A 72,089-nucleotide genomic window follows, 5' to 3' on the forward strand; every position below is an offset into this window, starting at 1 on the left:
TAGAATTTGTTATATTAAAATATAAATTTAAAATTTAACGTTCACATGCTAAACCTAAGTAAATAGCATTATGCATTAAATGATATTGTTAATATAGGACATACATATAAAATATAAGCATGTGTGTGTGAGTGTGTGTATATATATGTGCATGTTTAGGAAATGAAAAATGATAGCATATACATCCAAGGACCATTGTAATAGTCATGATTTAATGGCCTGTTTTTTCCTTTCATTTCATTCTTTAATTTAAAAAGATATTATAAATAATCAGAGGGACAATTTTTAAACCAAATAAAAATTTAAATGATGAAAGACATATTAGTTTTATGTAAATGAATATAATATGTGAAATTATATTTCTCTCTCTCTCTCTCTCTCTCTCTCTCTATATATATATATATATATATATATATATATATATATGACCATACATTCATTATTTTTGCATATATATTTTAACATACAGTGTACAGGTAACTTTTGAGTCATTTTGCCTGTGATGATTAACTGTGGATCTTGAAACTATATACTTGTGAGTTTGCTTTTGACATCTGAAATATTTATCATAATGGGAAACTAATAGACTCTAATGGAACCTATCTTAAATACAGTATTTTAGTTGCAGTATATTGTGGAAACTCTCAGTTTTATGGAACTGTAATAAACATAGCTTTATCTTTTATTTTAAAATTTAGAATCATTTCAGAAATAACACAATCATAGCTGTATCATTTGAAAAATATGGCTTCAAATGGGCCACGGAAAGCATAAATAAACTGTGGAGGAAAGTATTGTAATAACAATTTAGAATCAGTATGATGGCACATTAGTCAGTTTTATATTACTGCGATAACTACTAGAGATAGTCAACAAAAAAAAATTTCTTTTGTTGTTGTTGCTATTAGTTATTTACTTGATTATATTTTATGTACATTGCTTTTGCCTGCATGTTTGTCTATGTGAGAGTGTCAGATCCCCTGGAACTGGTATTAAATGGCATGTAAACTGCCATGTGGGTTCTGAGAATTGAACTTGGGTCCCATAGAAGAGCAGTCAGTGCTCTTAACCACTGAGCCATCTCCCTAGCCTTGACTTATTTCAAACCATGGTTGCTGACCCTTTTGCTCTGGGCTTGTTCAGCACAGTATATCCAAGCATGAGTGTATGGTAGATAGTCCTGCTGAAGTCATCATGATCATGATGCAAAGAGACTGAAAGTGGCTAGCCTACCTCATCCCACCCCATCCCACCCCAAATCATGAGTCCTATAACCTATTTCTTTCCACTTGGCCATGCCTCCAAAGCATTCTAACATACACCTGTATTAGTAACACTTATTGCAGCATACAAGACAAGTAAATGCTTAAGGATTTAATTTAGCTCACAGTTCAAGGGATAGAGTCCATCATGGCAGAAAAATCACGGCTCCAGGAGTGGATTGCAGGTGTGATGGTGGGAACTTGCTAATATCTGGACCAATCATGAATTAGAGAGAAAACCACTGATGCTCTTCAGGTTTTATCTCCCTCCCATTTTAGCTGGTTTTAATCCCATAGCATGCTGTCAACCATGCTTAACATAGTTCTTCCATCCTTAGTTAAATTTCTTCTCGAAATAACCTCGCAGTCCCTCACAAACATGACAATGTATATCTCCTGGAAGATTGCCAATTTAGACAAATTGACCATAGTGATTAATCATCACACCTACCAACAGCATGTCAGACTTGAGACTGAAACTTCAGCATATGGATCTCTGAGGAACACTTATGAAACCATGGTAATGATGGAGAAAGAATTCATATGATAGAATGAAAATTTATATCATTTGAAGTACACTAGAACACAGACAGTAGAATAAAGGTAAGATCACGATCTAGGAAAAGTAAGCATGAACTGAGTAAATGTTGATAAAGCAGAGAAGATATGAAAAAGAAAAAACATGACATTCAATGGAAAATATGTAAACAAAATACATTCTACACCAAGAAAGGAGTTACATGATACCATGAACCGCAGCAAATGCACTTATATAATATCCACAGCATCATCAAGTGGGAAGAGAGAGCAAAGATCATTTTGGAAAGAAACAATGTGATTCAGGGTGCCTTTTCAAACCATCTTCAAAAGGATAGAAAAACTAGAAGTAGTTCTGCCAGTTCAGTTGTTTGCCATCAGCATGACATCATTCCTGAATCTTAACTGTTTTAACAGATAGCCTTCCCACCCTTTGCCTTCTAATCCATTTGCAGGTGTGCCAACAGTAAAGATACATTCTGAATTTCCTTATTTGTTAGATTTCTAGGCCTTAGTGCTAAAGCAAGGTGATGATTCCCCACCCTTCTGTAACATACATTTGTAAATAGAACAATCAATGGTTTCTGCATTAAGTTCTATTACATGCTAAACTCTTATGATCTTTATAGTTGCCTATTGACCCACCTGTATGTATACAGACAACTGTATGTATACATTTTATATGTATATAGAATGATTCTATACATTTGCTTTAGTTTTTATGTTTATTTCTAAAAACTGTAATCAATACCTTCCTTAAGGTAATAACATATTCTCTTCTCCAATGGAAAAAAAATAGCCAGGATAAACTAGAAGTCTCTTACATATATTTTGAATTTTCCATACTCAGAGTTGTAGAATTTTAGACTTTAGATGAAAAATATTGTTACCAAATGTGTTGTTTTTCTAATATTTAAAAGTTAAATTTTAAAATAAGCCTATTTCCTATGTAACTAAGTCAGTTTGCAAGTGACTGAAGAAAAAAGGGCAATTTCCTTAAAAAAATTAATGCATGTGTTCATGGTCATTTTTTGTTTGAGCTTTGTTATTTTTTTCAAGTGAAGTTAATTTTTCTTTGCTGACTATTTTCACAATAATTGGATATAAACTCCATAAAAAGCAATTCTTCGATGTTCCAGTCAAATATCTACATTTAAATAAAAACTTACCAGAGCAGAAAACAGAAGGAAATTGTAGATCTGAAAAACAACCCATCCCTCCTGAAGGTACAGTGTAAGTCTGCTGCCCAAGGTCTCCCATTCAATTCATTTGATACTGAAGGTGGAAATTACTAGGAATCATATTTTCATTTTTTTTCCTTGTTCTATATTTTTGTTTAAAGTCTCAAAGTCTTGCAAGCTGTTCAAGATAGCACAGGTCCAGAGAAGCTGAGCAATAACTCATTATATAACCAAAATAGTTCATTAAACATGAAGTGAATATAGGAGTGGGCTGGAGGCCGCTGTCTGGTCATGCTTTGCCACAGCCAAGTCATTTTAAGCTGATGTGAATTAAGTAAGTTTCTTTTATGGCAGTATCTTCTGGGCTCAGGCATATTTCAAGAGAGCAGAAAAATAATTAATCTTGGATTTTTTTAATATTCAGTGTACTTTGAGTTCTGCCTTGCAATGACTTATAGGAAAGTAAATCTTTCTATCATTTTCAGTTGGTTTGTGAGGAATACACCTAAAGTGGTAATTCTGAGCAACTTCCTCAAACGGGAACATATGCATCTTCAAAGAGTTTTATTAAGTGTGTTGCTATTGAATGAATACAATTAGTGGTTTGCTGTGCTTCACTAATCATTTATACTAAGAAACATATTTATAAACAAAAAATAAATCTACAACTGGTGACTTAAGTAAGTAAGGAAAATGTTGAATGTAGAAAATTGTTCCTGTGTATTTGTGTAAGGAAGTGCTTTCCTGCTTAGTCTATGCTGACCCATAATATTAGTAGACATACAATGTCATGTATGGAATGGAAAACAATGGTAATATTTTATTTTTGATTTGCTTACACAATGTATTTAGGTACAAAAGTTACAGAGTTTAATTCTAAGCAGCTGAAAACTTTCTAACCTCAATTCTATTCAAAAATTTTGCTGAGAGTTTATCCATATACTTATTTTATATTTCTGAGAAGTGCTATTCTATATAAGAATTATTTCTAGTTTTAATTTAGCTTTTTGAAGGAATAACTCATAAAATTATCCTTATGGAACAAATAAAACCCAATACCCTGTCTTTTGTCTTGAGTACTAAATATTTTCAAATATTTTCTGGGTCAGAACATTTAAGTTTTTCCATTTTTCCAATTTGGACACACACACACAAAACATTATTAATCATAATAGATCTTCACTTATACATTCTAATAGATTTTTATATCCTTTGCAAAGTTTCTCTCAGTCCCTGTCCTTTCCTTAATCCTCACAAGCCTTGTTTTATTTTTGTGAATTTGACTTATTGTTTTCTGGTTTCACATTTAATGTTACTAGGTGGCCATTATTTGGCACACAGAAGGTTTCATATCCACAGTAAAGGGAGTAACGCTTAATGAACACAGGGGTCCAATGGCTTTTAAACTTATTATATTCCTTTTATTTATTTGTACTCCTAGAATGGAGATTGCTAGATTCTGTACTAATTGGCTGCATAAACTTACATCTCTATCATCAGTGTTCAAGCATCTCTGTTCTCCACATTCTGATCAAGCTTTGTTACCCTCACCCCCTCCCTTTTTTTATAATAACAAATGTGAAGAAGTGACCAATTTCCATCATAATTTTCATTTCCATGATAACTAGTGGTGTTAACCTTTAGATGATCCATAGGTCACTAGTGGGTTTTCTTCTTTCAAAAATTATTATTTAAAACATTTTGTAGAATGTATTAATTGTATATATTAATGAGCTTCACTGTGTAGCTCCACACCTATAACTGTGTATCACAGTCACCCTCCCCCTTTATTTCAGCTACTGCGCTGCTGAAGCTCTTCCCATTACCTGCCTACATTCAGACCTCATAGGTCTTCTTTTGAGATATAGCTATGCTTTTGTGCTTAGAGATGGCGTGGAATATTATTCAGCCTATTGCTTTCCAAATTGAGGTCTATGATATCTCAGTGCTCTTAGCAGAAAACAACAACAACAAAAACAACAAAAATGCAAATACTAAAAGGAAACAAAGCAAAATAGACAAATGGTAGCTGTCGTGGGGTATTTACTGCTGGACACTGGAACTACTTCATTTGTAATGTACTTTGTACCTTTGCTACCTATTGGTTATCAGCTTAGCCACACAATTCAAACAGATTTGCTGTGGCCTCTCTTCTAAAACTTTCTCAAGCAACCCCACTTTTCTTTTACTCAATACTCAATCAGTAAAATATTGGTAAATTACATGGATCACTACCCAAAATCCAAAGAGGGTAAGTGCAAAGGCAGGCCAAGAGGGGAGTTACTGGTGTTGATGGGTTTTGTTTTCTAGATTTTTAGTCTTTCTGTTATACTGCTGGTAATTAACTGAAATGCCAACACTCTGCCTTGGTATAGACATAATATATTTCCCACTAAACTGTAGTACTCTGGTGCTTGGCAGTAAGCAGCATCTGGGGCAGGAGCCAAACCTCTCAGAGCAATTTGATTTGGACAGCAGCACAAATATGCATACCCACTGTACTGGATGTCCAATCAAGTGGGTCTTAAAATTATAGGGAAGAATTGAACTTCTAACACAATTGCAATGCATACTTTATTGAAGTGCACATGATCAAATGAATCTTTGATAAGAAACTGAAACATCCAACTGATTCAAATAAAAGTCATAGGAAGCAGGAAATTTTACAGGCATATTTGAGAGATCCTCACTCATTTTTTTAAAAAAAATACTGATTATTTATCTTTAGAAATAACGAATAGGATTTAACTGCATTTATGTTTGTAAAGTCTTAGAGTTGGATTCATGAACTTCAATATTTTGTTCGTATTTTATACCCTTCAATTGAAGATGAGAACATTGAGACATGGCTCCTTCACAACTGGCAAAGAGACACATTGTTAGTGGTGTTGTTGATCCTTGCTTGGTGCCTGTCTTGGTGGCCAGAGTGGTATTATGTCCACAACTCATAAAACTCAAATCAATCAAAATCAAACCAAGTCAAGACAAACCAAACCAAACCAAACCAAACCAAACCAAACCAAACCAAACCAAACCAAACCAAACCAAACCAAATGCAGTCCGCACAGTGCAGTAGGAGGAATACAGAAAGAAACCTGCAGACTTCCACGCCACCTAAGGACCTGCCCTCCAGTTCATGGCACAGATGGGCCATAGGCACCCACTTGTCACCATGCCAAGCATCATGGATGGAAGATGTCAGCCAGGGGCCCGATAGTCACGTGGCTAGCCTGCAGCAAGGGTCACCACAATGTGAAAGTATGTGGTAGTCAGATAGAAGAATGAGAAGTGGAGCAGCTTAAAGATTAAGAAGGAAAATGGGATTGGAGACTCGAGGGTGGTGAAGAGTAGCCTATTGTGAGTAGTTATCTCCATCACCTGGGGCCATGGTGAGGTCCCAGCCTGAGATGCTACTGAGGGCCATGACGGAGTCTGTGGTTATGCAGCAGCATGGATCAGTGTTGATGTCTCTGGTTTCATAGTACCACTAGAGAAGATGGAAGTGCCCCTGATTGGAGCAGCTGCCAAGGATCACAAGGATGTCCAGGGACTGTGCATAACTGGCTTTGCTTCTCATTGGATGCAGCATTCTGGAGAGCTGACTCCACATCTCATTGGTGGCAGCACTTGGGAGAGTGGGCGCTTCACCTCCAATAAGCAGCATAGTACAGCTGGTCCTGGTGACAGGGGTGTGGGTGAACTAACCCCAAGTGAATGAGAGTGGGACAGCTGACCCTTCAAGTCCTCTGTTGTGAAGTGGCATAGATACAGAGGTGACAAGCTGCCCCACCCCCTCAGCCTCTCCCTATCTTGAACAGTCAGGAAAGCTGACCATGGGGTCATGAGCTTGGAAGACTGAGCCCTGCATGTTCTGAAACTCACAAAAATTACTAAAAAGTTAAGAAAATTAAAAAGTGGTCTGTGTGTGAATATGTATGTGTATTAGAGAAATTGTTTTTGTTATATTCAATATATAATCTTTTAATGTGCTACTGATGACTTATCTCGTGGTGTTTTTACCTTTAAACAAACTTTTGGGTAAGTAGTATTTCCTTGAAATAAAAGCTCACATGATAAAGGGACTTTTCATTGTATAATTATCACATATAAATGATCATAATAGTTGTTCTGATAACAGTCATTAATGTAATTAATGTTATATAGTACTTTTAGAAAGAGTTACTGATTTTCTTTTGATAGCTAATGTTTAAATATACTTTCAGTTCTTAGAATTGTATACATATATTCGATTAAATATGATGAGATGATATACACCCAATTTTCTTTTTCCAACTTGCTCTCAACCTTCTGACCTTCCAACTACATCTTTCTCTCTTTTTTTCTCTTAGTTTTTTTTTTTTTTTGATAATTCACAATGTCCAATTTGTGCTTATAACCATTTGTCTCTGGATATCAGGCCATTCAGTAAAGTATGTTAAACCTACAAGTGTATATACCTTTAAAACATGAAAGAAAGAAAGAAAGAAAGAAAGAAAGAAAGAAAGAAAGAAAGAAAAAGATTCTTCATCTTCAGAAGCTATCATGACCAATATTTCCTCAATAAGAAGTAGCCCCTGAAAAGGACCTTCCCTCACCCATACTAGGACTGTAGCTAGCTTTCTAGTGTGCAGATATTGTACATATACCCACAATTACTGTGAGTTTGTGAGTGCCATGGCCATGTAGTGTCCAGAAAATAGCATACCACAGCATGAGCCCTCATTCTCCATCTCTTAAATTCTTTCTACCATGATGCTTTCTTCCATGATGCTTTCTAAGCCTTAGGAGAAATAAAGTTGGTAAAGATGTCCAATTTAAAGCTGTATATTTAATTTTTATCTTCAGTACTGGTCAAAGTAAAAAAAAAAAAAACTACAGAAGCAAGCTACTCTGACAAAAGTTTGAGGACAGTCTCAGTCTATGGGTCTAAACATTAATATTTAGAAACCAATAAAACAATGAGATTACTTATCAAAAATAAGGACAGTTAGATTAACCCTACAATCTTTGATCTTCCCAGCCATTAGCTTTTAGTCAACATTATTGAGCTAGGTATGAAATTCCCCCATGTGAAATAGACTTCAAATCCACACTTAGCCACCCCATAATGGCCATGCCATTTTGCACCAAATAGCACATGTTGCTAGGAAGGTTGGCATCACAAATAACAAGGTTCTATGCTAACTAATACCATTGATCTCTCTCTCTTTTTCCCCTTAGCAGCTTACACAACACTGTCCATTATGATGAAAGCTTGCCAACTGAGAGTAATTTGCTGGTCAGTTTGAGATTGATCTCTGTGTCCTGCAACCACAATGTGTTATTGGTAACCAAGGGCAATAGCAATAGCCTGTGATGTTTTATAAACCCCTGTGGTCACCCTGCCCATAACTCATAGGAACGGATCCCATGCCTTGCAGTATGGTTTTCATTTAATAACTCATGTCTTCTAGGAGTGTCACTGTACCATGACAATTAGTCATTAAAGAGGTATAAGAAAAATGCCAGAAAACAAAAATAAGAAGTATTATATATATACTTCAATAATAGTAGTAAAGAGTAAAGATCCCAATTCCCCCATTACGGCTGACAGTAACCCTTGTGTGTGGTTATAAACAGATATTTAAAGGAGATTTGGTGTTATGTCAGCTTGTTAAACATCATTAGTAAGTTTTGTCCTAAGGCTTGTGGCTTCCTCAATCATAAGATTTTGACAGCTTTTGTGTTGTTAGTGATACATTTCCTCTTTTGCAGTGAGCCTCAAATCCAACCAGGGAGTGGTGAAGTTACTCCCAGAGCAGTCATGATACTATAGGAATATTGGGTATCTCTTGCCTGGGAGGTTCATATTATAATTCATAGAGTTCACAGGTGGGTGAAAGTGTTGATACCTTTACACCCCAGTAAGTATGGCATTGTCTGGTACTATGAAAGCCAGCCAGCAGGGATGAACATTTTAGCTCTATGTTCACTCTATTTTTTTAAAGTAATTTTCCTTTCAAGGCATGTGGTATATTCAGCTATTGGGTACATAGGTCTAATGAATAATCAAGTGTCATGGCAAAAGCTTGCCTTGTGTTATGGATACTTTGGAGTCTCCTTGACCAATAATTCCTATGCAAGTATCTCCCAGCTGACACTAACACTGAAAACAACTACTGATCTATGAACATCACTATCTAGTCTTGCTAGGTTTCTATCAATAAACTTTATGGTTTTGTTTTTTAATTGGGTCACCAGACTGTAGGCTTCTTAGTGGCTTTTTTATAGTTTTGATTAACTCTTTTAACTCATCTCATTTTCTTAACTCCCACCATCTCTGTATTTTCTGCCCACATTATCATCCCTGTCCATCTACATCCTGTGCTTTTCCTCTCTCCTTTTTCTTATTATTAATCATTTTATTCATTTACATTTTAAATGATATACCCCTTCTCAGTTACCCCTCCACAAACCTCCCTTTCCATCCTCCCTCCCTTTTGCCTCTAAGAGGGTGCTTCCCCACCCACCCACCCACCCACTCCTGCCTCACGGCTCTAGCTCTAGCATCCCCCTATGCTGGGGCATCAAACCTCCACAGGACCAAGATCCTTCCTCTCATTGATGTCAGATATGTCTGCTACATATGTATCTGGAGCTCTGGAGCCCTTCATGTATACTCTTTGGTTAGTGCTTTAGTCCCTGGGAGTTCTGGGTGATTGCCTAAAATGTCCTCTTTCCAGTTTCCTGGCTTGCTGTGGTAATGAAAGTTAAACACCCTAAAGTAATGAGTTAAGGTTACAATCCACACATAAGAAAGAAAACTCATTCTGGGTTCCTTGATTGGATATATTTCTCCTCATTTGTATCCAATGTGTGCAGACTTCATAATTCCATTTTTCTTATAGATGAGTAAAATTCCACTGTGTATATGTTCTATATTGTCATTATTAATTAACCAGTTAATGAACATCTAGGCTGCTTCCATTTTCTAGCTATTGTGGTTAGAGCTGAAAGACACAACGATGTATTAGGCATCCTTTGTATTAAGATATAGACTCCTTGAGTTGCATGGCTGAGTCACATGATAGTTATATTTCTGGGTTTTTGTTGTTGTTGTTGTTATTGTTTTTGTTTGTAATCTTCATCCATTTTCCAAAGTGACTGTACTAGATACATTCTACCAGAAGTGAGGGTATAAGTGTTCACTGCTCCTTGTATATACAGGCCAGTATTTGTTGTTATTTGTTTCCTTGATGATGGGTACCCTTGCCTGTACCATGAGATTACTTGAGTTTGTGGAATCTGGTTATTTCTATGATTTATGCTTGTGCTTAGACTATATTGGACATGTATCAAATGTCTTCCACAGCTGTGTTTACTTTAATTGCTTATCTTCTTTGCATAGCAGAGGCATCTGCTCACCATATTTATCTTAGCAATCTGTGTGTCACTCAGGTTACCTCACCTTGCCTAAACTCCACAGATCATCCTCCACGGAGTGAGTGATGTTCTTACCTAAAATAGGTCTCTCATGTACAATGAATGCCAAAGTAAGAAACAAAACAACACTGAGATCAGTATAGGATGTCTTCATATTAAGTATTACCACTACGGGAGGCATAGGGGGTTGCTCTTCAGTTCTCAGGCTCCACATCAGTGAGAGGCAGATGGATGGATTCCAAGGTTGACATCCATCCACTGTCCTTGGTATTCAAACACCAGTGTTATCATCAGATGACGATATTTGCTCCTGGGCACAAAGGAAATAGTTATGTGCTTCACTGCTTTATCTGATTCTCCTAAAGCCTTCTCTTTACTTCTGTCATTTCCCACGCTTCTCACACATGCCAACTGCCTCCAAGGACTATCTCTGTCCCTGGGGTTGTATTAGGTTAAATCTAAACTCCCTGACTTGCAGTTGTCCCTCTTCCCAAGCTCCCAGGGTAGCTTAGTTTTACAATAAATAGAATCCCCTTTCAAAGAGTTTCTGCCCAGTGTCTCCTAAGTTGCAGTGTGACAAATTGGATTTCTCTCCACTGCTGATATATCCTCTGGAGGAATTACTATCTCTCCAAAACCTATAACAGGACCTGACGCATTTGAGGGTTGTAGGCTTGTACCGAGGTCAGGACTTTCTTTTCACTTTGGCTGTGTGGCTTCCTTCTGGATAAGGCTTCTTTTTCCCCTCCTAAAATTGAGTAGCTGGTATATCAGGATTTGTATTCACTGCAGCTTCTCCTCATTGGATTACCTCTCTTTTCCTTGACATGTTTTGTCTACCCTATTATTTCTTTTTTTTTTATTTTCATGAGTCTTCTTTCCCTTTAAAGAATATTCTTTCTTATCCCAACTTCTCATTTGCTGAGTTACTGCTGTGCTCATTTAAACCAGAGGTTCACTTGACTTTTCTATACTTCTCTTGTATACAGCCACCTGTCTAAATTCTCAATGTCTAAAACTTGTCAGCATATGTCATAATACTAGGAATGAAGTATGAATTTTTAATCTCATTGTGTAATACATATTTTATGTGGGAGTCTAAAATGTTTTATTATTTACACTGATATTAATGAAAAAATTTATTGTGGTGTTTCCACTTTTGAATTCTTTCTTTGAAAATCATATGCTTTCTTTTATTTCTCACAATTTATTTTATCATTTTCTCTTAGTTGACTATTGTACACTTATAGAAACCAATTTTTTTCTGTTCTGTTAAAGTCAAAGGGACATATTTTTTTTTTTTTGCAAATCCCCTATCTCATTCCTATACTTCTGCTTCTATGAGAATGCTCCCCAACCCCATTCACCCATTACCACCTCACTGCCCTGGCATTTCCCTACACTGGGGTTTTGAGCCTCCACAGGACCAAAGGCTTCCCCTCCCATTGGTGTCAGATAAGGCCATCCTCTGCTATATATGCAGCTGGAGCCATTAGTTCTTCCATGTGTACTCTTTCGTTGGTGATTTAGTCCCTGGGAGCTCTGGGGTGTCTGGTTGGGGACTTAAAATTTTGAAGTACTTATAAATTATATGTGCCTTGCTACAACTTTATTTTGCTTCATTTTCACTTATAATATTAAATAAGTAGAACAACTTATTATACCATATCAAATCAAGAATATTTTTCCCAAGGGTAATATCTTAGTTTCACAATATGCAAACATTATTTTTTAATATCTAGAGTATGCTTTTCTTCTATTCTTTGCCCTGGATGAATTCTGACACAAGAACTTTGCTACTCTTGTGTTTGTTTTACTTTATATCTCCTCCTAAAAATCTGACAGTTTTTCATTTATATTTCTTTACCAGACTGCACTTTAAAGAAATTTGATTATGACATGTCAAAAATGCTTCCTCAAGTTTCTTCTCTTGTCACCTATCTGGATTGATTTCCTGGAACTCCTTTCAACAAATCTTACACTTAAACAATAATAAATTATGTGTCATTCTCAATTTATAGTACATTCTATCTTACTTTACTAAAGATGTCATGGTATATTTTAGGAAGACCCTTCTTTGCATATTGATCTTCAGATTCTTGGGACAGAAATTGTTTGAAACTTAAAGACTAAGATACTGTCTTTCCCTTTTCAAAGCTCTGTGAACATGATGGAGTGAATGATATGTTACTTTTTTTCTATATTGTTATGTGATTGTTTTAAACTCACTGACTTCTATATCATGTCATTTGAGGTTATATAGGTGTCAGCATATTGCAAAGTAATTTTATATGATTTCAATATGATCACATATAAGACAAATGTTCTGTGGAAAGTGAAGTCAGCCTTGCTTATGGTGGGGGCATGTAGGTATGGAATTTGATAGTGAGAAGATGGATTAAAATTTATCCTTCATTAAAAAGCATTACAGAATGAACTAAAGTACATTATAAGGGTAGCCAACCATCCAGAAAGAATAGAAAGGAAGGGGGAGTTCATTTACTATATCTGTCAAACTAGAATTTAAAAAAAGATTAAAATGGAAAACACACACACACACACACACATACATACATACATACACACACACACACACACACACACACACACACACACACTACTTAAACCATTTATGGGCTGATTGCAGGCTCCATAGGACTCATTGAGTAACAAAACTCCAGTGCCAGGCATGAGAACCTCCTACTGAATAGTTGGTCACAGTGACTAAGTGACTGCCAAAACAATAGACTAGCAATACAGTTTGGGGATGCCTCTCATGGCTTGAAGGCTACTATTGCTGAAGACACACTTAGGACTCAGACTTGGATGATTCAAACTGGAACTTACCTGAAAGCCTCTATCCTGTCCTCAGGTCTTATATTAAGGCAACAACAACAAAAGATGGACACTGTGTTTTGTTTTGATTGATACAACTTACAGACTTTGAATGTGCTTTTGGTGTGATGAATTAAAACTATTAACGTCAAGAACAGTAGATGATACCAGTGCAGAATCTATAAGTACTGCATTTCTTGACATTTAGAGATAGTCCAGACATAGTTTATGGCAAGTATGATGTTCATTACTTGGTATAAAAATCAGTATTTTAGCAACCCCCAACCATTCCAGAGGCTATGGAGGAAGAGGCAGTGTTCAAGAGTAATAAATTTAGACTATCAAAATAAATTATGAAAAAGTGCTGATATAATTCAATGATAGAGCACTTGCCTCATATGTGTGACTTTCTAGATCCAATCTCTACAAATGTCATAAATAAATACATAAATAAATAAAATGAACAAGTAAATAAATGAGACTTCATCTGTCCTCTTTTACCATTCTTTTAGAAATTTTGCCTAAACTATTAATGAACATATTTAAAATCAATTACAGTTTTGATGTAATTGTACACAGTACAATTGTACATCTGTACACAGTACAGATGCTGTGTCATCTTTTTATGACTCAAAGGATAGGTAAATAGATAACTGAATAAAGAGACTGTTCTTGTATTTTTTTTCCTGTCAGAACAGGAAGATACATTTTTGCTCACTAGAAGAAAATACAGTAGATATTATTTGATTATGTCCTCTATGGAATGGATTCTATTCAAAAAGAAAGAATAGAATTTATCATAGCAAAGAATAATAACTTGAGTGACATTAGGAATAGATGTTTTGTATCACGATTTGTTATATCTTCAATTCCCATGGTGCTTAGGAGTTTTGTTAAGCTTGACACATTGCTACTATTAATAATGTATCATTATATCTTGGAGGAAAATTCATGTTAAGATATGAGATTCTTGGTTATTAGTTTCATAACATTGAACAGAATATTCCATCTAAAGGCCTTGCTGTCTAATACACATAACAAAAGAACACAGAAAATACAACAGATTTTAGGTATTGGTAACATTAATTTTCCACAAGGAACCTGTGTGTGTTTGTTCCTAAGTAGATTATTACTGTTAGATATCCTTGACTCTGTTTGCAAATTTAGATATCTTACTAGAAGTACTGATGTAGACCAATAAAACAATGATCCTAACTATGAGATCTAGGTGTGCAAAACCATTCTTTGTAGTGTTGACATTAACTTTAGATAATAGTAGCAGTTTTCTTCAGTTTCTGCATTTTCCTACTTGTATAAACCATGTACAATAATTCTTTCCCTAATTAATGCACTGTAAGATTTGTTGGTGTGTGTTTTGGGATTTCCTAGCAAAGTGCTAATTAGGAATAGGGATTAACTAAAAAATGAGTCCTCTAAAACTAAATAAAGCAATGTTGCATAATGTAACAGTCTCTCTCTCTCTCTCTCTCTCTCTCTCTCTCTCTCTCTCTCTCTCTCGTGTGTGTGTGTGTTGTGTATAAGTTTATGAATACAGTCTGCTATGATCATTTAGTATTTCTCATGTTTGTTTAGGGCTGACCTCTTGGGATTGACCAAACTGCCAATGGACTTGTCTCTAGTAAAGACTGATTCCCCATCTTCCATCAATTGTCCTTTACCTTTAAATTTTCTTCTACAGTCTGGACCACCACCCGTGCTGGCAGGTTAATTGATGCTGCCATCTTTAGGTCTTGCTTAGGAAAATATATTGTTGAGATTTCCTTGGTGTAGTTTTCCTTCCCTATATAGAACATATTATCTTGTTGTAGATATTTTGTCCTGGACCTTGAACTCTTATAATTTTTTACTTTGTTTCTTGTGAAGTTCCTTGAGCCCAGTGTATGGGGATGTGATAAAGGTATACCAATTAGAACCAAACAGCCTATGGTTAGTTGTTATCTAAACAGATTTTTTTTATTATGACAACTATACGTTTTAAAGACAGTTTTTTTTTTTTTACAGGTTCCTTGTGTGTACCAAGTATAAAGAGTAGCAAAACATTACCTTTAATTGCAATTCTTCCTTTAGTTAAAATGTGTTTTCTATTTTATGTATGTTCTTCAGTATGAGAATATTTATTAATAACATGTGTACTAAACTAATAAAATTATGGGTTTTGTTGGTTATTTACTTATTACCTGATGCTTGTTAGTAAATTGATCAAGCCATTTTGTCTTAAATATGTAGCATTATTATATCAGAAACAGACATTTCTTGAGTAATCAATGTTACTTATGATTTCAAATACTTTGTTTAAATCATTGAATATCTAACCTTTGTCCAAATGCTACTGATATGTTTGAGAAGCATTTAAAAATTATTTCATTAAGACAGGTTCCCAAACACACAGTTGATTTGGGTTTGGAAAATAATCTCATCTTTACATAAAAAGCATTATTGGATTAGATTAACTACTAAGTACCCAATGTAAAAGATTGGTTCTTCTAGCCCTATAAGAGCTGGTCTGGACATACTTAATCTGTTAAATAGTATTAATTACTAGGAAAAGATGGATCCACTTTGCTTAAGAAATGAAGAGTCATCTTCATAGACATGGCCTTGTTTTTATAACCCCAGTAATCAAAGGGGAGGGAGGGATCTTATCCTAAGCAATTAGGTTTGACAATGAAACAGCAAATAGATCCTGATTAATGACTCTGTGTGATTATTTTTTTTCTAGACAGACATTAAATGGTATTCAAACATTAATTGTGACACCAACAAAATTGCCTATGATTAAAAGACCGTTTTCCAACTTAATTATGTATTTTAGGGTCTTGTACATCTTATGATTTTCAGGACCAATTTAACTCTTCTTAAAGACTTAAAATCTCTGTCAAGTTGATTGATTCTTTTTCTTTGGTTATTATTCTTACATTCGAGTGTATGTATGTATGCATATGTATGCATAAACATATTAAGTCCATTTTTTGCTGTTTGTTGTATATAGTTTCAGGTCTGACTATTCTTCATTGAACAACCAATATGAGGGAGAATTCCAGGGAGAATCTCACTCAGTCAAGTTTCCCCCTTCAATGTTAACAGGCCCAGTGACAGAGGCATGGAAGTGGTTTAAAGGTATGTAGCAGGGAAGAACTGGAAAGAGGAAAGGGAGGGGTGAAAGTAACATTAGAAATAGTAAAACACATAAATAATACCTAGAAATAAAAATGCTCTCCTCTGCTATCATCTTTCTTTTGGGTCCATTATTTTCCATGTCATATCAATGTGAATTCCCCTACCACATCCAATGCAAACCAATATCCATGTAAACATTACAGAACTATGCTGTGTGGTACAGTTATCTCATAGTCTTAAAATCAATAAGGTCAGACTACTATACCACTTGCTCAATAGCCACATAGGGATCAGGAATATGAAGTCTTTTAGAAATGCCTATAATGAAGATTTGATATCCTCATGATAGATCTGTTGAACGGGCCAGCATTCAGGAAAGCACCATAAAAACTGTTTCTTGTATCTTTTGCTGACTTTGTATTCTGAGGTCTAGAAATTGCCAGGAACAGATGAGGTGCTCACAGGTTACTTGTTGTTTCCTCATTTGTTCCTAGGATTTGCACCTAGGGAACCGCCCATGAGGAATGTCTGGAGACACATAAACAGTACTTTCTGACAGGGATGAGAATGGCGATGGGATGCTTAGGCATTTGAGTTCTCTTCTATATCTAAAGGACGGGAAATGTGCTAATTAGGTCAGATCAAGCAAGGGGATGCTTCCAGTAAAAGAGGGCTTGCACTCTTTTTTCAGTTAGGACAGATGCAGACAAGAAAAAGGACACAACACATTGGCATAAAATAAAGATTCAGGTGGAATTTTATTTCATCAAAGAATACTTTTCTTTAGGTACTTTTAGAATTATTCGTGAAGAAACAAATTATTAAAATCAAGGAATAAATTGATGATGTATAATTATACAATAGAGAATATTGAAATAGAAATAAATGAAATTTATTTGAAAAATTGGGGGGAGTGAAATCTGAATTCTAGATCAATGTACTTTTTTATTTCGGTTTGGTCATCTGTGTTTGTTTTTCTACCTTTCTCCCAAACCACACATACAAACAAACAACAAACAAACAAAAATGCAACCCCAGATTTACAGTTAAAAGGATTTAATTTGTTTCATTGCTTATAATTTTCTAATTGGAAATTATGTTAGTGAAACTCAAAAATTACATTAATAAATCAATATATAAAGCAAAATGTAAGACAAAAAAGATATCAGACAAATTGCAACTGATATATGATCAATACTGAATATCAAAGTATTAGACCAATTTAGTGAACTGGAACTAGAATGTAAATAAATTACAAATAATAAAGATAAAAATTCATAAAATTCCTAAACAAGTAATAAAATTCCAACGATCTAATAAAAATCAATGTTAAAAACTGATATTTAGAAATTTCTAATAAATTTCTTTGGGGAAATTTATTTAGAAACATAGTGTTTCTATTAATCAATCAGCTTGATCCTTTAGAAACATTCTATCTAGATACTTTTATTTTCCTTCATCACATAAATTTGTCTAATTTAAGTAGCAGATTAATTTGCAAGTGTTCAACTGTTTTAGTTGTTTTCTCCTTGCTGAGAGAAAAACTTACAAAAGCAACTTAAGGAAAGATTATCTTTCTTGCATGTTGGGGTTTAGTTTATCATGAAGGAAAAACATCGTGGTATCATGATATGCATATTATGTACTCATTGATAAGTGGATATTAGCCAAAAAGTACAGAATACCCATGATGCAACTCACAGATCATGTGAAGCTTAAAAAGAATGAAGACCTGTCGGGCCTAACACGAGGTCTAATCTCCATTCCACCTTCACCCTTCCAGTCATGTATGTACACAGGTGATGAACAGGCCCTAGAGAGATCTACATACTAATGAGGTACCTGAAGGCCAGAGGATGGAGCCGATCAAACATTCCTCCCCAGCCCCTCCCCCCTATTCCCCTCCCTATTTAACTCAGGTCCACCCTGGGTTTTATGGGATGTGCATCCAGATCCATCCACCATCCACCATGTCAATAAACCGGTTTTAGAAACCCAAGGACTTCCTCGTGTGTTGGGGCTGTGGTGCTATGAGGAACCATGAGGGACCGTGGAGAGGCTTTTAGTTAATGAGCAGCCGGCGGTGGTGGCGCATGCCTTTAATCCCAGAACTTGGGAGGCAGAGGCAGACAGATTTCTGAGTTTGAGGCCAGCCTGGTCTACAGAGTGAGTTCCAGGGCAGCCAGGGCTACACAGAGAAACCCTGTCTTGAAAAAACAAAAACAAAACAAAACAAAACAACCCCCCCCCCCAAAAAAAAAAAAGAGCAGCTAGGCACAACTTCCAGCTGGAGGAACTCAAGAGCGTTCCCATACCCACAGCATGGCGGAAGGAACCCTGGGATCCCCAGTCATATTTTTTCCTACAAAGACCCAAGTGTGGATACTTCAATCCCACTTAGAAGGGGGAACAAAATTATCACAGAACACAGAAAGAGGGAGGGTTCTAGGTGATAGAAGAGAGGAGCAGGATTAGTTGTGGGGAAAGATAGAAGAGAAGGGCCAGGAGAATGAATCAAAATATACAGCACTGGGAGTTAGGGAGCAGGGAGAACCTCTAAAAAGTCCAGAAACCTGATATATGAGAGGCTCCCAGGACTCAATGGGAATGAATTGTGTTGAATGAATTGTGAATGAAATGAAGAATTGTGTTGAAGATAACTGTAGTTGAAATGCCCAAGAGTAAAGAAATGGAACCTGATGAGACCACATCCAGTAGATAGATGTATCACCCAGATGAGGCATGAGGTCACCTAGAAATGGAGGAGTGTTCCTCTGTCTCCACATGGTTGCTTGCATGTGCTGTCACATCAGTTTTTGACCTTAGCCATTCTGATTGACATAAGATTGAATAAGATGGTCGTTTTGATTAACTTTTCCCTGATTATTAAGGATGTTGAACATTTCTTTAAGTGCTTCTTGGCCATTTGAGATTCCTCTGTTGAGAATTCTCTCTGGCTCTGTACCCCATTTTTAAAATTACGTTGTTTTGTTTTTTGGAGTCCAACTTCATGAGTTCTTTTTTTTTTTTTGGATATTAGCCTTCTATCAGATGTAGGGTTAACAAAGACTTTTTTTTTTCCCAATCTGTAGCTTGCCAATTTGGTCTATTGACAGTATTCTTTGTTTTACAGAAGCTTTTAAGTTTCATGAAGTCTCATTTGTCTATTGTTGATCTTAGAGCCTGAGTCATTGGTATTCTTCTCAGGAAATTTCCCCTATGCCAATGAATTCAAGGCTCTCTCTCAGTTTCTTTTCTATTAAATTCAGTGTATCTGGTTGTATGTGGAGGTTCTTGATCTACTTGGACTTGAGCTTTGTACAAGGTGATCAATCTGGATCAATTTGCATTCTACTACATGTAGACCTCCAGTTAGACCAGCACCATTTGTTGAGAATGCTGTCTTTTTTCCACTGGATGGTTTTGGCATCTTTGTCAAAGATCAGGTCACTATAGGTGTGTGGGTTTATTTCTGGGTCTCCAATTCTATTCCATTGATTGACCTGTCTGTCTCTGAATTAATATCATATGATTTTTATGAATATTGCTCTGTAGTACAGCTTGGAGTCAGGGATGGTGATTCCCTCAGAAATTCTTTTATTGTAGAGAATTCTTTTCACTATTTTGGGTTTTTTGTTTTTCCACATGAAGTTGAGAATTGTTCATTCTATGTCTGTGAAGAATTGTGTTGAAATTTTGATAGGGATTGTATTGAATCTATAGGTTGTTTTAGTAAGATGGATTTAAAAGGGAGTAGAAATATCTAACTCAACTAATTGCATAGGAATTATATGGAATAGGTTCTGAAATATATAATGGATATGAGTCATTAAAAATGAATTATATTATTGTCATCTTCCAAGAGCTTAGAACCTACTGATGTCAATAATATTTTCAATTTTTTGACAACTTTTCCTATTATTGCTTATGGTGATTAATGTAATCTAGCCACATAAATGTAGTGATTCATATTGCTAAGAAAATGAAATTTATTTCAAATGTTTAAAGGTGCACCATGGTTTGCTTAATGACTTATATGCATTAATTTGTAACAATCAGCATTCTGATTGGCTGTAGATGACAGTGTCATTTATTAAATCTGAGACTGAAAACTAAAAGGCAGTACTCAAGTTTTAAAATACTTTGCAAAGATTATAAAAATGTTTAACTACATAATAAAAATTGGATTATACCTCTGTGTCAGCCAAATATCCTGTTATAATGAAAAATATATTGAGTTACACTGGAGTCCTATCTTCTGTACTTAAGAAAAATTATTGCAAGGTGGGAAATGCTTGCCATGAACCGTAAGACTCTAAGTTAAACATACTGCTTCTCTTGACTAATTCAAAGTGACAGATATTATGATAAAATTGAATTAATTAAGTCAAACGTTAGGTTTTATAGTGTTTGGTAAATTCAGCACGACTGGAAAATTTATTTACTGCTTATGAACATCCTATCAGGATTTAGGTAAGCAGAAACTTGGGATGATCACTGGCTTCTCTACTGCATTACTCCTCTTAAAGCTAAACCTAATTAATATATCCTACATCCAACTTTAGAAGCACATTAATATTCTACCATATTAGGGCTGAGCTACCTACTCCAGTTAATTTAAGAGCTGACCTATACCCTTTTGAAAGATTGAGCCTAACCATTTGGGAAGAGTGATCTCATTGTTAAACACTTGCAGACCTAATTATCTTTGATTCCAACCAATGACAGTGCTGAGTGTCTCAGGAGCTTTTCATTTTCCAGGAGTCAATTAGCTAGATGAGAAAAATCTGAGCGATATAGCAGCTGATATTTTCTAAGCAAAATAAAGATTCTTTCCAGTTAAAGCCAATTACAAATTGCATTTGTCAATGCCTAGCAAGTGTCTCACTTTCCAACCTCAGTCTTGTATTAGAGGAGTTAGGTAGTTGTATCCAGCATATATTTTGTTGATATGTTTGAAATTTTCTAACTTTGTACAAATTATATAAATATTTTGTTCATCATCTTTAGTGGCATATTACATGGCAATCTAATGATACCTCAAGGCAAGTTAGTACAGTGTTAGAAAGGGTATATAATTTTCATGGTTTATGAAAAATGTAATTTATAAGTTGTGTTTACTAGATATTTAAATATCTGTGTATAATCCCCTGTATGTATCATTTCTTTTGAGAATAAGCTTGCCAGTAAAAAGTAATATTAAACACAAATTTATTAATATATATTACAGTTAAAGTGAAAACTCCAGTTTTACACATCTTAATTCTATAATTGCCTATACTTGCCAAAGAAGCAAATGCAACAATTTCCACAGACTCTTATTCTGTATTACTTAAGGAATTCTTTAAACATTTAGGAAAATTTATTTTCTGTAATTAAATCATCTTTAAAATATCTAGACTGAGTTTCACCTGTAATTTGTCGGTAAATTCTGTATCTATTACTCAGACAATTTAATGGATTGAGAACAAAAGACTCTTCATTATCTAGCAGATGGATGACAATTAACTGCTTAAATATTTCATTAATTATATTTTATACTTTATTTAATATATGGATTTTTAGTTCCTATGCATTAAATGTTTTATGGGTAAGTAGGTTTTCTTATGCATGAATTTACAAAGAGCCCACTTCTTTTTAAAACTGTTTTGACCATGTTAACACTATTATAAAATCTGCATCAGGTAATCTAAACACCCAGATCTTTGCCATTTAAACGCATCACTACATATTTCTCAAATCAAGTTATTGTTCTTTTTTAGATTGTAAAATGTATGCACTTCAGAATGATTCCTTTGTATGGATAATTCATTATTAGATGCTTATAAAGACAGTTTTAATCAAAGCCTCACTACATTTATAATCCTACTTCCCCAAGTCAAGTGTCTATCTTTTAGAATAATATTTCTATTACCTTGTTGGTAATATTTTGCCTTTGCAGTTAAACAGGTATTGATTTTTTTTTTTTTTGGTTCTGTACTTCTATAACTTTAACACACACTGTCATGATAAGAGAGTAATTTCTGTTAGTTCATTTTCACCCTGTACTTTGTGAACTCCATTGTATTACAACTTCTTTCTAAAGTGTACTTGAAATCAGTTCAAAGAAACCACATGATAAATACATATTAAGTACAAAATTAAGCTAATTCGGTGAGAACGCCTTTAAAACTACACAGTGCTGTGAGAAGTGAAAAAAAAATAGTGAGTAAATTTAACTTGGGTTTAATATTTAAATAAAAAGTTTGGAATTGTAATTTATTAAATGTATATTTAAATTATACATAATTGCACTAGTTTTTCCTTCCCTTCTCTTACTCTCTTCAACATCTTCCAAGAAGAAGCTTGTTGTGAGATTGTTTTCTAGAACTGTGAGAGAGGCTAAATCCACAAAGCTCACCAATATGTCTTCCTAAGGAATATCTGAACAAGGAGAAGATGATCAGACGTGATAACGTTAAACAGAAAGCTCATGAACCCTCAGATATAAACAAAGAGTTAAGGGCAACTGAGGAAAGCTGAGAGCAGAATTTCACTTTTTTCAACATAGCAATAACAGTCATAAATTTTATTGATCTACCTAAACTCGTGCTGAAAGGGAGATTCTTTGTTTTGTCATTAATCTTCAAAGTTAACTCTATTTCTCTGCAAGACCATATAGGTTAGTTCCTACTTCAAATGAGACATCAAATTGTGCGTTAGTTTTCAATGTTTCCTGGCATGAATAAATTGATATGTATGGCCAGCTCTCCTTTTTGAGAATGAACAGAATTTAAAATCAGTCCTAATTTATATTTCTCATGGGAGAAAAAAAAAAGTTAAAAAAAAAAAAAAAAAAAAAAAAAAAAAAAAAAAAAAAGCCTGGCGGTGATGGCGCACGCCTTTAATCCCAGTACTTGGGAGGCAGAGGCAGGCAGATTTCTGAGAGAGTGAGTTCCAGGGCAGCCAGGACTACACAGAGAAACCGTGTCTCGAAAATCTTATCATTAATATTCACCTAACCTCCTACCTTAAACATCTCCAGCCCAGGGGATAGGCTTCCTTTCCCTTACTCCAGCTTCTCTTTCCTATATAAACATGCCATTTGAAAACACTTTCTCTTTGTCCTCTGCTCTTGGTTCTCTCTCTCTCTCTCTCTCTCTCTCTCTCTCTCTCTCTCTCTCTCTCTCTCTCTCTCTCTCTTTTTCACTTCCCTATGATCAACTCAGTCTACTATCCTTCAGATGCCTCTGGCTATACTCTCCCTCAGAGTTCCAATAAAATCCTTCCCTCAACCATACCTAGAAGTCATGTCCTCTTTATAAACAGATAAGTTAGCCTACTTAAACATTTTGTCAATGCTAGTATACATTATTAAATTCTTTTTTAAAAAAGGAACCCTCTTAGTCTTATTTCTTTTACATATATAAGTACACTGTAGCTGTCTTCAGACACACCAGAAGCATTGGATACTTTTTCACTGTTCTTAATAGAGCAGTAATGATAAAATATTTCAAACATGGATATATGATATAGATAAGGAGAGACTTAGAACTTATTAGCTAATTTATAACTGTGAGAAGATCTTACCCCTCATTCTCGCCTGTCAATGGTTTTGTTCCCTGTTTCTATCCAAGTAGAGAAAATTAAGTAAGCATTGGATGGTTGTGAGTGACCATGTGGTTACTGGAAATTGAACTCAGGACATCTGGAAGAGCAGTCAGTGTTCTTGAGTGGTGAGCTCTCTCTCTCCAGCCCTAATACTAAATTCTTAATAAGAATTAAAAGGCTTTGTAGATTATGTAAGAGAAAGTAAAGTACACATTTGCATGTGTCTATCAGTTTTAGTTACCTTAAAGTGATATGAATAAAATACAAAGGAGTTAGATATGGACTATGTAGCAATTTATATTAAAGGATTATTATGCCTCAATGCCTCAAAAGGCATGTGGGTGTGTGTGGGTATGTGTGGGTGTGTATATGTGTATGTGTGTGTACTGCTTGAAAGTTATATATATATATATATATATATATATATATATATATATATGTGTGTGTGTGTGTGTGTGTGTGTGTGTTTTATAACATATCTTGAAATTCTTATTTCAAAATTATGAACTTAATAATGCAGAAGACATTCATTTGTAATTATTAGGAATAGTTTTAAATAACTACTCTTTGTGACCCTTAAGGTTTTAATGTGAAAATGTATCCCCACAGATATTCCATGGCTTAACAGGAATGCTCATAAATTGATAAGGTACTAAAATGTAAATAAACAAATATTCTAATACTTGGTGCAACAGTGAAAAATGTGGGACATATAGACAATGTATTTTTGTTCAGGCCAAAAATAATGAAGCCCTATTATTTGTGGCAGTGTGAAAAAAACTAAGGTCATATTGTAAACGAGATGACTTAGACCCAGTGAGAAAAGGAGTGTATGGTCTTTCTACAAGTTGAAAGTAGAATGGTGATTACTATATGTGGAGGGATAAGAAGCTGATGGACAAAAACCAAACTGTGCTTAATGAATGATAGAAAGGCTACAGTCAGGTATACAGATATAGATTAGATATAGATATAAATATAGATATAGATATAGAGCTTAGTAGAGAGGAATTAGCTACAGTCTCTGTAAAAGGTGTCTGTATATTAACCATTTCTGGCTATAAATATCTAGGATAAAGAAGCTTCAGGTCCTAGTTTTTGAACACACTACTAACATTTACACTTGGGCCAGACAAAACCTTTACTATCCCCCTGAACTTGAGGAGAAATTAATGGCCAATTTCCTACAGATCTAATGATCTTTGGCATGGCCAGCTCATGCCAAACAGAAAACCATGACTTAGAGCTTCATTTGCCCAAAACTTCACTCACTCTCTCGACAAGAAGCTCTGTTGTACTGAAGGTCAGCTACTGACAACAGCATCTCACTGCACATTTCAAAATGTACAAAACAAAATACACATTTAACTTTAAATATGTTTGTCTTAATTCAAATATTACATGAATTATACATGCTATTTCATTATGCCCACCTTCATGTTTATAGGTATCCTTAAAATTTAAGTTATAAAAGAAAATATGCATGTGGCTTACTTTGGTGGTTTCTTTTTTATATATTGATAGGATGAAAGAACTTGCTGTGTTCTACAAATATTATAACAAAATGTATTTATATAATTAATGAAGGTTAAGATACAACTACCTACAAATTTTTCAATTTAATTTTATATGCATAGTGCCTTTAACTAAACTGCACACATTTTTTTTATAAATAAATGGCATCTACTCATCATCTATATTTTAATATTTATTTATATTCTGAAAAATATCTTTCTGATGAAGTTAAGGAAAGATGATTCACCTCATTGACCTGAAGTCAGAGTGGAAGTAATATTATAGTGTTCGAAATGAAACAACTACAGCAAATGTAGTTTTTTCATAACTTTCCATTAGTCAAGTTTGGCCCTGTCTGGGCTTGTTACTGGTTATACTGTATTTCTATCACATTTCTTATTTATAATGCAATGAAAATATTGCCTTAGGTACAGAATGAGAAATTAATGTATGTGGGGAAAAGGCTTGTATTTATGAAATATTCACCATGGTACCTGTAAGTTATATGGCTTCCTATCACTACCAGAATCTATACATCTACCTTCAAGCTCACGTATATTAGAATGATGAAAGTTTTATGAATCATAGTATAATTGGATAATCTGTCTTTTTCTTCTTACTGGTATCATGTGAATAGTTGCAAGACATTTTCTTGGGAGATGTGAACAAATGTGGACTTTTCCCAGATACTGCACTGCTTGGCTGGGCCTACCAAAGAAACAAAAAAAAAAAAAAAAAAAAAAAAAAAAAAAAAAAAAAAAAAAAAAAAAAAAAAACAACAACAACAAAAAACCCAAAAACAACAACAACAAAAAACCAATTCCACCTTTCTAGCTTGGTGAACTGATTAGTTTATTGAGGATGCTTACTGAAATAGAAAGAAAGAAGTTACTCACAGGGCTATGGATTGCTGTACCAGCCCTAAAAGTAAGTTTTGCATTAATTTCTAGCTTGTACGATTCATCATTTGGAGAGATAGAACCATTCTTTCTTGCATTCCAAATACATACAGAATTAGCATTGTACAGCTGTTGTCCAGATTTATAACTTTTATTTGAGTGTTGGGTCCATCTGAATAAGGATTAACTTGACCCATGAGTGGGATAGTAGTAGCAAGGTGCCAGATTTTGAAAGCAACAAAGTTAAGAGGATCTAGGCAATAACTCATGAGGGCCTATGTACATAAATACCAATCTTCTCAAACGCCAACAGCAAACCAGTACATATTGTGGTATACTTTTTCTTTTGCCATGATAGATATCCTGAAAAAAAAATCTACTTGAAGTAAAACTGGTTCATTTTTGCTGACAGCTCATTAGTACAGTAAATCATGGCAGGGAAGTCCTGTTTGTAATATCTTAAGACAGTTGGCCATGTGGAGTACACACATCAGGAAACACAGAATGATGATTGTCCGGGGTCAGCTAGCATTCTCCTTTTCACTCAGACTAGGAGGTAAACCCAGGGGACAGTGCTGCCAACTTAAAGGTGGTACTTCTCACTACAGTTAATGTAATCTGGAAAATTTCTCACTGTTATACCCAGAGGCTTGTTTCCTAGATGATTCAACATCCTGCCAACTTGATAATCAATCATAATCATCATAATATGTAAGGCATAATTCTCTCAGCCCGTCACGGGAAAGACAGCCTCAAAGATCAGTTAACTGTCAATGGATTTCATGGTTGTTAACATTGTGTCCTAATGACATTATCTAGCATCACCTCCTAGTCATACTTCTTGGGACATGTGTAAAGGCTTTTGATTAACTGAGGTAGGAAGCCCTACTCTAAATGAGGACTTCAGCATTCCATGGGCTGGGGTTCCAGACTAAATTAAAAGAAAAAGCAACTAGAGCACATACAGCTTCCTGACAGTAGGCAAACGGGACCAACTGCATCCCATGTCCAATGTTTCTCTTTCTCTGCCATGGTGAACCAAAGGAATTCTTCTCTTCAGGTACTCTTGCTAAAAATTTGGTCACAGCAATGAACAAGGTGACTAATCCATGGGCCTACTCCACTCCTTTGATGAATGAGATTGAGTGTCTTTATGATTATACTATTTGGTGTTTTGTTTTGTGTTTTATCAGTCACTTGGCAACATTCTTGTTATTCTTTTCCAAATACACACTGTAATTCTTTATATAGCTTGACTGAGGATATTGCAGATATTTTTGTCCTTCCTTTTAATTATACTTTTCATCTTTAAATGATTTCCCTCTTTTCATACTCTATTCAATTAAGGGAATCCACACAGCACTTTTGAAATTTTTAATTATTTCTTTCACGTATTGTGGTTATAGCACAATTACATCATTTCCTTTCTTTTTTTCCTCCCCTCCAGTCCCTCTCATACAAAGAAGTAGAGACAATTTTGGCGACACTCAGGATGGGAAAAATAGTTTTTCCCAGGGAAGAACATACAGCGTCTTTAATGCTTTATAGTTTAGAAATTTATTCAGTCAAACATCCTAGTTCAGCATGCTTAAATTTTACCTTTTATAAAGTCTTTGGGCATGAGGATACATTTAGCTCTAGGCTACTTTATAAAAAACATGGCCATCATGCTTGTCTTTCAGTTTGTTCTTTGATTTTCCTTTTGCTTTCCATGAGAATCACCTGTACTGATGCTTTATCTGAGAATATTCTGATAATGATGTATGCAGTCCCTCCTATTACTCTGTCATCCCGTGAAGCTTCCTTCTTTCCTTAGAAGTTCGTGTTCCATATTATTGTCTCTTTGCTTCATTTTATGATTTATGATTCTCTGAGTTTAACCCAAAGCTGTTTCTATGTTGATGAGTTTGGAACTGCCCAATGGAGTGTGGTGTCTTCACCAGTAGATATGCAACTGAAGTCAATAAATGACTCTCTGTCCCCAGAATCCACCAGTATTCAGTAGTTAAGCAAGGAGCGCAAGGCCTAATGAGCCCCTTCTCAATGCATGTCATACTGATAAAAGTTCCAGTCTTATAAGAGTCCCAGTAGAGGTAACTGGTATGAGGCCATAAAAGCACACAAAAAACCAAAGCTGTCTTGGACAAAAAGAGCAATAGTGGGTTAATTATTATCATATGTCAAGTAAAAACGCAGAGCTATGGTGATACCAAGAGTGTGATACTGGCACAAAAACAGACTTGTAGATCAATGAGCCAGGATGGAAGACACCTCCCTGAGCACATGAAATGGCAGCCATCTTATCAGAGATGAAAAAGATGAGAAAATGCTAACGGAACAGTAGCATGCTCCATAAATGGTGCTTTAAAAACTGGATGTGCACATGTAAAAGAATGAAATTAAAACCATAGCTATCATCCCACACACCCCCCATAAAAATATCACAAATTTATCAAACCCCATTTTGAAACCTGAAATGCTAAAATTTCTAGAAGAAAATATATACAGTGCCATATAGAATGTGGGTTCAAGAAAGATATTTGCTGTGGATATTTATTTATACTGGCAACATGAACGGAGGAAAGCCATGTTACTAAAAATGTCAGAACAAAGAAACTCAAATCTCATCTGAAGCAAAATATGGGAAAAAATTTAAGGACAGATATGCAAAATATATACAAGCCCATGGTCACTAAAAGAGTAAATCATTCATCTGCAGACAAGAAGAAACAAAGGTTGAAAAACAGTTTTACCAAAGGTTAAGAACTTGATTTATGGATAAGACACTTGGGGTCAGGTGATTTTAGCCTTAAAGGGTTACTCTTGAGAAACAGAGAGTAAAAGTATCTTTCAGATAATGCATGGAGGAATACTGCAAAGAGTATGATGTATGATGTTAGTTACTGAATACTTAAAGGCATTAAGATCTTTCTCTTAGAAAGCAGCTCCGTGGAATATGAGACTGAAACTGAATTATCTCAGTTGGACAAGTTCCAATACCATTTGAAATCTAATAGTTCTGTGGTTCTAATTGATATATTTACCTGTTCTTGGACAGATAATTGGGATTCATAACTTGACATATGCCACCTCATGGGCAAATGCTTACACAGTCACACACTCACAAAAAGACATGACATCATCTATAAAACAATACATATTTGCAAATACATAATTCTATTTTCATCTTATAGAAGAAGAATGAGGCGAAGAGAAGTACAGCTTTACCCAGCATGTAAGTGATAGAACTGAGGTTTGAAACGAGGTTGTCAGTTTTGGCTCTGAGACATCAACTCTTATGACGCTGCCTATTCTGTAAGTGTAATACAGTTACTTCCTTTGGGGTTCACCAAATTGTGAATTAAGCATTGAACTTAAACCAGGAACACCCATTTCTTTTCAATTCTAACATGTAGTGTATAGTAAAATAAATAAATAATATCACAAAGGCAGTCACTCTGCTTTATAAAATTGCAGTGAATTTTTTTTTCATTATCCAACATAGTCTGGTTCTGGCAAGTTTATTGTACTGCTGATTTGAGTGCCATCGGCCTCTTGAAGAAAATTGGCTTTTGCAAAATAGTAAGTTTTAAAGCAGTCACATCGCAAAACCCTCCAGCAGAAAGGAGTAAAAATGCTATTACATTTCCTTTGTAATTTCTCTTTGAATCTGTTCTTCTGGAAATGATGAAATTGAGCCAAATAGGTTTTCATGGCTTTGGAGGTCACAGAAAAGAATCCCTCTCTTACAGGAAATGGTCCACAGAGTTGGTACCCAATGGCATCCAATTAAGTTGCTAGAAAGTTGAGCTGCATTTGCTTGGCCACCCCTGAATCGACCATGTTGCACTCCTGATGAAGGGAAACAACTTTATGACACTTCCAACATTATGCACAAAAGTAAAATAAGTAATCACCAGTTCATTCTACCCAGTCTTCTTTTCTTAGGTGAAAACATTTCAACCGAAGTCATGGGAGGAAGGAACCCATTCAAACTTCCTATGTAGAAAGGAATTGAGGACATTTTTTTGCCCCTTTGATCTACTGGGTAAACTATTGAAGCATCTCTACAGCATATTTTGCATAGTATCTTTTTGTGACAGATTTTGATTTAAATTAATTAAATGAATCACTTTATTCTTTTTCACATCACTCAATTTTACCTAAATAGCTTTCAACTAATTAAAAAAAAAATGACTTCCAAACAGTCCATATAAATACTGTCAAAATTTGTTCACTGTGGATAAAGGTCGAAATCTGACTACAAACAAAGCCAGCCTTACTGAACATTAAGCTAGTATTGATGATAAAGAGTGTTAAGTGTAAACATTAAAAGAATGTCTACAACCTTAAAACCAGGGGAAGAAAGTGATATAATAAGATTGTGCCATCATCAGAAGTGATGCAGATGTACAAATGCTTATTCACTATGTACTATCGCTCTTCTGCAGTAATTTTCTACCTTGTGATTAAAAAAAGAAAGATAAGACAGCTAAAATAAAACTTCAACCTTAAACCTGTCATTAGCAGCCTCAAATATTATGCAAGAGTTAATTGGTAGTATTGTCAGATAAATTTGATTTTAATTTGGTCCTGATTTGCTAATACATGTTGTTGCAACCATTATTGAAAATACAGGATCTTTAATGTTTGGGGCAATAAATATGTCAATGGAAGTATTGTGAATACTAATTTTCTATATGAATCAGAGGCTACTCATTTTTCCATAATTTTCAGTGAAAACAGCGTTAGCATTTGATAGTTTTACAGCTTTCTGAGTAACCATCTCAGCTGTCTCTGCTATATATTAGTGAGGGAGCAAAGTGTATTCCACAGGTCAGCTAGAGGACTACTGGCAGAGTAATCATTGTATTGCTTTCTATCTAATGCTTAACCTCATCTGACTATCCAGGATAGTGGAAAAAAAAGAACTTTGTACCTCAACATCATGATTCTGAGGAAAAACCTCCACCCCAAGCCAGATGTTATGTATTTTTCTCCCTCCCACCTTTCTAGTTTTTCTGTTGCTTATAGATGTTATCTTGTTGATTTCTGTGTGTGTGTACTCATTGTGTAAGCTGGAATTTATTAGGTTTATTTAATGAATGTACTGTCACTATAAGCAAGGTATTATGAAGGACATTTTAATTCTTCTACCAAGATTTTTTTCATGTGCAGCTGACAGGGAAATTCTGCTTTCCACCAACCTAGTATCAGGATGTAAATTCACACACATTCATTGTCATGTGCTCTAGGGTAGTCTAAATGAAGGAGTGTGATCCACAGTAAGAAAGGGAATTTTGATAGAAAGACAGTGAGAATCTTTGTCAGATTAAATCTTGGGTGTAGTCTCAATAAATATCTTGGAAGATTGTCTTAGCCACACTGATTTATCCAAAACTTTTGCACTGAAAACTGTTTTACAAAAGCCGAGATTTGGAAATCTAATTTTCACGCCCAACTATTGTAACTAATCAAAATAGGAAGGCTTGACTCATTGAACAGCCACTGATGAAAGAACAAGCCACTTTAGCTATCCTTGTAATATTTTCCTCTTAAGTAGCACCTTAGAGAATAAACAGCGCTTTCATAAAAAGTAGATCATCTAAGATTCATGATACTTCTGGAAGAAAGTCAATGATTAATAGCATCATTTAACAGATAAAAGTAATGATGCTCAGATAATACTAATATCGTAAAGATAAGTGCTCACATTTATTGAATGGTTACATTATACCAAAACTTGCATAAAGCACATTGCATACATAAATGATCTCTTTAGTATTCGCACTCATTCTACAGTTCTGTAGTCATGCCCATGAAGATTTCAAAGAAGTTCTAATACAAATATGAAAGGTCCTATATCCTAAGTCCCATAGCTAGTATTTAGAAAACTAATCAGTGAAATTCATAAAGCGAATCAGAGATCTAGGACCTGTACTTTATGCGCTAATATATCAGCATGAGTCATTATTCAAATAAATAAACAATAAATTTTCTCAGTGAGGAATCTACTGACTATTTTTGCAAAAATATTTGTGGGAAAACTCTGCTAATTAAGGTTTAAGTCCACTATAACTGGATGTGAGACTCCCTTCATTAGCAGGGTTTCTCCTTTTCTGACCCTGTCTGGGGATTTCTATACCCACATACCTGCCACTACCTGACTCATGTCACATAGCCTCAATTAAATTATAGAACCAATTTCCAGTCTCCTAACAAAACCTGTTCAGCCAGCATATGAGACTCCTGAAATGCTTCCCTATGCAAATAAGGCATTCTAGGTGCCCTAAGGTTCTCCAGCCAATGACATTTTCCCATCCTGGATGTCCCTACTTTTAGTCTCCCAAAACTTTGTAAGCATTCAGTCACCCTAAGTAAAGTTGATCTGCCTACTAACAGCTGGTCCCATTGTGATCCTTTATTGTGTGTACTTACGAGGCTTCTGAACCCCTGTGTTGAGAACTGCACTAGTCCCTGTTCGGGCGCCAAAATTGTTGGGGCCTAAGCTGCCCCACTTTGGGTGGCCTAAAATGTTGAGGCCCTCTGCACTCCGTGCTTGGTGGCCACTGTATCCCGGCCCAAGCTGCCGCTCCGGTCCGAGGGTCGGGGTTCAGCAAGAGAGAAAGTGAGGACGGCTCAAAGAATGGAGACCAGACAGAGTGTGATTCAATCCCATTTATTCTTCAGTCTTTCTTCCTAGTCCAAGTCCCAAGTCTTGAGTTCCTAGTTCCTAGTTCCTAATTGTAGTCCCTATGTTTTCTTCTATGTTCTCATTAGGAGTGTCTAATGTCTACTCCTATTCCTAGTGTCTGAATCTCTGTTATTCCACTCTCTACTCTCTAAAGTTTTCTACTCTCTAAAGTGTCTGATTCTCTGATGTCTCTTCTGTCTGCCTCTCGCCTTTATATGTCTCTACTTCTAAGGCATGCCTTTAGGTCACGCCTTTAAATCATGCCCTTAGGTCTTGTCTCTAAATCTGATCTCTAAGTCACACTCTTAAGTCACACACCTTTAATCTCACACACCCAAGGAAAGTCCTGGGTATCTAAAGCAAGATGTTATCAGAGTGTGCTCAGCTGTTGTAGGCTATTGTAATCCAAGTCTCACGTCAGGGTATATGGCTCAAGATGGCTGCAAAGCTGCTAGCCACTTTCTGCTAAAAGTCGGCTCCCAACACCCCTGCTTGGCATATCTAATCCCAATGCCCTTGTGACTTGTATTGGCCAAAGATCCACCAAATCAGGGAGACCCACAAATGTTTATAAGAAAAATCGATCTGAAATTCTCTTTTTTGTTAAGTCATTGTGTGGTTTAGAAATCAAGTTAACTGTTGCCTCATAAAATGAGTTTGGCAGTGATTATTCTATTTCTATTTTGTGGAATAGTTTGAGGAGTATTGATTGGTATTAGCTCTTCTTTGAAAGTCTGCTCTAAAACTATGTGGCCCTGTTTTTTATTTTGTGGCAAGGTGAGACCTATCAGTTGTACCCTACTGGTACCAACTTATGTCTTAGTTAGGGTTTTACCTGCTATGAACAGACACCATGACCAAGAGACCTCTTATAAGGACAACATTTAATTGGGGATGGCTTACAAGTTCAGAGGTTTAGTGCATTGTCATCAAGTCAGGAACATGGCAGCATCTAGGAAGGAGGAGCTGAGAGTTCTGCATCTTCATCTGAAGGTTGCTAGCAGAATACTGGCTTCCAGGCAGCTAGATTGAAGGTCTTATAACCCATACACAGTGACATACCACTTCAACAGGGCATACCTTCTAATAGTGCGACTCCCTGGGTGGAGCATATACAAATAATCACAGATAGCATGTTTTTGTGCTTAGGCTGTGTTAGGATATCCAGGGCTTTCTGTGGTAGTAAGATAACTAGGCTTTATTCGTACCATGTTGCCCTGGATCTTGTTGTTTATGTTCTTACACTGAAGGCCATAGGTCTTAATACTTTTCTAACAATGTCATTCCCTGATGACTAAGCAATCAAATACATGGTCCTATGAGGGTCATTCTTATTCAAACCACCACAACCTAGTAATATTATCTGGAAATATTTGTACTGCAGATGTCGATTGATTTCTAAATGATACATTTGAAGGCTGTTACTAAACCTCTGATTACTATCAGGGTCAATTTACTAAGGTGTTCTCAAAATCCAGGTTTTACTGGCTCTCACAGAGATTACTTTGGAGACACTAGAAAAATACTAGCAACGTATTCATATGACTTATCATTGTTTATTATTACTTTTGATAGCACAAATAAAATGGCTTGACAGCAGTCATCGAGAACACTAATGTACTCATTTTGCCTTCCTCTCTGTCTTACTAGCCTGTTAGAGAGCAAAGAGTGCATCTACTTTTTAAAATTGGGACTATGATTTAGTTCACTGCTTATTTACCTTTTCAATTATATTCCTAACGCAGAAATAATGTTCAGCATTATGTTTTTTAATTAATTATTTTATTTATTTACATTCCAAATGGTCCTCCCTTCCTGCTCTCCCCTCCACAAGTTCTTCATTCCATCTTCCTTTCTCTTTGCTTTTGAGAGGGTGCTCCCCCACCCACCCACCCACTTCCACTTCACCCCACTAACATCCCCCTTTCCTGAAGGCTAAATGATACATTTGAAGCCTTTTTTAATACAGAATCAAATGCATCCTTTCTCACTGAGGCCAGACAAGGCAGCCCTCTGCTACATATGTGGTAGGGCCCACAGACTTTGGTTGGTGGCTTAGTCCCTGGGAGCTCTGAGGGGTCCAGGTTAGTTGATATATGGGTTTGCAACCCCCTTAAGCTCCTGCAGTCCTTCCCCTAACTCTTTCATAGATGTCCCTGACCTCAGTGCAATGATTGGCTGTAAGTATTTGCATCTGTCTGTCAGCTGCTGGTAGAGCCTCTCATTGGTCAACATTTTAACAGGGCTCACTCAGTCCTTTGCTGGGAAGCAGTGGGGAGGGTTGCTCTTCTTACCCATGATGATCATTTAAACTTCTGGGCCTTCCTTGAAGTTTTTTGACCTGCAAGAGTGGGCTTAGTCTGTGAATTTTTATAAGCACCAAGAATCCCATCAATGCTAGGAAGCTACTGTTGTCAGGAATGGCTCCTTTTCATTTAGAAAAAAAAATGTTTTATGCTCCAATTCTTAGACTATCTATGCAGCATTCTCCACTATGATAAATAACAACAAACAAGCAAATGAACAAACAACTTACCATGGATAAAATACTTGCTGAAAAAGCATAGGGACTTAAGTTTATAGGTTGACTGCAGCTGAGGTCGTAGTCGCATTTCTGTAATCCTAGTGCTGTAAGGGAATACAGCAAGGTCCCCAGGGCTTGTTACACAAACACTATAGCCAAGATGACAAATCCTTGGTCTCATAAGAGAAACCCTTTCCGAAATAAAAAAAAAAAGTGGAGAGCAACAAATAAGATACCTTCTATCTCTGTCTTTACTTGTAAAAGCACAACATATATTTATTGTAGTCGCTCAAATTAGAATGGCCACCATTGGAACATATGTTTAAATGCTTGGTCATTATTAGCTGGAACTGTTGAGAAGGACTAGAAGGGATAGTTTTCTTTGCTATGAATAGATACCATAACCAAGGCAACTCTTATAAAGCACATTTAATTGGAGCTAGCTTATAGTTTCAGAGATTCAGACCATTATCTTCACTGGAAACATGGCAGCATTCAGGCGAGCAGGTACAGAAAGAGCCAATCTTCACTGGAGAGCAGCTATAAGGTGACTGTCATTCACAGGCAACTAGGAGGAAGCTTTCATTCCACATTGGGTGGAGCCTGAACATAGGAGCCTCAAAGCTTACTTCTACATGGACATTCTTCCTCCAACAAGGCCAAATGTACTCCACACCTCCTATTAGTTCAACTCCCTGGGCCAAGTGTATTCAAACCACCACAGCTGCTATGGTGCTATGAGTGGGTTCTAACATTTTGTAAGTTCAAGAAAGGTCAAATCTCTCTCTCATCTCTCTCTCTCTCTCTCTCTCTCTCTCTCTCTCTCTCTCTGCATATCAGGATATAAAGCTCTCAGCTAGAACTTTAGTATCATGTGACTGCTTCCCACCATAATGATCATGGACTAAACCTCTAAAACTATAAGCAATCCCCTACATAAATGCTTTTCTCTTATAGTTTGCCTTGGTTATGGTGTTTTCTCACAGTGTGACAGGAAATTGACCAAAATACTTACTCTTCAAATACACACATACGCAGGTACATGTAAGGAAACAGAAATATCTCCTAAGGCCCAGAGCAGTCAGCCTCAAATGCTGCAAAGTGTTGGCCTTTGTAAAGATATCTGTCTGTCTGTCTATATCTTTATTATAGTCATTCTTCATTATTCATACCTGTACCTCACTTGCTGTGTTTATGCATAATCCTCTATACTAAACAATTGTGCCTATGTTTTTAGAGTTTGAGTCTAAGAACATAAGCAAATAAACAGATCTTCATATTTACAATTTATGAGCTTCTATTATTTTTTCTTCAGAAGGTTTTCTATATCTTATTCATCTCGAGACCCATATAATCCACATCCTTCCTTCAAGGTGCCATATATTTTAAGACAGAAAACATTGGATTGATTATAAAAGCCCCCATCTACTCATTAGCAAGTTCAAGAAATTTCTTTTATGAGCTCAAAATATTTTTCAATTGGAAGGGAAGTTGCTGGCATATTTTTGATATCATGAGTAAAGACATCTAGAGAACAACTTTAATTGTGTATTAAGAAAAATAGTTCATACCTTACACTCATCACTCCCGGAGAACTTAGCGGTTGAAGCAGTGAACTCTGAAGCCATTGTGATCTCATTGATTCAACTACTGGGCACCTAATGCTCCTCCTGAATTACAGGGGTTAAAAAGACAAACAGAAGGAAAAGGAAAGGTAGATGTCAATGATGCTTGCAATCACTAATAAGCAACAAGCACTTATAAACAAAAGGAGGTCAGAAGTGGATGGGGGTGTCGCCAATGGCTCAATGGCTCTGGCAATCAGATGTAAGGACCTTTCTTTCTGGGTCAGCAGTCTAAATTCAGCCTGGGTCAGTTGATTCTTAGAAAGTCATTATTTCACAACTGATTCATACACTTCTGAAAGGAGTATGGTTTTGCTCCTGTTTGGAAGATAGGTGTTGGAATCCTAGCTCTCTCTCATACAGAACAGTAATTGCCCCCCTTGTTAGCCACCTCTACAGAAAGGCCAGGGATTAAATGAATACTGGAACTGAACTGCACTCACTGTGGCTGTATGCATGCGGAGCCTCAGCTCCACTAGCTAGACAAGATTGATAGCATGGAAACACAATTTCCTTTTCTTGCCTTGCACTGTGTGGATTGAAGGGAAATTTCTGAATACCAGATGTCAGCTTGCTATTTGTCCAAGGCACTTAAAACATTTTGAAAAGAGAAGGATTGCAAAAGAGCGTCTCAAAAATTGCCTTTGGCATGGAGTTCTGTTTGACACTCTTCAACATAAGGGTAAAATGGCATGGCCGAGTTACAGCCCCTTCATCTGTGAGTCCATCAACACATAGTTCACAAAGCCCACACTGAAAGGCTCCTCTTTCAGGCACTGGGGCGAGAGGTGGAACTCATCTGATTTCCTTCTCTTTCTGTGATACCTAATAGAGTGGTCATTTTCTAACAGTTCGTAAATTAAGAAATAAAAAATGGATTTCCATGTTCATAATTTTACTCAGGGTAGCTTCCGAAGTGTGTATTATTAGTTTGTCCTAATGCAAAACTACTGACTGAAACTAATCTCCTTAATGAGGTTCATTTGTCCTTTGACAAAGCAATAAATAGTTTCCTCAAGAAAAACGTAACTAATAGTGTGGCCAGTACTTTATAATTAATTTTCTTCCCCATCCTTGCAAGCATGAAAACAAATAGTAAATTTTTCATTTGTTCGTCTCTTTAGAACAACTGTTTAGCAGAGATATGCTTGATTAATGGATTTAATTTGTCCCTTTCTTCTGTAGTCAGTTTTCATATTACACTGGTTATCAGAGGGTAGGACAATAATGTGGGCATTCTCATTGCCATCCACTCCATCAGTGTCAGCCTGGCTTCTAGCTCTGGGTCTGCCTCTTTAACCTTTGTTGTCCTGCAGCCTCTTTCATCAATCTGTGTTACAGTCACCTTGGGAAGAAGAGGCAGAAGCACTCACTCAGCACTTACAGGTAGTAAAGTGTGTCATTATTTCTAACAAAATGCTGGCAGCCATGTACCTTTCATTTCCAACCGAAATATGATTTGTGAGATCAGCAACACCACTGTTAAAAGAGAAAAATGGAAGGTACCACTCCGACCACTACAAGGCCCTTTATAAACAACAACAACCACACACAAAATATCAAATGTGTCCCTGTGACTGGGATCCTCTGAAATGACTAGAGCTAGTTTTTCAAATTGAATATTGTTTTCAAATAATAGAAGACTTTTGTAGAGGTCAAATTGCCTCATAAAAATGTAATAGCAGTCCTCATAAAATTGACCCTTTCTTAGTAAGGTTCAAATCTCCATGGTCCTAATATGTAGCTCACTTGACTTCTCAGGGCAACACAGAAAGCCTTACAAATTCAAGTAGAAATAATATTTTATTATTTTGTAAGGTTTGTCCAATATAAACTTTGTAGAAAAAATAGAATTGTTTATAAAATTGGTTGTCTATTTTTTATGTCAAACAAAAACTTTTAAACTTATAATGAAAATATTTACTTAGACTTTCATGTGCACATAAAATGTCTTTTTTAAAATAAGTAGTATAATGACACCAAGGAAATTATATAGCTGATAATAAAATATTATGTTAAAAGCCTACAGAATATATTCACAGCATACACCTGTAGCTTCATTTTCTTCACAAACCTATCTTGTGAAATTAATGGATATTAAGATTCATTCTTGAAAAGGAGTATTTTTATATGATTAAGGATCTCTTTGAAATTGTTTTTATAAAACTTAGTATATGATCTTCTTCTAATATGTGACAGTAGTCTTTAATATTACTATTACCTGATAATGTACAAGTCTTTTAAATTCATGCTTCAGTAACTAAATCAAAAGCAGTACTTTCTAAAAGACTCCTTTTGGTATCTATTAAAACAATCTTTTTAAAAATAATTTTGGAAGATTAGAAATCCCAAACATGATAAAATGCCTAACATTTAAGAAGATTATTGCAATTTATATGTAACTGTAAGAGTTCTGAACTGACATGGACTCAAGATTTAGATTCAGCTACCCACTTTGTCATTTTTTGAGTTGTTGATGTCATTCATTTTTGGGAGATAACACAACTGTCCTAAAGTTCTTATGGAACATGAGGCTCTACTGTATTTCCTCACAATAGAAAAAAAAAAAAAACAGTTATACTACGTCTTGCTTTGTGTTGATTTCCATCATTAGTATTTTTTTATTTCCAGTATGCCTTGTACTCACTCATCTAACCTCCCAGTTACTAACCACATTCTTCTCAAACACATATATAAATGCTCTTTATTTCAAAGTCTTTCTAGATAATCACAGTTATAATTGAATATTTCCTTCATAGTACTTTATTTAATATACCAATTATAGATTTGAGATTATTACATCATATATATATATGATATATATATATCCACAAACGTGTGTGTGTGTGTGTGTGTGTGTGTGTGTGTGTATTTCTCTACTAAACTACAAAGTCCCTGGGTCTGGATTAAGTTGTTCTCTGATTGCATCCTACCTTTCTATTTGCTGTCTGTACTGAGTGGAATTCAGTTTCAGTGTATTGACTGGACATGTGAGTAATGTATTCATAGTTATAAATGAGGTTTTTTTTCTAATAATAAATTCAGTTTTGAAGTAGTAATCAAAAGCTATGGTAAATGTATTTCACATAAATTATGATGACATAAAATAATCAGTGCAAAATGTATACATATGTGTATATATATAATATATTAATTAAAATACTCAACATAATTTTCATTTTATAAATTTGAAATAAATATTCTGGAAAAAAAGATAAAGAGTAACTTTTTCTTTAAAATATACTTTAAATACAAAACCTTTGGTTTACTTCAGCTAGCCATGTACAATATTTAAAAGGAGGTTTATATAGTAAAATACTATGTAATTTTGGGAGTTAACCTATAATCTTATAGTACTTAAATTATTTCATAAAATCAACTCGGTTACTATTTTTTTCTCAAGAGTACTATAAGTCCATAACCACAAATATTTTGAAGCTGGAAATATTTGCTTTGGGAAAATCGAGTATAAAAGACAGATTAAAGGAAAAACTAAGTCAACAACCCCATTGTGGTGTTAACTTTAGCTGCTAATAGAGAGATGCACTTTGTTAGGGGATGAACAAATAGCTGTAGAGATATTGATTGGTGATTACAAAATCTTTGTTGACTTCTACTTGATTTAGCTGAAGTGGAGCCCCAGTGGCCAAACATGCCTTCAGTAACTGCGGAGACGCTGGTGTGCAGGAGACATCAGTGAAATGTGATGAGAATTCTTCATTGTCCACAGAACTGGATCTGAAATCTAGGCGTCTTAGCTCTAAGTCTGTCTCTCAGGGCATTTCTAGAGACAAAGGAACAACTATCCTGCATGTTGGTGGCATTCTTTTAGGATGTGAAGTCTTAGAGTAAATAAAAAAGGGGGAAATTTGAGCTAAGCACCATCTGAAATGGATGCATTTCTCCGTATATTAATTTTCTGACTGTAGACACAGTGTGACTGATTGTCTCATCAGCTTATGGCTACACCTACTGTCACTCTGTCTACTTACCATACTTTTCCATCACAATGAACTATACATGCAAACTGTGAGCCAAAATAAGTCTTTCCTTCCTTAAATCATTTTTTCCTAGGTATTCTGTCACTGAAATGAGAAAAAACAGTCAAATACTGGCCCTGACAAGAGTGGCTATTGTGATGAACCTGTTCCTGTAGTTTCTAGAATTTTCAAAGGGGTTTGTGACAGAAAGGTAAAAACATTCTGAATCACAGGCTTGAGAAGCCTTAGAGTATTGGAAGCAGAATTTTGTGACTCAGTCTGGTGGGAGTTTGGAAGAGATAGGTAGACTGTGAAGGTTCAGGTCATAAGGTTCAAAGGGAATCAAGGATTCTATGGGCAATTGAATAAGGTGAGTTGCTATTCATGTCACCCTCTAATGGGTTCTTCCTGCTCATGCTCTGAAAATGCTATAGACTTTGACTGTAAAGTAAAGAATTAAGTTGTATGGTAGAAGAGGCATTTTAATATAGGCTATGGAATGGTGGTCTACTTTTGTTATTTATTGGTTAGTTATAGTGAGAGACAGCAGAGATAAATTAAAAATACTGTTTGGCTAGGAAACGAGGGTGTGTGAGTTTAAGAATGCAGACAAGGTACACACAAAGAAAGCAACTGGATTGTCAAGCAATTCCTTCCATTAAAGAAAAAACTCACTTCATAGGACAAAAGGAAAGGTAACCTTACAGAAGACTTTGCCTATTGAATGCTCTAAAGTGAACATGCTAATCCTTTTGAAAACCCAGAGCCTTACTGGGAAACAATGACTACGTGTTTTTGTCTTTGCAAATGTGGATACCTAGGAGTAGCAGTCAACCCAAGTTGTTTCAGAAAGACGACAGTCAGTTTCTAGACAGCAACAGCATTTGTTAGCATTGTCAATTTGCTGAGAGTTTTGTGGGCTTATAAAAATGTTAAGTTACTCAGTTATAAAGGCTTTTATTATTAGAAAGCCACTGGGATTTGCAATTCTTGACTAAATACATAGGAAACGAGACAGCAAGCTGAGCATGTGCGTATGTCTTTGCTTCTCCTGACTATAGATACAATATGATCAGTGGCCTCTTGTACACTTTAAAGCTCTTGTCTTTGTTGCCATCTTCCCTATTGAGTATAGACAATGCCCTCTCACTGTGTACAAAAATTTCTTAAGTATTTTTGTCAGAACATGGAGAGAATCACTTATACAAGAAAAGAAAATACTATTTTAGTGTCTGGATTTTAATGTATTAAATTACTATTATAAAATTCAATCCTTCATGTGGGATATATCACCTCTAATTCACGCAACAGACATGAGACTAAAAACAAAACACAACCACAAACCTTCATTTAGAACAAACAAAAGTTTTGTTTTGTTGTTATTATTTAGCTTAGGCTGTATTTTTCTTACCTTTATAACATGAAAAAGGAGAAATAAAGTAGTCACAGGACTTTTTAAAATGATGCTTTTTATAAAGATATGCATGTGTAAGATGGGAAGGGAAATTGCTTTGCTGTAAGATAAGCTCCAAGGTGTTCTACTAAGTAAGTAAGTAATAAGAAAGATTTAATGAGCTACAGCGGTCAGTGCTTTCTCCTAATTCTGTGAAAAGTTTAGAACTGATAAGCTTTAGCAAAGAGCATAAGAAATCTAAGTACAGATGAATAAAAATAGAGTATTGTAAGGTCACAATTTTAAAACTAATTTATATTTGATACCTTGCAAAATCTGTGTGTTTATAGACGTTTGTTATTTTTTATTTGTTCTACTACTTAAAGTAGTTATTCATGAATTTGGTCTTGTCACCATTCCATATCCAGCAAGTGAAAGCACATAATAAATAAGAAATAAAGGCATGGCTGAGAACCAGTCAATGGATACTATGTATTCCTAAGTATAAACTGCTCACTCTGAATAATGTTACACACACACACACACACACACGTATATGTATATGCATATGTATATGTATATGTATATGATGTATATGTATATGATATATATGTATATGATATATAGTATATGTATATGTATATGTATATGTATATGTATATGTATATGTATATGTATATGTATATGTATATGTATATGTATGTATGTAGTGTATTTAGGGCTAACCAAATAGTATTGGATAACCAATTATTTTTCCCCCCTTGGGGACTACTTCCCCCACTCTCAGCATTATTTAGTAGTACTTTGTTAGGGTTGAGGTCTTCTGTTTCTTCCCTCAGACAATTTACTATGTCTATTGTTACTGGCATTGTTCAGCTCATGTCTAGGCAGCCATGTTGGTGAGACTTTATAACTATAGATTCTGACATAACTAGATACAGTCTCAGAGCAAATTTCATGACTGGTTCTCAGCCATGCCTTTATTTCTTACTTATTATGTGCTCTCAGTTGCTGATGGAATGCTGATGAGACCAGCATTTAGTTCCTGAACTATTTCTTCAGTCTCTTCAGCAATGAAGAACCTTAGGCACTGGAGTTACTCAGTAAATTGTTTTTATTTATTTATTATTTATTTATTCATTTATTTATTCATCTATCTATCTATTTGTCTATCTACCTATTTATTATGCAAGACAATCCCATCTTTATGAAGTTAGAACAAAGCGACTTGATATTTGTTCAGCGCCTCAGGGACTATGCTGCTTGCATAATTCTAGATCCACTTTTGTAATCATTGATTCTAATAAATTTATATATTATTTGGACAGATAGTATCCAATCTTTTACTATCAAATTTTTAAAAAGGACATAAAATATAACTCAAAAGGCATAAACCTTCAATGTTGAAAATATACAATTTCTACTTGTCTATGAAAAAGAAAGTGTTGTGTGAGTGGTAGCATATGCCTTTAATTCTAGCATTCAGGACACAGAAATAGAGACAGGGTGATCTTTAAATTTGAGGTCAATATGGTCTACATAATGAGTTCTGTCAGGTTCCTAAGAAACCCAAGACAAGTCTCACTCAATACCTCTGGGCTGCCCCAGTAATATTCACCTAACCTCCTACCTTAAACATCTCCAGCCCAGGGGATAGGCTTCCTTTCCCTTACCTCAGCTTCTCTTTCCTATGTAAACATGCCATTTGTAAACACTTTCTCTTTGTCCTCTGCTCTTGGTTCTCTCTCTCTCTCTCTCTCTCTCTCTCTCTCTCTCTCTCGCTCTCACTCTCACTCTCGCTCTCATTTTCACTCCCCTATGATCAACTCAGTCTTGTATCCTTCAGATGCCTCTGGCTATACTCTCCCTCAGAGTTCCAATAAAATCCTTCCCTCAACCATACCTAGAAGTCATGTCCTCAGTTTCATTCAAGTTCCAGATAAAACAGGACTCCATAGTGAGACTCAGCCACAACACACACACACACACACACAGAGAGAGAGAGAGAGAGAGAGAGAGAGAGAGAGAGAGAGAGAGAGACTACAAACTAATAAGAAAAAAGTGATTAAATCACAGACAACTTACAAATGATATTGAATTTAAAAACATAGTTCTTTTTTTTTTTTTTTTTTTTTTTGTTAGGAGGTTTCCCATATTTTATTTAGAAATAGCTGAGAGGAGTGAACAGACAACAGTCCAGGTTACCTTACATGGATAGTTGGTTTTCAAAACGTCAGAAGTCCATAGAATTGACGCTACAAATATTTATATATTAATGTCCATTCTGATTAGAGACCTGTCTGCTCCTGACAGCTTCCTATATTGAATTCTAAGAAGAAATTGAGCATCCTTGGAGTTACGCCAGTTGTGTGGTGACAGCCACTAGGCAAGAACTGCCTCTTTCCATCTACAGACAAATTACTGTCCAGAAAAGGACACACATGCAGAATAGTCGACTGATTATATCTGCCTAGACAGAGTAATCAGCCCTTAATAATCCTGCATCACTAAGGTCTGTCAGATGACTCAGGGCCAGAAGGCTGAAGATTTGATGCTCCAACATTTGGTAATATAGGGGCTTTTCAGGTGTTCAGCGGTCTTTATAAATTGGCTAAGTTTTAGAAGCTATGTTTAGTGCTTCCCATAATTTCAGTTAACTCAGTCATTCTGGATTTCTGATGGGGTTGAAGACCTATAGTCTCATAGCCAATCCTGGCTATTTACTTTGAGAGAAAAGATCTGAGTGGATGGTTTTCAGCTGACATTCATTCTAAAGCCAAGAAAAAAAGCCAGGTTCAAAACTAAATGTTTTAGTTAGGAGAGATGACAGAGGTTCTGGTTAGTCAACAAAATGATGGACTGGGTATTAGGACTATCTTGTACCTCACTGGTACAATTAGGAATAAGTATGCTCTAATTGTATTTTGAGAGAAAAGTTTTACTTTAACAGGAAGAGTGATAGGTAGGAGGAGCTAAGTGGGAAGGAGTATTGAGAGGAGGAGATGGAGTAAGGAGAGAAGATGAAGGATAAAAACAATTCTTACATTAGGAAATCTATAAGTAATGTTGATAATTACTCTTAAATGTATAAAGAGATGTTTGATATTATTTTTTGATGGTGAGTGGGTCATAGGCAGTGACAATGGTTTATTATGTCAAACAGACTGGAGAAAGGTAACATAAATTACTAAATAAAATGAAATTATTATTATTATTACTTTTTTTTACTTCAAACAAGTAGAAAGAATGTAAAATTCAGAGGATGGGGAAGAAAACTATAAAATACTGTGTTGTGGACACAGGATGGCTGATGAACCTTTCAACTCACTGCAACTGTGGTTGCCTGCACAAAATCAATTTAGCCAAAATTCTAGTATTGATGCGGAAGGAACTTCTGAGGTCAAGCCCTAGTTAGGATGCTATTGGTGATTGATAGCTGAAGAGTAATGGAGGGTCACATTTTGAGGGGAATCTAGACAGGTGTAGATTGCCCAAGACCCATTAAATGTTTCCACACTCTTAGCTAGCACCAATTGTGTACATGATTAGTGATAAAAGCAATCTTAAAAAGAGGACATGAAATACAGAGTTGTCATGTTGGTCAATCCTAGAGGGGAAAGTAGAATAAAATTGTTCACGATAGAAGTTTGAATGTGTTTTTAAATATACATAGAAACCCATTGTACCTTGTAATTGAATGTGATAGAAAAGGTCACACAAAACCTGGAAATAAGACAGAAATTTTATTAAATCATCTTTAGTATCATGGGGTTCAGAGGTAGGCACTATCTGTGTTTGGTGCTGCTTTAGACTTACTTTTGAAGGCAGGCATGATGACACAAGTCTTTAATTACATCTTGGATACTGAGATAGAAAGATTAGTGTTTTAAAACCAAACTAGGCTAATTGTGGAATCAAGAGCCAGCATTAAAAGAAAGAAAGAAAGAAAGAAAGAAAGAAAGAAAGAAAGAAAGAAAGAAAGAAAGCAAGCAAGCAGAGGAGTAAGAACAGAATTAGCAAGATATGCTAAATTTTTATGATTAATTAAAAATTTATGAACAAGAATTCATGGAATGAGGCTGTGCCTACTAATGCTGATTAATCAGAATTTTAATGGTGTGGTGAGATTGAAATCTTGCAAGATAAGAGGCGGATTATCTTAGGTTATCTTTAGCCCTCTTAACAGACATTTATTGTGCATTTCTCTGTACCTCATAATATCTTTTCTGATCATTGAGGAAATATTTTGGAATATAAGTACAGATTATAGGTTTAGACCAATCAAAGGGCTAAAAATGCTACCAGACAGCATCTAAGACCTACAAAAAAAAAAAAAATCCCTCCTCTGCTACACCCCATCTATTTGATGAACCAATTAATTTGAAGAGTTCCATTGTTTATAACTTTCTTTGCTATCTTATTTTTATAAGCTTCATCCAAATGTGGTCTCACTGAAACACAGAATTGGGCTTATTGACATCTTTATTCACAGGCCATGGTTATTTTTTTTTCTTCATGATAATCCAGTATCCCTTTGAGGCAAGAGTTATAATTTTGCATTGTCAGACCTCAGACATTAATAATTTCATGTGAGTTTTTATACTTTTGTAATGGTAGACATTAGAATAATTTTTGGTCAATGAAACAAATGCCAGAGATTTTTGAGACTGTTTGATATTAACTGGTTCCTACCTTTTGTAATGTCCTCACATTACAATATGAGTGTATAACCCACACTCTTCCCTGCTCAGATGCTTTCAGAATTGATCATAATTATCATGTTCCTTAACATTTATATTTCCTTAATATCAGAATTTTAATATTAATAAAATTATATCAAAATAATTAAATTACTGCCTTTATTTAAGCAAATTCACAGGTTAAACTCCCTGAGCATATATTTGTTTTATCTTCAGCACCTCCAAAGCTTAAGAAAGTTGGAAATATTTTAGTTTTGAGTTTTATAATTTTTATACATGGAAAAATCTTCTGAATTATTACAGTTTAGCTTAAATGATGAAAAATGTTCATTAAAAGTAGGCTTTAGAAATAAAATCTTAGAAGATAGTTCTGATATTGAAAGTCTGTAACTCTCATTACTTGAAATCCCTAGGCAGCAGTATTGTAAGTCCAAGACCTGTGTCGGCTACAGAGAAAAGTAAATAAATTTTGTCTTTATTTTTAAATGGATATATATACATATATATATATATATATATATATATATATATATAGTAAAATTTAATTTCCCATAAAATAAAATTCACCATAATTCTGGAAATATTAAGACATCACCTTGTGTTTATTCATTATTAAATGAATGGTCTCACAATATAGGACAAAATTTTGATGTAATATTGAACTAATGTGGATGAGTATGTTATTGCTTAAGCCTAGGATGAAAGCACACATTGTGGTTAAGCACAACTGACAGAACAAAGCTGCTCATAGAGCCACAAACATACAAGAGAAAAGGAGCAGAGAAATGGATTAAGGTCGCAATATCCCCTTTGGAGTCACATTTCTAAGGCCCTTTACAACCCATTATGGTGTGCCTCTTATAGCTAACACTTATTCTCAACAGCAACTAGCTGGCCACTAAGTCTTTTTAGCACATGGGCCTTTGACAGAAAGTTTAGATAATTACAACCAGCAATCCCTAATTTACCAGTTACCCAAAATCCTTCAATGGCCCTGAGTGATGGTTTACAAAAGTAATTTTCTATCTAACAATCATGTTTTAGGATGCAAAGTTATATCCAAGAATCACACTAATGGAAAGAGCTAAGGAAAGTAATGACTATGACCTTGAAATTCAAGTTAGACAACACTTCAGGCAGCTTAATCTCAAAATACCTTAATAAAATATCTTGACAAATTCTTTTGTGGGTGTGTTGGCAAAGTGTGTGTCAGGTGTGTGTGTGTGTATTTCTGTGAGCACACGTGTGCATGTAGAAACTTAACAATAAGCTTAGATATCAATATTTGGGGGTATTCAAGTTTTTCAAGAAAGAGTCTTTTTTGGCCTGGAACTCACCAGTCAGGCAAGAGTAGCTGGCCAGAGAGTCCCCTGGGATCTACATGGCTTCATCTCCCCAGTGCTGAGATTACAAACCAGTTCTCTGTGACCTCACCTTTACATGTGTTCTAGTAATCAAATTCAGTTTCTCGTGCTTGATAGGCAAATGTTTTCTTGTCTGAATTATTTGCCCCACTCCATAGTCATACCATTTTAAAACATTTTTTCTCTTCTTTTTTTTTTCCAAAATTCTTCTGTATTTCAAGAAAGCTCTGTTTTGCATAGTTTTGCATAGTATAATTACCATATTAATGTTGATTTTACCCAATAAAACTATTTGGCACTTTATATAACACAGTGTAGTGAATATTTGTTAATCTATTATTAAAGAGGCTGAGGTGAGAAAACCGACCTCAACACCAATCTGGGCTACAGTAGTGAGTTCAAAACCAGCCTGAGCCATAAAGGGAGATAATCACCTTTAAAAATGAAAATTACACTAGCACTCCTTTTTCAGGTTAGTGTGAACCAACTGTGTCTTGTTATTTTTTTATTTTATTTATTATTTTTATTATTATTTATTTATTATGATAAATTTATTTTATACCCCCTTCAAAAAAACCAGTCCTGACTTTTCCTATTTTCTTTATATTTAATTAATTAATTATTTGCATTTACTTTGTTTCTATGATTATGGATGTTTTGTCTCTGCATATGTTAGTGTGCCATGTGCATGCCTGATATACAGGGAGATATAAAAGAATCATATCCTTGGAATGGGAGTTAAAGATGATTGTGAGCAGACATCTGAATACTGGAAACAGAATCCCAGTCCTTTTGAAAATCGGCAAATCCTCTTTAATCCATGAGCAATGTCTCTGTGGTACTGAGTTCTGCTGCTGCTCACTGGAACATCAGCTCACAGAGGAAAAGGCAAAGTCCAAAATGGGTGTGGTCCACAATCTGCCTCTTCTTTCTAGGACATCAGATAGTGTTGTACACCAGACCAGGAGGGTGAAGCAGGAGTCTAAGACAAACGCAGTTGTTCTGAGTCTTTTGCTGTCTTCCTCTCAGGGTAGCCAAAGCCAAGACTGGAAGGATGAAACAAAGTTTCAAACAGGCAGCTCTTTGAGGCGAAGGCTTTTTTCCAATGAACTTCAAAAAAAACAGCTCTCTGAGGTGATCTTAACATGTGTGTGCATTTCTTTATTTGATGTGGGTTTGAACACATTCACTTTATTTGGGATTAACCAAGGGTTATATACAGTTTTGGGGGAGAGGGTGAGAATGTCCAAGGTGGGAGAAGGTCATTGGCAGAGGCTAAGGCTACTGAGAAGTGTCATTTGCAAATAGAAGAATTCCAGGTACTGGACTACTAACCACTTGTGACCACCTGGTTGTCAGTTCCTAAGTTACATGCTTCTGTTGGACTCTAAGATTCAAAACCAGGGGACATGCTCCCCTAGAGACACTCACAGATGGGATTCCTTGCAATAACATGAAGTTTATTGATAAATTGATAAATTGATAAAATCCAGTGCACTGGAGTTCCCTTGCATGCAGGCAAGAAGAACCCCGAATTAAAGCTGAAGGCAGCTTATATACTATTTTTACAGAATTTACGAGGGCAGTTATACAATTACCTCTTAAACAATAACCATAAAGGCCAAACTCCAACAGCCATTCCCAAGCCTGGTTGCTTAGTAACTCAAATTTTCACCTTATCTTTTACAACAAACAGGATCAGCTTAAGTAACTTCTGTTTACCCAGGCTTTACTCTGTTAAGGGCTCATAAACTCTTATCTTGGGTCTTTCTTCCTGGAATGTTTGTTTGAGTCTTTGGAATGTGCTCTTCCCAGGATGTGCTTTGGGGGCAGCTTATAATTGACTCAAATTTAAGGATCTTTTAATTTTAAGTTCAAGCTGAGTCCTGAAATTCTTACATTTGGTTCTTACACTCCAAAGCAGGCTTGGAAACCGGGAGGCTGTTAGCCCCACATCTGATGTGAGATTTCTGGGGTTTGAGCATGCTCTATTTGGCCAGTTCCGGGCTAGCTCCTCTGCTAGCACAGTCAACCTGCCTCACACTCTCCAACCTGGGCTTCTTTCTGTTTTCATTCTCTCATAGCTGTCGTCTGACCAGGGGAATAAGACAACAGCAACCGTGTTCTTCTTCAAGTGGTTTATTCAGCTATCCCTGTACAGCTCGCTTCCTCTCTCTCCTCCTCTTCTCTTCTCCTCTCTTTCTCTTCTCTTGTCCCCTCTCCCACAGCCCCTTATAAGCATTGCCTTGATCCTATCAGCAGCTGCCATGAAGTCACTAATTGGCCACTCTCAATGACTCGAGGTGGGGTGATCGGGTAACCACACCTCTCAGTGCATACAACTCCATATATGGAGTTGTCTTTTCTCTCAAGCAATGCCTATGCCAAGCACCACCTTGTAATGGCGAGAGCGGAGCTGCTTCCCACACATAGCCTTACATTACTAATTTTTTTCCTCATCCTGCTTATAATATCTTTCTACATACATGCTGAAACTCATCCTAACTCTGAATTTCACTTGAAGTGAAATAGAATTCACTTTTATGTCTTATTTTAAGTTTCATTTTATCAGTCAGAACCCAGTAAAGGAACTTGAACCTATGTGTCTTAGAATTAAACATGACACCTTAGATATGGTTGGCCAGTGCTTTCTACTAAGCTGTACCTTCAGCTCAGATATTTGAACAGAAGCATGCACAAAGAGGGACACAAAGACACTCAGATATACACAGTCACACACACACACACACACACACACAAAGAAAGAGAGAGAGAAACAGAGACAGACAGAGACAGAGACTTAGTATTCCTCATGAATCTCTCAAGGTGGAGTTTCTGTTTAACAGGAAATTCACTATGGTGGTTTAAATATACTTGGCTCAGGGAATGGCACTATTTGAAGGTGTAGCCTTGTTAGATATGTGTGGTGTTGTTGGAGAAAGTGTGTCACTGTGGGCGTGGGCTTTAAGTCCCTCCTCCTAACCACATGGGAGCCTGTCTCCTCCTACCAGCCTTCAGATGAAGATGTAGAACTCTCAGCTCCTCCTGTACCACATCTGACTATCTGTTGCCATGCTCCCAACTGGACTGAACCTCTGAACCTCTTAACCTGCCCCAGTTAAATGTTGCCTTTTATAAGAGTTGCCTTGGGGGTCAGAGGACAGCTTTGCAACTGTAGTTTCCTTCCTTGCTTCTGAGATTGCCTCTTGTTTCTACTGCTGTACCAACTCCATGTATTTGCTTTCTCTCTTCCCATCCCTCAAATAAATAAAAGTAAATCTCGAAAATTAATGATTAAAAAAAAAAAAAAAGAGTTGCCTTGGTCATGGTGTCTCTTTACAGCAATGGAAACCCTATCTAAGAAAGTTACTATTCCCCTTATCTGCCCCAAAGCTCAACTACCTGAGACAAGATCAGGTGGTTCCCAAAGGCCTGACACAAATAAAAGTTTGTGTTGAGTCCCAGGCTGTTGGAGCCCAAACCTCTCTGTCCACTGCTGTGTCCTTAAAAATACACAAAGCTTCTCCTCTTCTTTCCTCAATAAACATTTCTTTCTACCCACAGACTGGGCAAGTTCAGTAGTTTTTCTCTACCAGTACATGGTTTATTTTTTATCTGGTTAAATATCTTGTTTTAAATGACAAAGACATTTCAGTTTATGTAGAAAAGAACTTTCCCAAATGCATTATGTAATTCCAGGTACATAAACATTTTCATTGAATGTGGATTTTTACTGATTTGTACAAACACACGTGTAGAGTGAAAAATTATAAAGACCATTTTATGAAATATATGTAGACTTTTTCTTTGCCCTTAGACCTGAGCAGAAAAAGTGCAGGTTCCAGAACGCAGAACTGAAAATAAGATTTCAGGCCTTCATTGCCCCGGACACATTCCGGGCAGAAGACATTATCCCTGAATCAGAGGTCACCTGCTGGATTACATTCCTCAAGCCTCAGGGAGTAGACTCACCTGTGGGTGGGAAAAGCCCAAAGCAGGAAGAAACATTCCTGACCACAAAAAGGATACAAGGTGGGGCTGTGACTGAAGAAAGTGAGAAATATTTAACCTGAAATAGTTGATAATGACAGGGTAGGGCACAGTGACATGGTAAAACTACATTTTTGAGAAGAATGAGTGAGCAGAGTAATTTTCACGTGGCTCTAAATCATTTAGGGTTGGTTCCTCTAAAATATTCCACTGTTCTTGGTTACCCACCCCATGCTAAAAAAAAAAAAAAAAAAAAAAAAAAAAAACCCTCAGCTTGCTGGCCTTTTGTCAAAATTCTGTTCCTTCGTGGACTAGCAGTTTTGACTGTTGGCTAGCCAACTCTCCCAATAAACCCCTGCTGATCGCATCCAGGTATGGTTTCTTGTGATTTTTGAGTGGTCGTAATTTCCTGAGACTTGAGGAAGGGTCTCCCGAGTTTGGGGGTCTTCACATGCACACATAGAGACACTAAATGAGTCAAGCAAATAAATAAATATTGGTATAGTAAAAATGTATATATAAAATTATCTATAAACATGTGCATATATATATGTTTGTCATTATTAATCAGAAAATAATTATTTCAAGGCAAGTTAATTTTCATACAATATAAAATACTAAATGCCATTTTTCTCTGTCTTTGAAAGCTCTGTCTCAAGATTAATCTATTAACTATTTTTTAAGCCCCATCCCTCTTATCATGTATTTAGGATATGTCCTCTAACTTATTATTTTTTTTTATTTAACAAACATTTATTAAACTCGTTGTATGTAAGACTTTGCTATTTTGTAAGAAACTTAGGAAAATGGAAAGTATCAAGGTGCTTAAATGATGCTAAGAGATTAGAGAAGATAAAAATTTTACAGTGCCAGAAACTGCCCTGATTTAGAAGGAATTACAAAAAAAAATATTACAAAAGAAAAAATGGCAAGTCTATACTTGCACACAAAGCATAAACCAACGTTAAAATCAGGAGTTAAATATGAGACTTAGAATCATTTTGCTAGTGATCCAGACCAATATTAAAAATGAATATTTAATATATTGTAACACAACATCATTACTTTCTCAAGAAATGCTCTATTGCAGTGTATGCAAATTGTGGTGCCATCATAAAGACACATTAAACTGAATGCATAAAATACTGCCGCACATTGAAATCATTTCAGAATTTCTATTAGTCATCTAATTTCTAGTCATGCAAATGTAAAATGCATAAACATATGTTAACAGAGATATAATATTCAAATAAATATTAACTTCTAAGAATGACCTACAGTTTAGAATTATAGAAACAAATAACATCTCTCAGAATTAGCTTTTACCAAGACTATTATTTTAATGTGTGTCATAACTCATCATTCTTCCCTACTTCCTTTTTAATGTTATACGTGAACATTTTATATTTCTAACCAATAGTAGTCTTCTTTGGTATTATTTTCCTTGTTTTCCATTTTCTTCTGTCTTGGAAGGTTAAAGGGTAGCTAACATTAAGCAAAGCTGCATGTTATAAAAAGGAAATATTAGTGCCAATATCTGAAGGTGATATGCCTTCCAAAATAGAACTAGCAAGGACTGTAGTCTATTTTTTTTCCTCCCTTCAGTTAAGCAATTGCTTAGTGACGTACATTTTTACACCAGAAAACTGTTAGGAAATAAAGGTATTGCTTCACAGTTTCAAATGGTGCCAAGGCCAGCTTCACCTAGGTCCTGGTTCCTGAAATAAGGGGTGACTAGGAGCAGTGACTGCCTATGTTCTGTTCTAAACTACTTCTCAGATTGTGCTCTCCCTCTATCCACCCCCTCCTCCTCTGCTTGGGATAGCACTCTGGTTGAGACAGCTCTCTCTGGTTGATACTGTAGAGTGAAAAATTATAAAGACCATTTTATGAAATATATGTAGACTTTTTCTTTGCCCTTAGACCTGAGCAGAAAAAGTGCAAGTTTCAGAACTCGGAACTGAAAATAAGATTTCAGGTCTTCACTGCCCCGGGACACATTCTGGGTGGAGGACATTATCCCTGAATCAGAGGACACTTGCTGGATTACATTCCTCAAGCTCAGGGAGTAGACCCCACCTGTGGGTGGGAAAAGCCCAAAAGCAGAAAGACACATTCCTGGCCACAAAAAGATACAAGTCATCTAGGTGGGGCTGTGACTGGAGAAAGTGAGAAATATTTAACCTGAAATAGTTGGTAATGACAGGGTAAGGCACAGTGACATGGTAAAACTATATTTTTGAGAAGAATGAGTGTGCAGAGTGATTGTCACATGATTCTGGATCATTTGGGCTGGATTCCTCTGGAATGTCCCACTGTTCTTGGTTACCCCTCCCTCCCTTGGTCTTCCCAGTGTTATGTTCAAAATTTGTAAAACAACCAATCATGTGTAACCGCACAAAAATTCCTTCTTTTCCCCACCCCATGCTATAAAAAAAAAAACCCCTCAGCTTGCTGGCCTTTTGTCAAAATTCTGTTCCTGCGTGGACGAGCAGTTTTGACTGTTGACTAGCCAACTCTCCCCAATAAACCTCTGCTGATTGCATCCAGGTATAGTTTCTTGTGATTTTTGGGTGGTCGTGATTTCTTGAGACTTGAGGAAGGGTGTCCCGAATTTGGGGGTCATCAATACATCACTCTCTGGTTGAGAGAGCTCTCTCTGCTAGCAAAAATTCTAAAAGCTCTCTGGATAGCTCATGGATTTTCTGACCCAAATCAGAAAAGCTGCTATTAAAAAAAAAAAAAAAAAAATTAAAAAAATCTTGAATCTTCCAACCAAGTCAGAAATCCTGTTAGAAAAATTTTAAAACCAATTCTTGGTTTTTCTAATCAAAATCAGGAAGCCAGAAAAAAATTCTAAAAGAGCTGTGCTTGCTCTTCAGACAGCCTTCTCCGGATATCCGCTAAAAAAAAAAAAAAAAAAAAAAAAAAAAAAAATTCTAAAACTTCTGTGTTCACTCTCTAACTAATTCTTGAGATTTTGGACCAAGGTCAGCAGCCCTATTAGAAACAATTCTAAAAGTGCTATGAAAAATTCTAAAAGAACTGTGTTTGCTCTCCATTGATTTTCTGACTCAGAAATCCTGTTAGAAAAAAATCTTGAAGAGGTGTCTTTGTTCTTCAGAAAACTCCATACAGCTCAGCTCACCTGGGATGGGGTGGGGAATTCTAATGAAATGCTATCACTTTTTGTGAGCCCATCTCATGTAGACCAAAGCCCCAGTCTTTTTATTTACATATCAATTCAGTTATTTATTCCAGGTTCCTTCTTAAACATCCCACGAATCAGCATTGTATGAGTCCCTTGACTTTTAGGAACAAACAACAAGCACAAGCACAGACAATTTGATAGCTGGGTGGAGCCCTGCCCTGGATTAACCTTCTGACTATGCCTGTACCTAAATTTGATCTGTCCTAGGCTGACCTTGAACTCAGGAATCAGCCTCCATTTGTATCTACCTGTCTTGGTAACTTTCTGACATTCTGCGTCATAGTGTAGCTGCCTGTGTTTCTTCAGATCTGCAAAGCTTCTTATACAATTCTTATTGCATCCTTATATTTTTACATAGTCGAAAAATTATATATTTTTTGATCTCATGTTGTAGAGTTCTTTTCCACAGCTTTAAGGGCTATCCTAAATGTCCCAGTATTTACCATTTTGCTGAGACATTGCCACACCTTTGCTTCCTGGACTCATGCTGTCTCTAATTAACATGGTGTCATTAACATTAACAGGGAGGGCATTCCTCAGAGGAACATGAAAGTATTTGCCTTATTTTACAAACAAGCCGACACTCAAGACCTATGATCCAATGTCCCTGTCATTCTACCCCTCCAAGGCCGTGTCAGACTGGGCAAAATGGTATTTCAATATGAAGACCCCCATACTCGGGAGACCCTTCCTCAAACCTCTCGAAATCGTGACCACCCAAAAATCACAAGAAACCATACCTGGATGCAATCAGCAGAGGTTTATTAGGGGAGGAGCCGGCGGTCAAAAACAACAAGCTCTTTAGCTCCAAGAGCAGGGTTTTTGGCCCCCTGTGGTGGGTTAAAGGGTCTTTTATAGCATGGGGTGGGGGGAGGAAGGCATTTTCGCAAGCTTACACATGATTGGTTGTTTTACAAATTTTGAACATAGCACTGGGAAGACCAAGGGAGGCGTAACCAAGAGCAGTGGAACATTTCAGAGAATCTAGCCCAAATGATCTAGAGTCATGTGAGATCACTCTGCACACTCATTCTTCTCAAAAATGTGGTTTTCACTATGCTATTGTGTCCCATCCTGCCATTTCAGATTACTATCTTTACTTTTTCCGGCTATAGGGCTATGGCCCCACCTAGGTGGTAGCATCTTTATCTGTAGTCAGGAATGCCTTCCTGCCTTGGGCGAGGCTTGGGGAATGTAATCCAGCAAGTGTCCTTCACCTGGAATGTGAAGGCCTGAAATCTTATTCTCAGTTCGGAGTTCTGTAAGGCGGAAAATCTACACATATTTCATAAAATGGCCTTTATAATTTTTCATTCTACAAATACTGGCAAGAATTTGAAGAACAAAAGCCCAAATGCAAAACAGGTAAATGATTGTTGCCTATTAGTAAATACACCTCTCTCTCTCTCTCTCTCTCTCTCTCATACACAAACACACACACACACATCAGTGAAGCAGGTTTAAGAAGCATTTTTGTGTCCTACAAAAGGGAACTCTTATGAAAGAATTAAGATTGTATATCTTCAAATAAATTTCCACATTTTAGATTAATTTGAGGTCTGTAAACTACTGAAAAATTAGAAAAAGTTAATAGTGGCTGGCAGGTAGATGCTGTTTGATGTTTTCTGTCTATTTTCCTGGAAACTATTAGGCTGCTGTGGTTCCCTGACTAGCAGACCACATGCACAACACATTATCTGCTACTAGAGAATGTAAATATATTGTTTGAATCCTATTTTGCTGTAATTATTAGTTGCCAGGAGCCTCCCGGCCTGGTTGTGGTTTTAAAGTCTGAGGGTCTCTGTATGTTCTAGGTCTCTAACTAAACTGAAATGCTGATGATAACTTCTAAAATGTCCTAAAAACTTTCTTGCTCTTTCTGAGGATAAAAGGCTTAGGTGATTGATACCTCTAGCCTAACAGAAGAGGAATAAGTAATGTATGTAGCCTTTGTTCTAACTCTGCAGGAATTGCTTGGCTCTAACTTTTGGTCTGCTAGGGAGTCACAAGAAGAAAAAAAAAAGGACACTTTGAGAAGTGATTATAGTGTTTATTACTAAGTTGTAAAAATTTTCCTATGAAAGCTCTGGAAAAAAAGAAAGATTCTAAGTGGGAAAAGGGAAAAATTCTTTCTAGCTTTTCCTCTTAGTCTCCGAAGTGTTCTGTCCAAAAAAGTTCTTCTCAGCTTAGTTTCTCCCTGCTCAGTTCTTCTCAGCTCAGTCCTGACTCTTCTCTTGGTCTTTAGCAGTTAAAACATCTTTCAGAATACATGATCACATGTTAAAACGTTCATCACAAGATCACACATAAAATCAAATCATAAATTGAAATAAAAGTTTACAACAGAATGTTTACATGCATATCCATTAGGAGTAATTAGCTGGCTAAACAACCATCACCTGTCATAGCTCCACAGCTTCATAGAAGTTTATATCATAACTAAGTTATTAATGAAGATATGTATAAATAAACCAAATCAATATTTTATCTTCTGTCCTAGCACCTGTAATAAAACATTAGTTCCCTTTTTATGACCTTTGAGTAATTGTTTTACAACCTCTTGGAATGTGCTCTGAGTAGGAGAAAGTCTGGTTACTATCTAAGAGGAAATTAACTGGTGACTGTGGGAGCCTGACAGAGTTCTCAGTGCAGTTTTGATAATCAGAAAAGGAACTAATAGCAGTCCACTATAAAAAACCTTAGTTAATTTTAGGAATTCTTATAGGATCGTCATTAAGACTTAAGAAGTCATCTATTTGTCTATATAGCATCACTACAAGACAGGACATCTTCGCAGATCTGCAGAGATCTTCTCAAAAGGGGTGGGCTAGTACCCAGTGATTGTCATATTTGTTTAATAATAACAAGAAAAGCATATTCATAGTAGGAATTTTTCCTAAAATAAATTCTCCTGGGCCTTGTCTATGAAAGAGAATCTGTCAGGATTGTTCTGTAATCTGAGGCAGTCCATTTCAGGAAGATCACCTGCTAGTTATTAGCTTGTCCTATTATGGCTCCTGACAATTGGTTTGAGTACTAAATGTATGAACAGGTAAGTTTGAAGTTAAGACTCAGAAAAGAAAAATAAAAAAAATGAAAAAAACATTTTTATATGTAGTTCACAGGGATGTAAAGACTGGATATTTTTTAGCAATTTTATTTTTTTTCAAGATTAATACAACTTCAGATATGTACTCATACTTCTGACAGAAATAAAGAATTCTTGGAAACAATGAGCTTCATATGCTTTAATGTAAAAGAACATTAAACTTACTTATGTCAAGTTATCACTTATTTTCTTTTCCAATTGAGAAAATTTGGGTATTAGGAAGTTAAGATCTCTGAGGAGAAAGGAGGGTGTTATAGCAGGAGGAATTTGCAAAGGCAGGACTGGAAAGAGAGGATGAGGGGCTGCAATGTGAATAAGGAAATACATTAGGAAGAAGGGGAAAAAAGTACATTAGGATTATAGACACAGACCAAGTGACTGGAATTATGCAAATCAGACCTTGAATCTCCATCCACCAGATCCCTGTTTCTAGGGATATAATATCCCCAAGTGAAAAGTCAAATGACTGTCTTTGTCCCAGACCTACCTTTCAAACTGTCTAGTTTGCAACATTACAAGACCATAAATATGTAGATTTACTATCTATATTTTTATCTGTACCAAATACATTACATATAACATTTTAGACTTATGCTCCATAAAAACTTAAAAAGGTAGATAATATTTTATATCAAGAAATGAGACTCTTATGAATATTAAATTACTAGTATATTGTCACATAGTCAAAAGCCAAATGATGATATTCATCAATGCAAATATTATTTGTACTTCCTAGAATTTTACCATAACCTCTGAGTAGACTAAATTCTGATAACATTTGAACTAGCACTACCTGTATAAATTTGCTCAGAAATACATTTTCATTTTAAGGTCCATTGTGGGTTGTTGTTTTTCTTGCTCTCTCTGAAGAATCTTGTCTCTCTCAAGTAAGAGAGCTTGGCAATTTAAAATTTGGCAGCATAACACAAAAAGAAGGTTGTGGGTAACCAATTAAGGGGTTCATACCTGAGGAAGACTACAAACTGTCTCCTTTAGCATTCATTAGTTAAGAGCACTTTGTTAAGAAGGAAGTCCTTTGAGATTACCCACTTCCTCTTTATCATGTCATTGTTTTGGAGTCCTTCATGAGCCATTGTTGCAGTACCTTGAGTATAGATTTCCCCTCATTTCTTAGAGACTCATCATAGCCTTCCTGTTCCTCTTGTTCTTGTTTTCCTTTTGCTCCCTCTCCTCCATGTTTCCTGAGAATTAGCTGTAGATTATACTGAAGACCCCCATACTCAGGAGACCCGTCCTCAAGTCTCAGGAAATCACAACCACCCAAAAATCACAAGAAACCATACCTGGATGCAATCAGCAGAGGCTTTATTAGGGAAATTGGCCTGTGGTCAAACCACAAGCTCTCTCTCTGAAGAGCAAGGTTTGGCCTCCAATGATGGGTTAACGGGTCTTTTAAAGAGGAAAACCACAAACCAGGGGAGTGGGGAGGGGGTGAGGGATTGCCAAGGATACATAACATAAGAATAGTGAAACATTCCAGAGAAACCCACCCTGAAAGGTTAATAGCCATGGAAATTACTCAGTACAATCATTTTCTCAAAAATGTAGTCTTACCAAGTCACTGTCTCCTATACTGTCATTACAAAATATTTCTCACTTCCTCCAGTCACAGCCCCACCTAGATGGCTTGTATTTTTTATAGTCAGGAATGTGTCTTCCTGCTTCGCTCCCCCTCCCCCCCCCCAGGTGGGCCTGCTGCCTGAGGCTTGAGGAATGTAATCCAGCAAGTGTCCTCTGATTCAGGAATGTGTCCTGGGGCAGTAAAAATCTTACATTCAGTTCTGCTTTCTGGAACTTGCATTTTTCTGCCCAGGTCTAAGGGCAAAGAAAAACTCTACATATTTCATAAAATGGTCATTATAATTTTTCACTCTACATCCCTACTTTTTCCAATTTGGAGGTCCCACCGAGATTTCCTGAGACTTGAGGAAGGGTCTCCTGAGTATGGGGGTCTTCAATACAAGTAACTAAAGTGACTCAGGAGATTATTGTTATATATTCATACATGTGAATATGTGTATGTGAGAGAGAGAGACAGAGAGACAGAGAGAGACAGAGAGGGACAGAGAGAGACAGAGAGACAGAGACAGAGAGGGAAGAAGGGAGGGGCTGAGGGAGAGAGAGAGAGAGAGAGAGAGAGAGAGAGAGAGAGAGACAGAGAGACAGAGAGACAGAGAGAGAATCACTGTAAAAGTGACCATGAATTTAAGCAAGAGGGGAAATGGGATTATTTGAGGGGAGGGAACAGAGAAGAGGGAGATGATATAATTATATTTTAATTAAAATAAAAATTATTAATAAAATAGAGAAATTTGTGAATTAGCCATTGTTTTGGAAGTGGAGGAAGCTCTGCCATACAGAGCTCACAGCAGGACAGAGGATCCACAGGGTAAGGAAAGAGTTGCCTTTTGCAATACATGAATCTGCTGGTGCCATCCTAGCAATACTGTTTCAAGAATCTGTGAGGTGGAAGTGCCACAGGTTAGTCTGACTATACATTCAAATTGATGTTGAGAGTGTCACAAATTATGTTTGCACTGCCTATGACTCAATTGGATTGCATTCAGTTGTCTGGTCATTAGAACACTTTGCATTACTCAGGGGTGCTTCATATGAAACCAAAGTTTAAAAAAATCTATGTTGTGAATAATTAGGCCTCTGAAGGCTACTCAGAGACTTATGCATTATTTGAAATAATGTTGCTAAGAAAATGACTTTATTAGCCATTATTTGACATTGTGTCTCTACATTTAGGAAGAAGCTGAGCAGAAGGCTTGTACTCCTACAGAGGAATAAATGCTAGGATACAACACATCCACCCAGAACTAGGTGCCCACAATGACTTTAAAATCAGTTTTAGTAGCTGATTCATGTAAGACAAGTGGAATTGGCATCAGGATATTTTTATTACTCTTGCCTCTCAATAGAAACTACTTTCATGTGTGTTATTATATCATACCAATGACATTTCTTTTTTTTTCATTTTTATTGGATATTATATTTACATTTCAGATTTTATCCCCTTACCCCATTCCCCCCACCACCCAGGAACCTCCTATCCCATCCACCTTCCTCCTGCTTCTATGAGGATGTGTCCCCACCTACACCCCCACCCCAACCTCCCCACCCTCTAATTCCCTCCCACTCAGTGTTCAGCCTTCATGGGACCAAGGATCTCCTCTCCCACCTATGCTCAACAAGGCCATCCTCCCCTACATATACAGATGGAGTCATGGGTTCCTCCCTATGTGCTCCCAGGCTGGTGGTTTAGACCCTGGGGAGCTCTGGTTGGTTGGTATTGTTGCTCTCCTCATGGGGCCACCAACCCTTGCAGCTTCTTCAGTCCTCTCTCTAACTTCTCCATTGGGAGGCCCTTGATCAGATCAGTGGTTAGCTGTGAGCATTTGTCTCTGAATATGTCAGACTCTGGCAGACCTCTAAGGAGACAGCTATATCAGGCTCTTGTCAACATGCACTTCTTGACATCCACATCAACATCTACCTTTGATGATTGTACATGGGATGGATACCCAGGTGGAATGGTCTCCAGACAGCCCCTCCTTCAGTTTCTGTCCCACACTTTGTCTCCATATTTGCTCCCTTGAGTATTTTGTTACTCCTTTTAAGTAGGACCAAGGCATCCACACTTGGTCTTCCTTCTTCACTAGTTTCATATGGTCTGTTAGTTGAATCTTGACTATTTCAAGCTTTTGGGCTAATATCCTCTTATCAGTGAGTAAATACCATGTGTGTTCTTTTGTGATTGGGTTACCTCACTCATGATATTTTCTAGTTCCATCCATTTACCTAAGAATTTCTTGAATTCATTATTTTTAATAGCTGAGAAATACTTCATTGTGTAAATGTACCACATTTTTTTTTTTTTTTTTTGTATCCATTCCTCTGTTGAAGGACATCTGGGTTCTTTCCAGCTTCTGGCTATTATAAATAAGGGTGGTATGAACATAGGGAAGCATATGTCCTTGTTATATGTTGGAACATCTTCTGGGTATATGCCCAGGAGTTGTACAGCTGGGTCCTCAGGTAATGCTATGTCCAATTTTCTGAGGAACCACCAGAGGGATATTTAGAGTGGTTGTACCAGCTTACAATTCCACCAACAATGGAGGAGTGTCCCTCTTTCACCATATCCTTGCTGGTATCTACTATCACCTGAGTTTTTGATCTTAGCCATTCTGACTTGTGTGAGGTGGTATCTCAGGGTTGTTTTGATTTGCATTTCCCTGAAGACTTAGGATGTTGAGAATTTCTTAAGGTGCTTTTCAGCCATTCAAGTTTCCTCAGTTGAGAATTCTTTGTTTAGTTCTATACCCCATTTTTTAATAGGGTTATTTGGTTGTGTAGAGTATAATTTCTTGAGTTCTTTGTAGATATTGGATATTAGCCCTCTAATGGATGTAGGATTGGTAATGATCTTTTCCCAATCTATTGGTTGCCTTTTTGTCTTATTGACAGTGTCCTTTGCCTTACAGAAACTTTGCAGTTTTATGAGGTCCCATTTGTCAATTCTTGATCTTAGAGCATAAGCCATTGTTCTGTTCATAAGCCATTGTTCAGTTCAGGAACTTTTCCCCTGTGCCTAAGTATTCGAGGGTCTTCCCCATCTTCTCTTTTATTAGTTTCAGTGTATCTGGTTTTATGTGAAGATCCTTTATTCACTTTAACTTGAGCTTTATACAAGGGGATAAGAAAGGATTAATTTGTATTCTTCTGCATGCTGACCTCCAGTTGAGCCAGCACCATTTGTTGAAAATGCTGTCTTTTCCCCACTGGATGGTTTTAGCCCCTTTGTCAATGATCAAGTGACCATAGGTGTGTGGGTTCATTTCTGGATCTTCAAATTCTATTCCACTGATCTTTCTGCCTGTCTCTGTACCAATACCATGCAGTTTTTATCACTACTGGTCTGTAGTACAGTTTGAGGTCAGGGATGGTGATTCCCCCAGAATTGTTGAGTATAGTTCTTGTTATCCTGTTTTTTTTTTTTTTTTTTTGTTATTCCAAATGAATTTGCAAATTGCTCTTTCTATCTCTATGAAGAATTGATTTGGAATTTTGATGGGGATTGCGTTGAAACTGTAGATTGTTTTTGGCAAGATGGCCATTTTTTACTAAATTAATCCTGCCAATCCAGAAGCATGGGAGATCTTTCCATCTTCTGAAATCTTTGGTTTCTTTCTTCAGAGACTTGAAGTTTTTGTCACACAGATCTTTCATTTGCTTGGTTAGATATAAGATATTGGTTAGATCTTGGTTAGATCTAAGATATTTTATACATTGATGGATTTCCAAATATTGAACTATTCCTGGGATAAAGCCTACATGATGCATGATTGTTTTGATGTGTTTTTTGATTCGGTTTGTGAGAATTTTATTGAGTATTTTTGCATCAGTATTCATAAAAGAGATTGGTCTGTAGTTCTCTTTCTTTGTTGGGTCTTTGTGAGGTTTCAGTATGAGTGTAATTATAGCTTCATAGAACGAATTGTTTAGTGTTCCTTCTGTTTCTATTCTGTGGAAGAGTTTGAAGAGAATTGGTATTAGGTCTTCCTGGAAGGTCTGATAGAATTCTGCACTAAAACTATTTGGTCTCAGACTTTTTTTGGTGGGAGATTTTTAATGACTGCTTCTATTTCTTTAGGTATTATGGGAGAGTTTAGATGGTTTATCTGTTCCTGATTTAATTGTGGTACCTGGTGTCTGTCTAGAAAATTGTCAATTTAATCCAGATTTTGCAGTTTTGTAGAGTATAGGCCTTTGTAGTAGGATCTGATGATTTTTTGAATTTCCTCTGTTTCTGTTGTTATGTCTCCCTTTTCAGTTCTGATTTTATTAATTTGGATACTGTCTCTGTGCCCTTTGCTTAGTCTGGCTAAGGGTTTATCTATCTTGTTGATTTTCTCAAAGAATTAGCTCCTGGTTTTGTTGATATTTTGTATAGTTCTTTCTGTTTCTACTTGGTTGATTTCAGCCCTAAGTTTAATTATATCCTGCTGTCTACTCCTCTTGGGTATATTTGCTTCTTTTTGTTCTAACACTTTCAGGTGTGCTGTCAAGTTGTTAGTGTGTGCTCTCCCCAGTTTCTTTTTGTAGGCATTTAGAGATATGAGTTTTCCTCTTAGTACTGCTTTCATGGAGTCCCACAAGTTTTGGTGTGATGTGTCTTCATTTTCATTAAATTCTAAAAAGTCTATCTTTCTTTTTTTTTTTTCCTTGACTAAGTCATCATTGAGTAGAGCATTGTTCAGTTTCCACATGTATGTGGGCTTTCCATTGTTTTTATCATCATTAAAGACCAGCCTTAGTCCATGGTGGTCTGATAGGGTGCAGGGATTATTTCAATCTTTTTGTATCTGTTGAGACCTGTTTTGTGACCAATTATATGTTCCATTTTGGAGAAGTGTTGGGAGCCGACTTTTAGCTCGACTTTTAGAAAGCAGCTATCAGCTTTTCAGCCATCTTGAGCCATATACCCTGACATGAGACTTGTTTTTCAACAGTTTACAACAGCTGAAGCACACTCTGATATCCCACATATTTTGTTTTGCTGTTTACTGCCCCCAGCTGCAAGGCACACATGGTATCCATGCCTGCAAGGCATGTGGTGCATGTGCTATCCATGTGCTATCCATGCCATACATGCCTGTAAGTTGCAAATGGTATCCAAGCCTGCAAGGAGCACGGTGCACTGCTATCCATGCTATACACGCCTGTAAGGCTTACATCATATCAACACCTGCAAGGCACGTGGCAAAATCATATAAATACCCCAGATTTCCCTTCAATAAATGAGACTTGATCAGAACCCCTGTCTTGTCTCCATTCTTCGAGTCTCTTCCCCTTAATCCCCACTCTCTCTCTCCCTAGACCCTGACCCGCAGACCAAAGTGGCAGCTTAGGCCGGGAAACAGTGGCCTCCAATCGTGGAATGGAGAGGGCCACAACAGAGAAGGTACCATGAGGTGCTGAGAAAAAGATATATTCTTTTGTTTTAGGATGAAATGTTCTATAGATATCACTTAAATCCATTTGGTTCATAACTTCTGTTAGTTTTATTGTGTCTCTGTTTAGTTTCTGTTTCCATGATCTGTCCATTGCTGAGAGTGGGCTGTTGAAATCTCCCACTATTATTGTATGAGGTGTAATGTATGCATTGAATTTTAGTAAAGTTTCTTTTATGTATGTGGGTGCCATTGTATTTGGGGCATAGATGTTCAGAATTGAGAGTTCATCTTGGTACATTTTTCCTTTGATGAGTATAAAGTGTCCTTCTTTATCTTCTTTGATTACTTTTGGTTGAAAATCAATTTTATTTGATATTAGAATTGCTATTCCAGCTTGTTTCTTGGGACCATTTGTTTGGAAGATTATTGTCCATCCTTTTACTCTGAGGTAGGGTCTGTCTGTGTCCCAGAGGTGAGTTTCCTATATGCAGCAAAATTCTGGGTCCTGTTTATGTATCCAGTCTGACAGTCTATGTCTTTTTATTGGAGAATTGCATCCATTGATATTAAGAGATATTAAGGAAAAATGATTGTTGCTTCCTGTTATTTTTGTTATTAGAGGTGGAATTATGTTTGTGTAACTATCTTTTTTGAGGCTATTGGAAAACTACTTTCTTGCTTTTTCTAGGTTGTAGTTTCCCTCCTTGTGTTGGAGTTTTCCATCAATTATCTTTTGAAGTGCTGGATTTGTGGAAAGACATTGTGTAAATTTGGTTTTGTCATGGAATATCTTGGTTTCTCCATCTATGGTAAATGAGAGTTTGGCTGGCTATAATAGTCTGGGCTGGCATTTGTGTTCTCTTAGGCTCTGTGTGATATCAGTCTAGGATCATCTGATCTTTTATAGTCTCTGGTGAGAAGTCTGGTGTAATTCTTATAGGTCAGCCTTTATATGTTACTTTACCTTTTTCCCTTACTGCTTTTAGTATTTTTCCTTTGTTTTGTACATTTGATGTTTTGATTATTATGTGGTGGGAGATATTTCTTTTCTGGTCTAGTCTATTTGGGGTTCTGTAGGCTTTTTGTATATTTATGGACATCTCTTTCTTTAGGTTAGGGAAGTTTTCCTCTATAATTTTGTTGAAGATATTTACTGGCCCTTTAAGTTGGAAGTCTTCACCTTCATCTATACCTATTATCCTTAGGTTTGGCCTTCTCATTGTGTCCTGGATTTCCTGGATGTTTTGGGTTAGGAGCTTTTTTTCATTTTGCATTTTCTTTGACAGTTGTGTCAATGTTTTCCATGGAATCTTCTGCACATGTGATTCTCTCTTCAATCTCTTGTATTCTGTTGGTGATGCTTGTGTCTATGACTCCTGTTGTTTTCCCTAGGTTTTCTATCTTCAGGGTAGCCTTCCTTTGAGATTTCTTTATTGTTTGTACTTTGACTTTTAGATCCTGGATGGTTTTAATTTCTTCACCTGTTTGGTTGTGTTTTTGTTTTTTTGTTTGTTTGTTTGTTTTGTTTTGTTGTGTTTTTTTGTTTTTGTTTTGTTTTGTTTTTGTTTGTTTTGTTTTTTTGCAATTCTTTAAGAGATTTTTTGTGTTTCCTTTAAGGGCTTCTACCTGTTTATCTGTGTTCTTGTCAAATACTTTGAGATTTTTAATTATGTCCTTCTTAAAGTCCTCTATCATCATCATGAGGAGTGATTTTAATTCTGAATCCTGCTTTTCTGGTGTGATGATGTGTTCAGGGCTTGCTATGGTGGGAGAACTTGGTTCTGATGATGCCAAGTAACTTTGGTTTCTGTTGCTTACATTCTTGTGCTTGCCTTTCACCATCTGGTTAACTCTAGTGCTACCTCCACTCACTGGTTCTGACTGGAGCCTGCTTTCCCAGTTATCTTGCTTGTGTCAGAACTCCTCAGGGTCCAGATGTCTCTGTGATCCCGTGATCCTGAGCTCCAGCTGCCCTGTGTACAATGGTTCCTCTAGGATACCTCAGGATATGGTGTCTTAACGGGAACAGACCAGCTAGGTGTTAGCTGCTCTGAGTGTAGTGGCTCCTCTAGGATGTCTCGGGATATGGTGTCCACTGCTCTGAGTTCAGTTGCTCCTCTAGGATGTCTCAGGATAAGGTGTCTTCATGGGACAGACCAGCTGGATGTCTGCCCCAGCCACAAGGACCAGGAGAGGGGCGGACAGGGAGTGGTATTCTGCAGGGCAGGTGTTTGGGTGCTTGGTGGTTCCTGAGCACTCTTTGCTCTCAGTTGTAGCTGTGGGGCATAGGGCAGTGGGTGTCTGTTCTTACCTGCTGCTCTGAGGTCAGTGGCCTCTCTAGGGTGTCTTGGGATATGGTGTCCACATGGGAGCAGACCAGATGGGATCAACGACATTTCTTAATTCTTGCAAATAACACATTATTAATCCTAGTGAATCAATTCAGTGATGACTACTGATGCTGTTAGAATTTTTGTCTAAGCCCCGCCCCACAGTTATGTGGCAACAGCCAGGTATGCCTCACTCACTGTAAAAGGGGCTGTTTGCCCCATCCTCACTCTCTTGTTTTTTCTCTTGCCTTCTCCCTCTCTGTCCTCTTGCCCTTTCCCCTTCTCTCTTCATTCCCCTTCCCCCTCTCTCTCCATGTGCTCATGCAGGGGGGGGGGCTCTACTTTCTCTCTCTCTCTCTCTCTCTCTCTCTCTCTCTCTCTCTGTCTCTACTACCCACTTAACTCCCCTTCCCATGCCCTGAATAAACTCTATTCTATACTGCAGCATTGTGTGGCTGGTCCCTCAGTGGGAAGGGATGCTTTGGCATTGGCCAGAGGAGGCACCCCATTCCCCACACCTGACTATACCTCCACTGAAACATATTCCCTAGATCTTTATTGTTTTATAAACACATTCCATGCTATGTTAAATCTTCTAAAGACCTCAGATGCAGAAATAGACAGATACAGGCCTTATTTACTTCCTTTAGAAGAGAGCAAAAAAAGAGAAAAGTATTATAAATTAGAGTGGAGTGGCAGATTATTAAGTGTATTTATCAAAATATATTGATTAATGTAAGCTTTTTAGAATTTTAATTATAAAATAGAATTTTATAGTGAGATTAAGATATCCCTGATAGCTATATCTTTAAATACTTATCTTCCATGAGTATGATAAAGAAAAGGACTTCATGGTGTATAAAATGTACAGAGCTGAGACTGCCGTATCTGTATCTAAAATTAAAATTCTGACAAATTGAACTAAAAAGATCTGCAAAGATAAAAATTTTAACATGAAAATAAATTTTACCTTATGCTAAAATAATCAAGATCATTTACTTAAAGCATATTCATTACTTATCTTAAGCTATTTGAAGTACTTTTATGTAGAGTATTATTCTGACATTATTTGAATAGATTTGTGAGAAAGAAAAGGAAAATGAACAAAAAAAGTCAAAATGATTGTGGAACACAAAATATCTTTCTGATGCTATGGGAATTATAATTTTCAGAAGGCTCACTGAACTTATATGTAGGTATGGAGTTCTAGCACACTATTTTATTTACCTTTTATAACAATTATTGTTCCAGGACACATTTCCTTATAGGAAAATGTAGGACCATGGAGGTTTTATGGATTTTCAAAAATTCATATAGAAAAAGAATTGTACTCATGGTGAGACTCATTCTGCTTGCTCACAAGTTAGGCATGGTACAGGATGACATTGTTCTTGTCCCTGGGACAGGGCTAGCAGACATGGGCCTCCACCAGTGTCGATGGCTGCTGTGGGCATAAGGCTTGTTTGTATAATAATGAGCATATTTTTACATTACTCTGAGGAATGTCCTCCCTGTTAACATCAATGACTCCATAACAATTAGAAATAGCATGAGTCCAGGAGTCAAGGGTGTTTCTATGTCTTTAGCAAAATGGGAAATGCCAGAACCTTAAGGCTGTAGAAAAGAACTCTAAAAATATAAGTTCAAAAATATATAATTTCTCAGCTATCTGAATATATTTGGATGCAATATGAATTGTATAAGGAGCTTCAGATATCTACAGTAACAGAGGCAGCTACATTATGAGCCAGCTTGTCAGAAAGCTACAAAGGCAGGGAGATACAAATACAAGCAGATTCCTGAGTTCAAGGTCATCCTGGGACAGAACAAATTTAGGTCCAGGTGTGGTTAGAGTAGTAATTCCAGGGTAGGGTCCCACCCAGCTAGCTTATCTTCTGTGCTTCACAGAGTTAAGCAGATTTCTGAATTCTTTTGCAATGTTACAAAGGAAAAAAAATGTTCTTGTTGTCACCTAAGAATCATGGGGCTAAGATCACTGCATGCTAATCCATAGGATAACCAAAAGGGAAGCTAAAACAAATAACTGAATTGATATGTAAGTAAGAAGCTGGGCTTTTGGTCTATATGAGATGAGCAGAAAGTGATAACAGTTCTTCTTTACAATTTTTCTTTGTGGACAGCTGAGCTGTCTGGAGATCTCTGGAGAGCAAAACCAGCTTATATATATATATATATATATATATATTTCTAAGATGTCTGATTTTAGTCAGAGTATCCATAAAGAGTGAATACAGCTCTTTTAGAATGGTACAATTTTAGAAATCTTACCTTGGCCAGAAATTACTTAGAGAGCTGACATAGCCCTTTTAGAATGTTTTTTTAGCAGCTATCCAGAGAAGGCTGTCTGAAGACTGAGCACAGCTTTTAGAATTTTTTTTTTCTGGCTTTCTGACTTTGATCAGAATACCCAAGAATTACTTTTAGAATTTTTGTAACAGGATTTCTCACTTTGTTGGAAGATCCAGAAATAAAACCACACACTTATGGACACTTGATCTTTGACAAAGTTCAATAAATAGTACTGGTCTAACTGGCAGTCTGGATGCAGAAAAATGAAAATAGATGCATAATTGTCATCTTGCAAAAAGCTCAAGTGCAAATGGATCAAGGACCTCAAAATAAAACCAGATACACTGAAACTAATAGAAGAGTAAATGAGAAAGAGATTTAAATTCACTGTCATAGGGAATGGGGGAGGATTTCCTAAATAGAACTTCATTAGATCAGGCTCTAAGATCAAGAATTGATAAAAGGTACCTCATAAAACTGGAAAGCTTCTGTGAGACAAAGGTCATGGTCAATAAGACAAATCAGCAACCTAAAGATTGGGAAAAAAATTCTTCACTAAGCCTACATCTGATAGAGGGCTAATATACAAGTTATATAAGGAACTAACAAAGCTAATCTCCCAAAAAACCAAACAACCCAATCAAAAAATGGGGTATAGAGCTAAACAGAATTCACAACTGAGGAATCTCAAATGGCTGAGAAGCATTTAAAGAAATGTTCAAAGTTCTTAGTCATCAGGAAAATGCAAATCAAAGCTACCCTAAGATCTAAAAATTTTATTATAGCTGCTTTTCTGACTTTGGTAAGAAAATTCAGGAACTCTCCAGAGAGCTTTTAGAAATTTTACTAACAGAGAAAGCTGTCTCGAGCAGAAAGCTAGATATCTTAATTCGAGAGGTTTTAGAACAGCAAGAAAATGCTGTCTAGAGCAGAGCAGAGCAGAGCAGAGCAGAGCAGAGCAGAGCAGAGCAGAGCAGAGCAGAGCAGAGCAGCACACACACACACACACACACACACACACAGAGAGAGAGAGAGAGAGAGAGAGAGAGAGAGAGAGAGAGAGAGAGAGAGAGAAGAGCAGTCTGAAAAGCCATTTCAACAGAAAAATATGTCACCAACTTGGTCCCAGGATTTGACTTTGAGTCCTTTGTTTCTATTGCTCCCTTCTCTCTGGACAGAGCTGAGGCTGGTCCTTGGCAGCCTGTCATCACTTTGTAATAGCCATCATGATAGAAATACATTTTAATGAGAGTTCCTTAGACAAAGGAGACCACACATCAGAAATATTCTAGAGAAAGTTCCATATTGGGTGTTGTAGCTAATTTAATGTAAACTTCATGTTAGCAGAAGTCATCTGAGAGAAGGAATTGTAGAGTGAAAAATTATAAAGACCATTTTATGAAATATATACAGGCTTTTTCTTTACTCTAGACCTGAGCAAAAGAATGCAAGTTCCAGAAAGTGGAACTGGATGTAAGATTTTAGGCCTTCACT

Source organism: Arvicanthis niloticus, chromosome 12 (assembly GCF_011762505.2).
Source record: "Arvicanthis niloticus isolate mArvNil1 chromosome 12, mArvNil1.pat.X, whole genome shotgun sequence".
In the NCBI taxonomy this organism is placed as follows: domain Eukaryota; kingdom Metazoa; phylum Chordata; class Mammalia; order Rodentia; family Muridae; genus Arvicanthis; species Arvicanthis niloticus.